Source organism: Peromyscus maniculatus, chromosome 13 (assembly GCF_049852395.1).
Source record: "Peromyscus maniculatus bairdii isolate BWxNUB_F1_BW_parent chromosome 13, HU_Pman_BW_mat_3.1, whole genome shotgun sequence".
NCBI lineage: Eukaryota > Metazoa > Chordata > Mammalia > Rodentia > Cricetidae > Peromyscus > Peromyscus maniculatus.
Window position 1 is genome coordinate 51269984 of NC_134864.1, and position 72089 is coordinate 51342072.

General features: G+C 46.7%; 2 long non-coding RNA genes across 3 annotated transcripts; one reads left to right on the forward strand and one right to left on the reverse strand.

Moving 5' to 3' along the window:
- Positions 1-50703: 50703 nt before the first annotated feature.
- On the reverse strand, positions 50704-51886 carry LOC143268367 (uncharacterized). The gene is made up of 2 exons (XR_013044222.1): positions 51661-51886; positions 50704-50992 (listed from the first exon to the last, which is right to left on the reverse strand). It is a non-coding gene; the product is annotated as an uncharacterized LOC143268367 (long non-coding RNA).
- Positions 51887-51978: 92 nt separating this feature from the next.
- LOC121822079 (uncharacterized) lies at positions 51979-55880 on the forward strand. 2 transcript variants are annotated; one of them, XR_013044121.1, is made up of 2 exons: positions 51979-52116; positions 53204-55880. It is a non-coding gene; the product is annotated as an uncharacterized LOC121822079 (long non-coding RNA). The 2 variants fall into 2 exon arrangements; XR_013044122.1 differs by having other exon boundaries at positions 55364-55880.
- The last annotated feature ends 16209 nt before the right edge of the window (positions 55881-72089 follow it).

Sequence of the window (72089 nt, forward strand, 5' to 3'; positions counted from 1 at the left end):
TGGATTATATATATTAAATTCTGACAAAATAATAAAATTAGGAGCTCTTGAGAGAGAGGCTCTCATGCGCATGCACTTGATGATGAAAACTATCATGAAAGAATGACAGGATATGCTTGCACAAATGCCTTTGTAGCATCACACAGACACTTCTGTAAGGGCAACTGCCCAAGTATTCTGGGCTATTGCCAACTTTGTGTTAACAAAAGGGTTAGCACTTGAAATCGACCTTGTAGTGATTTTGCTTTTTAAAATGTCCCTTGCCTCAACATACTTGGATATGCTCAGATGTTATGCTGGTGCATGTATCAAAGTCCATTCTTGAATAATTATCTTTGAAAAAACACCTTATTATTTAGCTTGACATCTGTACACACAGTATATTTTATTCTAAATACTTTAACAGATCTTTTCCACGAAGTTCCTGGTACTGGCCTTCCAAATGCTTGAACCCGTGCTGCGTGCGCTGCCTTCCACGAGAGCTCCTGTTGGTCCCCCTTGTCTTCTGCTTCTGCTGGTCCAGGTTTGCTGGCTTGGTGCACATCCATTTTCCTGTTGATCATCCATGTTCATTTTCTCCTTTTCTGCTCTTGTTTCTAGAATTTGCGTGAGATGGGTGATGCTGTGGGATGGTCTGTATGTCAAATTGCTCTGATTGGTCAATAAATAAAACACTGATTGGCCAGTGGCCAGGCAGGAAGTAGGTGGGACAAGGAGAGAGGAGAGTTCTGGGAAGCAGAAGGCTGAGGCAGAGAAACACTGCCAGCCGCCGCCATGACAAGCTGCATGTGAAGACGCTGGTAAGCCACAAGCCACGTGGCAAGGTATAGATTTATGGAAATGGATTAATTTAAGCTATAAGAACAGTTAGCAAGAAGCCTGCCACGGCCATACAGTTTGTAAGCAATATACGTCTCTGTGTTTACTTGGTTGGGTCTGAGTAGCTGTGGGACTGGCGGGTGACAGAGATTTGTCCTGACGGTGGGCAAGGCAGGAAAACTCTAGCTACAGGGTGATGTCCTAGGTTGATTCCTAATTTTATCTGTCTTCTCCCATGGTCCTCTTACTTCCCCGTGGGTTGGCTTCCGGTCAGCTTTGTCTAACAACACTCCTCTGGAATTTTTGTTTGTTTCCGCTACAACTTTGTGAGAAAGAGCCTCTTCTTACAGGGGCTTCCTTCAGCGCGTAGGATGGACCTGGCGCAGGCTGGGCAGGCTCTGTGCTACTGAACTCTGCCCTCAAGTAGTTGGGTTTTGTCTTCCTCGCCCAGTGCCTTCTAACTCATGTTGCATGGATGCCCTCTGTCTGTCTGTCTATCTGTCTGTGAGAATAGTAACTGATACTTTCTAGGGATTTTATTCTGCTCCCTACATTGATTGCCCTTCCCTCTATTTTTTTTCTGATCATTTTATTACTTTTTATTCATCAAATACGTACGCACCAGGGATTATCGACGGCGTTGGAGACAATTGTAATGGCAAACAAGATGGATGTCTCTGCCATTATGAATATCATAGTCTAGCAAGGGAGGATCATAAACAAATGAACTGGATTCTGACTGTGAATAAGGATAAAGCTGGCTGAAGCTCTTGTTTTTGAGAATGGTTGGAAGCGTAAAGAAGTCTCTGTTTCAGACTACTTCACTTGCTTCCTGTACTGTGATGACACAAAGCCTGTGCTCAGCTGGGCCTGTGCACTAGAGTTCCCACCCACTGCGGCTTTCAATGGCCTGGGCTTCATTAGGGTGGTTATCCAAGAGAGTAAAGTTTCCAAAGGCTGAACTGTAAGAGCCTGGGTTATCGGAGGGCCGTTAAGGCCAACCTTATTCAGTTTGGCCCCTAAGAGTTAGTACTCTTTCATTATTCCTTCACAGCCTCACTGGGGATGGGCAGGGTCAGGGGATAAATGCAGGTCATTCGACAGCTGTTTTTGAGGCATGGTCTGCATGTGTGACCTACAGTGAAAGCTGCTGAAATGAAGAGAGGGAACAGAGGCAGACCTTAGAAATTCCCGAAGTAAATTTCTTTTTCCTCTACCCTTTTTGTTCCTGGTGTATATCAGAAGAAGTCAAGGCACAAAAAGACTAGGTGATTGTCCTGAATGTCACCCGGGGAAGCTGTAGAAGGGAGCTGGCATTTGCACTAAAGCATGCTTTACGGTTTCTCTGGATTCTATCAAAACAAACCCACACACATCTCATTGTAGTTGGACATGGAGATGTGTAGATGAATTTCTAAATGCTCTTATTAAATAAAAAACATGGAGCTAAATTATAGGGGGGAAAGCCTTAGAGAGATCAGGGAAATAAGGAAAGCCACCAGCCAACCTCACCTGACCAACTCTGCAGCTTCCAAATGCGAGCTACTTCCTGTCTTACCCGGGCCTTTATAGCCTTCCTGTTCTGCCCTCTCATTGGCTATCTTAGCCCAGCTACCTCACTTTCTTGTCACTGTCTGTCTGTACAGAGAGCTGTATGGCTAGATGGTCTCTATGGTTGGTACTGAGATTAAAGGTGTGTGTCACCACGCTTGGCTCTGTTCCCTAGTGTGGCCTTGAACACACAGAGACCCTGCCTGCTAAATGATCAGATTAAGGGCATGTGCTCCCTGACTTTGTTTACTTAAAATGGCTGACCTTTTCCCCTGATCTTCAGGCAAGCTTTATTATCAAAGCACAAATGAAATATCACCACATTTCAGCACAAATAAAATATCACCACAGAGGTGCACATTCATAACCCCGCATTCAGGAAGCTGGGCAGAAGGGTTCCAAGTTTGAAGACAGCCTGGCTATACAGCAAAACCGCCCACCCACCCACACACCCATACACCCATACACCCACACACCCATTCAACCAGCCGAAACCAAAACCGCCAAACAACAGTTTCTAGAAAGTACTAAGAACAGCAATAATAACAAACTGCTTAAAAGGCCTAGTTAGAGGTAAAAATAAGAAATTAAGTAATAAAAGAAGGGAGGAGCTGCTGACTGAGCAAAGCTGGTCTGCCTTCTGATCTGTGGGTCTTCAGTATGCCTCAGTGCCCTCTGATTGCCCCAAGGAGGGCGAATTGAGAGCCACCTTCTCTGGGCAAGGGGAAATCTGATTTTTCCAAACCCCTGTGACACTTCTGCTGGATTCAGAGGTCTCGTATAGATGGACTATAATTGTTGACATCCATTCACAAATGGTTCTGGGAATGACCGAGTCATGCTCCTCTTTCATGTACTGTAATCATTTCATCAGCAGAGAGCTGTATGGCTAGATGGTCAGTGCTTCCATACGACCAAAGGTTTGCACACCCAATGCCTTATTTACACACCTGCCTTTGTCAACCAGACAGGTACGTCCCTTGTTTTTCCTTTTCAAGATCTGTATGTTATATGTGGGGATGTGCATGTGAGGGTGGGTGTCTGCAGAGGCTGGGGGGATTGGATCTCCTGGAGCTTGCGAACAAGGGTCCAGGGAATCGAACTGGAGTCCTCTGGAAGAGCACTAAGCACCCTTAACTACTGGGCCATCTTTCGAGTCCCCAGATAGGTTTGTTTAAGCAAGCAATTTAAGAACCTCCTGTGAAGCCCAACAAGGGAGACTCTTCAAAACCGAACTTGCTGTTTTAGGATTCCGGCTGGCTCGGCTCATTGGCTCCAGAGTCAACACAACTGTTTTGTTAATGAACGCGGTACTTTACATCTGATTCAGCTGTTTTCGGTCTTTTGCTTAGCAAGATGGGCTATTCCACTTTTGGCCACCAGATGGCAGAGCGCTGCTGTGCTATGGTTTTGGGATTTGTTTTATTTTTTTTTTTATTTTTTTTTATTTTTATTTATTTATTTTTTTTTTTGGTTTTTTCGAGACAGGGTTTCTCTGTGTAGCTTTGCGCCTTTCCTGGAGCTCACTTGGTAGCCCAGGCTGGCCTCGAACTCACAGAGATCCGCCTGGCTCTGCCTCCCGAGTGCTGGAATTAAAGGCGTGCGCCACCAACGCCCGGCTTTGTTTTATTTTTTTATTTTCTTTCCTGGTGGAGTTTTTATGACTGGAAGACCAGCAACTTGAATTCTTATGAACAGTTATAATTTTGGAAAACTTTGGACTTGAGATCCTATCTTGTTTTGTTTTCTATTTTTGAGGCAAGGTCTCTATTTATTTATTTATTTATTTATTTATTTATTTATTTATTTATTTATTTATTTATTTATTTATTTATTTATTTATTTATTTATTTATTTATTTATTTATTTATTTATTTATTTAGGTTTTTTGAGACAGGGTTTCTCTTTGTTGTACAGGCTTTCCTGGAACTCACTCTGTAGACCAGGCTGGCCTCGAACTCACAGAGATATGCTTGCTTCTGCCCTCAAGTGCTGGGATTAAAAGCATGTGCCACCACCACCCAGCAAGGTTTCACCTTAAATATGTGAACCTCCTGCCTCTGTTTCCCTGGAGTTGGGGTTACAGACGTGTATTCCCACACCTAACCCACACCTTGCTTTGATGTTGTCTATTTTTATTTCTAGGTTGATATTTAGGATGGTATGACCGAGTCACAAACAGACTTTGACAGAAAGGGATCAGTTGTTTGTTTTCTTAATCATTTTTTAGCTGCGACTGTTTATTTCCTTGATGGTATTTGTTGTTTGAGGCAGAGTCTCACTGTGCAGCCCTGGCTGTCGTGGAACTTGCTATGTAGACCAGGCTGGCCCTGAACTCATGGGATCCACCGGCCTCTGCTGGTATTTGTTGCTTGAAAATCAGTTTCTGATTAAGTAACACTTACTTTGTGTGTGTGTGTGTGTGTGTGTGTGTGTGTGTGTGTGTGTGCGTGCTCCTGTCATAACGGAGGCCAGAGGACAACAGGGTGGCAGACCTTGCCTTCTCCATCATCTGAGGCAGCGTCTCTTGCTCACTGCTGGGCTGGTGTGGCTAGCTGGCCTGTGAGCTCTTGGTGATAGTCACATCTCCACCTTCCAGGCCCCAGGGTCCTTCATGGCTTATGGACAGGTGTGCTAATAGATCTGCTTCTTACATGGGTTCTGGGGATCCGAACTCAGGTTGCCGGGTTTGTACAATAAGTGCTTTACCCATGGAGCCGTATCCTCAACCTACCTTTCTTCTTTATTTGTTGCATGAATCCTAATTGGTCTTATCATAAAAACCCGGAGCCAGATATCAGGGTAAACACCGAAAGATCAGAGGAAACAAGCCACAGCCACTTCTCACCTCGCCAACTCCTCAGCTGAAAGAGGAAGATCCTGTCTCCATAGATCCTCAGACTGAATGCCTCTCAGTCCTCAGCCAAAAGGGCGCTGAGCTCACGTCTCCTCCTGCCTTATATTCCTTTCTCTGCCCAGCCTCATAACTTCCTGTCTCAACCTTCCTAGCGCTGGGATTAATGGCATGTGACTCTCAAGTACTGGGATTAAAGGTGTGTGCCACCACTGCCTGGCCTCTATGTTTAATCCAGTGGCTGGCATTGTCCTCAGATCTTCAGGCAAATTTTATTTGTTAGAGCACAAACAAAATATCACCACATTTATTTTTATTTATTTATTTATTTTACTTGTGATAGGGTCTTACTATGTAGCTCTGGCTGTCCTGGAGCTCATTTTTGTAGACCAGGCTGGCCTTGAACTCACAGAAATACGCCTGCCTCTGCCTCCCAAGTGCTGGGATTAAACGCTCCCACCACCATACCCAGCTTACTTCTTAAAATTGTTTTTTTTTTTTTTTTTTCGTTTTGAAGTGAAGATAACTGTCAGGTTTAAAAACTCCATCACTTCAGCTCACTCGTGTAGGATGCTGTGCTGTGTCTGGAGGGACCTGGAAGCACCTTCCTCCTTTGAATTGGTACCTTACAGGCAAAGATACTAATATGGATCTACACGGACCGGATGGCCGGTGGATTCAGCTTTTCTAACCAAACACTCCATTTTTGGAGAGATAAGAATGAAGATTCATGTACACAGACAACCATCGTCCTCTCTGTATGTGGTTTGGCTGGAATAGGTTCAGATTACAGGGCTCTGGAGAAAGCCGGGGGCTGTACAGCGGCCCAGACCATTTTGAGAAAAGCGAAAGTCTCACTTGTAACTGCAACCCAAATGCAAGGCCTCCACCTCAAGCTGGTGCCTGAGGGTTAGAAATGGATCATGTGGGGTTCCGCTGCAAGGAAATCTTCGTCGCCTCTTTCGCTGCCGTTTACTCCCTTTGCCCAGGTCCTGAGCTCAACAGCTCAGGAGGGGAGTCTGTGTCAGAAGCCCTGGCTGATTTCTAAGACGTTTACAATGAAGAATGTAGGTTCCAGGAGAGGGCAAGGCAACCGGCTTGAACGGTCTGTGCCAGTCTCCTGCAACTGCGCCCTCTGGTGGTCAGAAACGGCATTTGCGGCTAACCTGGTGCTGGGACGGCCCAACCTGCCATCAACTTCTCTTTAGTTGACTTCACCCCGAGGGCTCTGGAGCTCAGAGGGTCCTCTGCCCTTGACTCTCAAAGTTTCCCCTCACCCCCCCCGCCCCGGGCAATGAAAAAGCTGCAACCTGTCACTCTTTGCCCCGAGTGTGTGTTCTCACCAGGAAACCAGCATTCTCCACGGCAGTCCAGGGCCAGGGGTTTAGGAGGGCATCTCGCTTCCTCCGCGCTCTCGTGCGAGACGTTGGAAGGATGAACGAGTCGCCCTTTCTCAATAATTCGAACTTTCAGCTATGTTTTGAGACCCTTGAATTGTCAAGGCCATGCAAGTGGAAAGCATTTACGATTATTTATTGCCGCAATCGCTGTCTGTCGGCTTCTCGGCTGACACCCAAGGCCCCTCATCCATCTCGACCAACATCAAACAGATTACCACCGCTGGAGAAGAGAAGTGCTGTCCCGCAAGATTCATAAAGAGATGCAACTTGCGGGGACCTCCTCCTCAGCACCTGACATCACCGAGGGGATTGACAAAAAGCAAGTTGTCCCCAAGCACAGGCTCTGGGGGGTGAACTCCGATGCGGTACCTCTGAAAGGTGGGCATTTTCTTTTCAGAAGGCATTGTCTGGGTGCAGACACGGCAGCTTTGTTTTTCTGACACCTTGTCTTGTCCTGAAAGACACATGGGTTCTACCTTTCCCGACTTCAGAGAATTTGTTAAAGCCTCCTTGAAGAGAATCATAATAAAAATCTATAAGCACAGGCTTTTATGTATTTCACTTTTATTGAATTCCTTTTAGTATGAAAGTCGCCTATTTTGTAGCATTTCAGCGCGGTGTCCATCTGCTGATGGAGGACTCCACGTGAGCGCCGAGGGGCAGCGGGCAGATAAGGGAGAGAATAGGCCAGCCTGGGCAGAATGGGGGATACTATTGCTTTCTGGGGTGGCCGACGCCTGCGACACTCACTCACTGCCTTCTCGGCTTTCTTTTTGTGTATGTGATTTTTTTTTTTCTCCCTATAAGGTGGAGTGATATTCTGATACAGCTGAAAGGCATCTTTAAAATCACACCATCTACTAATCAAATAAATGAAAAAAAAAAAAAAAAAGGCTGAATGAACACAGCACTGAAGTTGCTAGCTTAGCTGCTCGTGGGTAAAAGCTTCATAGTACTTTGTTTGTTTGACCCTTGGAGATGGGGGTCTACACTATGTAGCCCCGGCTAGCCTTGAACTTGAGGTCCTCCTTCTTCAGCCTCTTGAGTGCTAGGATTACAGGGCTGTGTCCCATGTTCGGGTCCTCATAGATGGTCAAAAAATTATTATTATTTTTTTGAGACAGGATCTCATGTAGCTGAGGCTGGCCTCAAATCTTCCCATGTAGCTGAGGATAACTTCTGAACCTCCTGCAACCACCTCTCCCACTGCTGGGGCTACAGATGTGAGTCACCAGGCCTGGGTCTAGCTGTTCCCAGGATCTAGCTCCCTCTACACGCTCCCCCCACCCCCCCCCAGGGCTGGCTCTTTAAAAGCCCCTTATGCTATCTCAACACTCAGTCCCCATTTCTCATTTTTCCCCCCTCCTTGAGCATGTTTTCCACTTTTGTGGATCCAGTGGTTGCTGCCACAGGTGCTGAGAGAGAGGCCTCCCTATACCACCTAGTTTGGGGGCCAGTGTGGCGGTCTCTCCCTACGGCGTCTCACGGTCACTGCAGTTACATAATCACCTGCCCTCTCGGGCAGTGTGCCCCATCCCACCGCAGAAGGGCAGGAACAAGCCACGAGGTGGCAGGGATGTGGGCAGGGATACCACATCCTCCTGTTAGCCCCCCAGTGCTGAGCCTGCTGATCATATTTGTGGGGGAGAGCTGCCCTTTGTTACAGCAGCCATCATCCGCTTCAGAGAAACTCTATTTGCAAGGGACCCCCGAGATTCCGTCTGTTGCCTGTCATTTCCCCTCACAGAAGGAGGGGAGGTGTGGGGTTCAGTGGACCCCCACCTAAGAATCTGGCCACTGCCTCCTGCACCTCCCAGCGGTATATGATGCCACCCTAACTGCATATGGTCTTGTGGCCTCAGAAGGGGCTAGAGCATATAGACCAGAGAAGATCGGCTGAAGTGGGACTCCATCTGTGTGGTCGTGGCGAAATCAGCAAACATGCTGGCGTGAGACTCTCCAGCTGCATGGCTGCTTTGGGGTCACCCACCCTGCTGAAAGGAACCCCTCACCTGTGCTCTGTGAGCAAGCCCATAAACCCATCAGTTCCCAAGGCTGGGCTTTGGTTTGTCATTGGTGCCTGATAACGAAGAGTTGTCTGTTTAAGTCTCCCCAGGGAAAGAGATCCATCCCTCCACCCCCGATAACGTTTTATTGTCTTTGCACGCTGGCTCCTGCTTGTGAGTTCCCCCGGATTGGTTGGTCAGATGGGGAACGGGCTCTCAGAATCTGACATGTTATCGGAGGGTCCGTGGGCAGGGAGGGCTAGCCCCTGTTCGGCAGGTGGGCGCCATGCCGGTGAGATGCCAATCGTGACTCCTTGGTCGAGGCAGCCTGTCCTCAGTCGGTGTGATGCCAATGGCCTGTCTTACAGATGGAGAGGCAGAGGTGGGCTCTGGGAGCGCATGGTTTCTCCATGCTTTAAACAGGGTGTGGGATTGTCTCAGCAGAGTAATGTGTTCTGGAAGGAGCGTCTCCCCAGTGACAAGTTCCACGGTCTTGGCTGCGTTTGGTCAAGGGCTTGTCTGCTTTGTTCCTGGGGCTCCTTCTGGGCTGACTGTGGACTGTCCCCGCAGAGAGCGTGGTGTTTATGGCAACTGTCATCTGCAGAGGAGAGGACCATGGCCGGAAAGGTGTTATTGCGCTGAGCTCTGCAGGGCCGGACACCATTCTTCACGCTCAGCGTGACATGTGTGACGCTGTCCCTCTGGGAACTCTCTAAATTTGATATTTCAGTACAACCTGTTCCTAGTGCTGAAAAAAGAATAGATTTCTTCGACATTAGTTCATTATCACTTAGGGAATTGCCTGTTCTCAATTATCCTGACAACTTAGAAGCCGGTAGCCCTAGCGAGATTTTCTGTCTGAATTCCAGTCTCTTCAGGATGTCAGTACAGTAGCTTTTTTTGTCTACATCCTCCTCACACCTTGCGACTTACCAGGGTATAGCATTATCCTCATTTTTTGTTTTTTGAAACGTTTATTTATTGTGTGTGTATGCATGGGTGTGTAGGTCAGAGAATAGTGCAGCAGCCACTGCTCTCCTCACGTGGCTTTCGGAGACTGAATTCAGGGTCTCAGGCTTGGCAGCAAGTACCTTACCTGCTGAGCCGTCTCCACAGCCAGAATGAGAATTACTGCAGCTGGGTCCCATGCATGCTCCTCCTCCACTTTGCCGGAGGCAGCTCCCAGCCCTCTTCAGAGAAAGACTGGCTACTGACGGGCAGGCAGAGGATAACCCGTTGGAGTATGGTTTCTGATGATTTTTTTTTTAAATGCTGGTGATTGAATCCAGGGCCTTGGGTGAGCTAGACAAGCACCCCACCACTGAACTGAACACCCAGCTCCTAAATCTTGGTTTAATTGAGTCCTATGGACTTAAAAAATTTTCCTTTTCCACATAAGATATAATACGGCTCTAACCGTGACCAGTATCTGAAGGCTGAGGAGGTCTCAGAGATAGAGACCGGAATGAGAGCTCTTCTCGCCCTTTTCAGGTTCTTGGCTCTGAATTGAGAAAAGAGACATGGCCGGGAATTTATGACAGAGCAAGAGGACACATGTAAGCATCAGTGTGGGCTTCTCAAGAGAGGGCCGCATCGTGGGGCTTTAGACAGCTCGTTTTACGGACACAATTTAGTGGAAGGACGGATTCTTCTTGAGTTAAAGTGGGGAGAAAACAAGGAACCCCACGAATCCATAGGGGTTTGTCCTGGAACAGAGCTTATTCCATTTTTTTCTGCCCTTACAAGGGATTTTTAAAGTGTGGCACAGCTTCAGGATACAGAGGTATGGTTATAATGAAATGAAGGATGTTAGTGGTCATTTTGGTCAGCCATGTTGGCCCCAGCCAATTTTGACTGGTCCTGCGGTCCTACAACTCTGTGATTTCATCAGTCTCTACCTATGCCTATCTAGGCTGCCTCCAAACTCGAGTTAAAGTATTCTCTCTCTGTTTCACTAGTAGGGCGAAGTTTACGCAGCAAATCTTGTATGGGGGCAGCCATCACAGAGGACGCACACAGCTCTCAAAGGAAAGGGGAGAAGCCTCCAGAGAGGGGAGGGGTCGTTTGTGTCCTGTGTAGTGACTATGGTGGGTGACTAGGATGGTCCTACATATGTGAGCAGATTTGACCGAGAAGAAATCAGCAAGTGTGAACACAACCAAATGATTGAAAAAGGGCTCACTTGTGTTCTTGTTTCCCATCTCCACCCGAGTTGGGCCCTGTAGTCGAAAGTTTTCTCCGGTCTGCCTGGCCCTGAAGCCCCATAACCACTTATAAAATGATCACTCAGAGGCTTAATATCATTTACAAACTGTATGGCTTATGGCAGGCCTCTTGCTAGCTAGCTCTTATATCTCAAATTAACCCATTTCTATTAATCTGTGTTTTGCCATGTGTTCCGTGGCTTTACTGGTCTGCTGGCATGTTGCTCCTTGGGCGGCAGGCTGGTGTCTCTCTAGATTCTGCCTTTCTCTTTCCTGTCTCTCTCCTTGGATTTCTTGCCTGCCTCTAAGCTGCCTTGCCATAGGCCAAAGCAGCTTATTTATTAACCAATGGGAACAGCATGTATTCACAACATACAGAAAGACATCCCTCAGCAGAACCCCAAATGAAGAAGAGTCCAAATAAGATGAGTGGATCTGGGGAGAGTTTAGTTGGTAGAGTTTTCACTGCTCAAGCATGAGGACCTGAGTTTGAATCCCTAGTACCGAGATAAAAAGTCACACTTTGGGGTGTGTGTTTGTAATCCCAGTAATGGGGAGGCCGAGACAGCCTGGGGCTCACTGGCCAGGCATCCTAATCTGATCACTGGGCCCTAGTTACTGGTGAGAGATCCCATCTCACAAACAAGACAGACAGCTCTTGAGAAATGATACCCAAGGTTGACCTCCTGTCTGTAGCTAGAGTTTTCCTGCCTTGCCCACAGTCAGGACAATTCTTTGTCACCCGCCAGTCCCACAGCTGCTCAGACCCAACCAAGTAAACACAGAAACTTATATTGCTTACAAACTGTATGGCTGTGGTAGGCTTCTTGCTAACTGTTCTTAAAGCTTAAATTAATCCATTTCCACAAATCTATACTCTGCCACATGGCTCGTGGCTTACCGGCATCTTTTCATGCTGCTTGTCAGGGTGGTGGCTGGCAGTGACTCCTTCTGCCTTCCTGTTCTTTCTTTTCTCCTCCCTGTTAGTCCCGCCTATACTTCCTGCCTAGCCACTGGCCAGTCAGTGTTTTATTTATTGACCAATCAAAGCAACACATTTGCCATACAGACCATCCTCCAGCACAGCCAAGTGCAGACCATCTCAGACACCTGCACTCAGGCCCTGGTCCTAATCATCCTCTATGCGGACCTGCTGGGTAAAGCCACGAGGAACCCAAGAACGGGCTCTCACAGGACATACAGAACATCCCACAGCACCTGTCTCCACATGCACTTGCAAATTTGTGCACAAGCACCCCCCTCCCAGTAGATTTGTGAACTACAGATTCATGAGAGATGAGTATCTGTTGTTCCATATTATACTATCACATTGTAAATTGCCCTCCAAATGAGTATTTGAAGCCTCAAGATGGTGGTGATTGGGAATGGAACTTTGGAGGGATCCTTAGGGTTAGGTGAGGTCAAGCGAGGTCCTTGGGATCAGTGCCCTCAGAAACTGAGATGTGGGGGTAGCTCACTTTCTCTCATCCCCATTCTCTCGCATTGATGGGGGTCATGTGAGGCCACAGGGATGAGGCAATTGTCCAGAAGCCAGGAAGATGACCCTCACCAGGGGCTGTCCATGCTGTTAATTTGATCTCAGGCTTCCGATTTCCGCAGCTATGACAGAGGAATTTTACAGTTTAAGTTACCACAGCCTATGATGTTTTGCTGGAGCTGCAGTATAGACTGCCACGGATACAGAACCTGTACAAGGAGAGTGAGGCCAGGGTGTAGGCAGCTTTGAGTCTGGTGTGCTTTCCACATTTTGTGTGTCCCCCATCCCCTAACCTCTGCTGTTACCGTCATAGTTACTATCCTTATTTTTTTTTCTTTGTAGTCCAAGTGGGCCTTGTACTCGAGATGTGAATGTGTCAGCTTCCTGGATGCTAGCGTTTCAAGTGAGGGCCCCAGACCCTATATGCCTTAACTCTTTCTATGAATGTAAACATGGAAGTTTGCAAGATCTCTTGTCCCTTCTTCCAAGTTCATTCAGTTTCCTTTCCCTGCCTAAGTTTATTCAATACTCTCTCTCTCTCTCTTTGTGGACTCTGGCCAAATCTGGGCTTGTTCACAGCAGCCTGCTTTTTATATTCTGAGAATTCCTGTCTTCTGATTATCTCACATTGCCAAGTGTAGCAAACCCTCTTGATTTGCCACACATCTCATTTTTCAGAGCAGAACTGTACCCTCCCCTGTGCTGGCTAATTTGATGTCAACTTGACACGGGCTAGAGTCACCTGAGAGGAGGGAACCTCAGTTGAGCAATTGACTCCATAAGATTGGGCTATAGGCAAGACTGTAGAGCATTTTCTTAATTAGCGACTGATGTGGGAAGGCTCAGCCCACTGTGGGTGGTGCCATCCCTAGGCTGGTAGTCCTGCATATACATATATTTACTATGCATTGGTGTTTTGACTGCATGAGTTCTGTGTGAGGGTGTCAGATCTTGGAGTTACAGACAGTTGTGAACTGCCCTGTGGGTGCTGAGAATTGAATCTGGATCCTCTGGAAGAGCAGTCAGTGCTCTTGATCGCTGAGCCATCTCTCCAACCCTCGTGGTTCTGGATTATATATAAGAAAACAGGCTGAACAAGCCACGGGGAACAAGCCAGTAAGCAGCATTCCTCCTTGTCCTCTGCGTCAGCTTCTGTCTCTAGATATTCACCCTGTTTGAGTTCCTGTCCTGATTTCCTTCAGTGATGGACTATGAATGTGGAAATATAAGCCAAATAAACTCTTTCCTCTCCAAATTGCTTTTGGTCATGGTGTTTCATCATAGCAATAGTGACACTGACTAAGGACCCCCCTGTGGTGGTTTGAATGTCATTGGCTCCCATAATCTCATAGGGAGGAACACTATTGGAAGGTGTGGCTTTGTTGTAGTGGGTGTGGCCTTGTTGGAGGAAGTGTGTCACGGTGGGGGCGGGCTTTTGAAGTTTTCTATGTTCAGGATACCTCCCAGTGTCTCAGCTGACTTCCTGTTGCCGGCAGGATGTGGGATGCTCAGCTACTACTCCAGTACTTCGTCTACCTGCACGCCGCCATGCTCCTTGTTAAGATGCTGTTAGACTGAACCTCTAAACTGTAAGCTGCCACCTCAATTAAGTGCCTTCCTTTATAAGAGCTGCCATGGTCACAGTGTCTCTTCATAGCAACAGGAACCCTAAGACACCCCCTTTCCTTGCCCATTCCAAATGATATTGAGGAGGGAAGGATCAAGACACAGTCACAAGACAGGTTGAACAGCCTTCAGATTTAGGATCCCTCCCCCGCCCCGCCCCAGATTTTGAAATGGTTATATAGATTGTCATTTGAACTTTTCTAAACAGTGGAAATGCTGCAAAATCTGAAATTGTCTGAATGTAAAAAGTTGTATTTTGGGCTAGAAATGCTCAATCTATAGTTTATGACTTCTTTCTCTAATATATATATATATATATATTATACATACACAATTTGTATGTGTGCATGTGTGTGTGTATGTGTGTGTGTGTGTGTGTGTGTGTGAGAGAGAGAGAGAGAGAGAGAGAGAGAGAGACACACACAGACACCTCATTGTACTATGTATCCCTGGCTAGCCGTGTATTTTCTCTGTAGTCCAAGCTGGCCTCAAACTCACAGCGAACCTCCTGAGTTCTGGGGTTACAGGTGTGTGTTACCATATTACCATATTACCTGGTGATCAATTCCTACTCAAACAGATTGAAAACTAATGCTGAAAACAACATTATAGCCACTGGCAATTATAGCCATCAGAACAGAGGATCCTTGGTTATGTAACTCAGACTCCGGCCATCAAGGGGTGTAGGCCAGTGGGCCAGCAGCTGCTCAGTATTACAAGGCTCCGGGCTCCATTGCCAGTGCCACAAAAACAAGTAACAAAAATGTCAGCTGTCCCGTTACACTGAGTGGTTACTAGGCTTCGGAGTCATTTAAAGAACAGCCCAAAACGGGACAGCCCCTGAATTCTGACAAAGAAATTTGCAGTGTTATAACAACAAACAAGTCCCAACATGATTTTTTTTTCTAAAATCTTATTTGTGATCCATTTGAAAAATTAAATTCCCCACTGTAGTATTAAGATTATGCACATAAACATGTACAGTTAAGGGGAACTGTATGTTTTTATTTCTTTCAATATATTTTAATAGATGGTTTCTAAAAACTACACACACACACACACACACACAAATATGAGAATGTAGCAGATAGAATTGTATTGTAGAGGTGCTAAATATCATGTACAGAATCTTAGAGGCTGCTGAGCTTGCAGCCAGAGTGTGAGGATGCTCCCCCCATGAGAGCATACCCAAAGCAAAGTGCCAAGTTGAAGGCTTGCTATTGTTATCTGTGGGATGTATTTATCCCACCTCCCCTCAACAGGTTTTAAGATAGTCCATTTCATTTTCTCTTTAAATTTTGCATAAAAAGTGGCGACCTCAAAAGAAGCGAATTGTTGAAAATAAAAGTGAGAGGTTGGAAGCCATGAGGGGGCAGGGTGTATTTGGTACATCTGGTCGACCTTGAGCAGTTCTCTGGTATTCAGACTCTCAGATGAAAGCTTTTATCTACCCTAGTCCTTTAATCGAATCCACCTCCCACCACGAAGGGGCAGAATCTTCCTGAGCCAGGGTAGGAACTGGTCCCCTGGAAGCATCAGAATAATGTCAACAGAAAACTCTTTCATGCATTCATCCCACTTGAGTGAGAGCTGCTGAGGTCCGCCATGGATGAACCTGACCTTGGACATGGAGCAGGGCAGCAGCTGTTCCAGCACGAGTGACTAAGCCTGTCCGTGAAATGCGTGTATCTCCTCAAACACGAGAAACAATACAACGAGTTAGTCACACCGGGAATCCATTTGACTTGGCAATTTAATTTCTACTTCCTTGAGATCTTTTCTTAAGGGGCTGGGGGAGGGGTGTCTTCCTACTTAGCATAATAGATCTGATTAGATCCCGCAGGGACTCTTGACTTATTCTTTGGGCTGTTTTTTAAGAACATGATATTTTTTTTTTTTCTTTTTTAAAGTCAGTCTTGTTTGAAAAGAAAACAGGATATAAGCTTTGATCACTTACGAGTTCGGATTAACACTGAAACCACTCAAGGTTGGAGATCTGTCAAATGGGGCAGCAGAAAATATGGTTATCTCCAAACAAGGAAAGTGCAGATTAACAGATCTCACATCCAAATAACACTCACGGGGCGCTCGCTTTACTAAACTGAAAATTCTCCATTCCGAGTCACTGAGTGTTCAAAGCTTCACAGAATAAATCTGTATTAAATGAAAAATAAATCAATTGTCATGGTCGTATAGCCCAGGAAATTTACAGCTGAACTAAGACAGAGAAAGTGACCCCACCTCCCTCGTTCCTCTTGCCTGTCACTCTTAGTCCTTCACACCTTCAGATCCAGATGACGCAGGCGCATTCAGCGGAGGGTCCGCTCCCCCCCCCCCCCCCCCCCCCCCCCCGCCCTGGTCATCAGTTGCTCCAGTGTTCTGTCTGGAAGACTTCTGTGGCTGAGCCGCAGCCTGGAAGCTCTGGAAGCTCTGTGGCCCCATCCAGATGTTGCCTGGCCTTCCTCTTCTGGCTGGGTAGCCTTTTGTTTGAAAATCTCAGCCTTATACACTCTAGAAACACAAGAGAGTAGTAGTTTTCAAAATATGTTTTAGGTCGTGCCATTTAAAGCTTTGAAGAAGAGATCTTAAGGTAACTTTGGGACGACACTGCCATCATCCAGATTTCAAAGAGAACAGAGGTTCCGATTCTGGAGTTTGGGGAGGTGGCGCTTTCTTGATAACCCCTAATGATCTTACCAAGGAATCGAAGGGGTTTTCTCTCAAGGGTTACAAGGCATGGACAGTAGGTCATTGGCTTAAGGGCTGGTGTGTGTTGTTGCCCTTGACTGGGAGCGACAGCAGAGGAAAAGCCACTGTTTTCTGGTCTTCTGGACTGGAGCTTTCGGGGTTTGGCTCAAGGAGGCTGTTCTAGCTCTCCACGTAAACAGCACATCTCTGGATTCAGCAGCTGAGCTAGTCACGAATTCTGCCTCCGTCTCTCCGTTTCCTATTGCTGTGACAAATACTGCAAGCCCAGGTCATTCAGATGGAGCAGGGCTTGGGAGAGTTTGGGGTTCTGGAGGGTGGGAAGTCCGAGAGCATGGCAGAAGTTTCTGGTGAGTCTTTCAGACAACTTGTTATGTGGTAGACTAGAGGGTCAGCCAATGGGTGCGGGAGGAGGAGACCAAACAACCCGCCCACTGGGTAAATAAACCAGTCCCATGGGAAGAGAACTCACTTCCACCAGGAAGCCATTGACCCTTCTTAGAGAGGTAATCATGCTTCCAGGCTCCAGCTCCCAACACTACTGCAGTGACAATAAAGTGTCTACAATAAGTTGGGGTGTGGCATGCCTGGAAACCACTCTGGAGGCCGAGGCAGGGAGATCACAGGTTCAAGGCTAACCTGGGCTACATGATGACATTATGTTATTCTTTTTCCTGTCACTGTGACAGACTCTGCCAGAAGAACTTAGAGGAGGAAACCATTATTCAGCTCAGGATTTCAGAGAATTTCAGTCTTTCTCACCTGGCCGACCAGGAAGTCGAGAAAGCAGGCCGAAGCAGAAGTGTGGCTAACTTCCAAAGGCACCCCACCCCCACCCCCACCCCAGGGACCTTCCTCTACCAACAAGGCCCCACAACCCAGCGATTCTACAACCCGTCAAATAACATAACTGGAGACCGAGTGTTCAAACACTGGAGACTGTGGGAGATGTTCCACATGCAAACTGCAGAGAGCCCTGTCTCCAGTAGCAGCGATGACACTGAGTTCGGGAGGGTGCAAACCACCCTCAAACGCAGGCTTCCGGTTGGGAGCTGAGTCCTGCAAACTCCTCGGTGCCTTCCACAGTGCATGCGTCTTTCTAGGCTGAGTTTAGAAGAAGCTCAGCACCTCACAGACTTTGAAGGCCTTTTCCTCTGAGACACGTGACTCTTTTGTTTTGGACCTGGTGGTTTACACGGGACTTGATTTATCTGAGGTCATAGTCTAATCTTTGGACAAAAAGGGTTTGATCTTTCCAAAGGGAACAAACAATATGTTGAGGAGAGTTTTTTTGTTTTTTGTTTTTGCACGAGTGGGTGGGAAATAAGTTTCTTTCCATTTTTAAACTTGCTGAATGGAGTGCTCATAAGACGGCCTAATGTACTGGTGATGTGACATGATGTGACATGCCGGTGACAGGCTCGTTTAAAGAGAGAGATGTTTCCTCTCGGAAAGCTGCCTCTGGTTGACACAGTTCTTGACAAATTTCTCTCTGGCACTAATGCGTCCAGCAGAAGCCTTCTGTCTCAGGGTTTCTAGTGCCTTGATGAAACCCCACAGCCATAAGCAATTGGGGCAGGAAGGGGTTTATTTCTCTTGCTTCCCAGATCCTAGTCCGTCATTGAAGGAAGTCAGAGCAAGAACTCAAGGCAGGGCAGGAACCTGAAGGAAGGAGCTGACGCAGAGGCCAGGGAGGGGGGGGTGCTTAATTTGCTCCTCACAGTTTGCTCAGCCTTATTTCTCTCTCTCTCTTCCTTCCTTCCTTCCTTCCTTCCTTCCTTCCTTCCTTCCTTCCTTCCTTCCTTCCTTCCTTCCTTCCTTCCTTCCTTCCTTCCTTCCTTCCTCCCTTCCTCCCCTCCCTCCCTCCCTCCCTCCCTCCCTCCCTCCCTCCCTCCCTCCCTCCCTCCCTTCCTTCTCTTTTAAAGTTTGTTTTTGAGGATGTAATATAATTGTATCATTTCCAGTTTCCCCCCTTAAAACCTCCCAGATAACCCTACTTGAGGTTTCTGAAATTCATGTCCTCTCTGTTCATTATTTGTTGTTACATGCACACACACACACACACACACACACACACACACACACTCTTCCATGTACACAAGTACAATCTTCTCAGTCCCTATAGTGTTATTTGTGTGTATGTTTTCAGGGCTGACCATTGGATATTGGATAACCAATTGGTGTGCCCTTCCCTGGGGGTGACTATTTCTCCCACTCCCAGCATTCCTTGGTTGCCTGTAGTTTTTTGTATAGGGTTGAGGTCTCCTGGTCATCCCTCTATGCGCCCTCACCTCCCCATCCACCTTAGTGTGTCTATTGCTGTCTTTATTCAGTTTCTGTTTAGGCAGTCATGTTGGTGAACCTTTACAGGTGTAGCTTCTGACATGCCTAGAAGACACAAACTCCCTGTTCTTCTGGCTCTTACCGTCTTCCAGCATGCTCTTCTGCAATGATCCCTGAGCTGTATTGTAGACGTAGCCACTGGGATTGGGCTCCGCAACTCTGCATTTTGATGGATTGCTGTTTCTGTTGCAAAGAGAGGTTTCCTTGACGTGAGAGTAAGGACCGCACTTATCCTGGGAGTATAAAGACAGATATTTAGAGTGCAGCTAGTTAGGAATTTTGCAGGTTTAGTCAAGTGGCAATTGTAGGTTTTCCTTCAAGATCCCTGACTTCACTAGCCCTGAGTAGCTGGCTAGGTTTCTAGTACCAGGCATGCTCTTCCCTCTTGTTGAGTGTGTCTTGGGTCCAAATAGAGAGCTGTTGGTTATCACCAAGGTATGCGAGCCACTACTGCCCTCTTGGGATTATGACACCGCGCTGGCTGTTGTGGTTCGTAGGTGTCATAGCGGGTTAGCTGGGTTATTCTCTCCTGTGGAGGTCTCTGTGGTGTCTTCTGGTTGGCACCCTGAAAACTGATCCTCAAGGAAGAGGCTTTTGGGGCCCCCAGGTCCTATGTCTGAAGTGTGTGTCTTCAGCAATAAAGACTTACCTCTCAACTCTTGGGGCCGACCAAGGGCAACAGCAATATCCTGTAATGTTTTGGGAGTCTCTTGGACAACTCTGATCAACAACTCCAAAGAGGCTTCTCAGGCCTGGCGTTGGGGTTTTTGTTAGATGGTCTTTGATGCTTGGAAGAAGAATTGCCAGTCCAGATGGGGATATTTCATTTAAACTATATATGTACATTTATACACAGATGTACATGTATTATAACTTTAGGTAGATAGTTAATAGTATGATTCCTTATGGCTTTTTCAGACATCTTATGTTATTTTACCCCTCCCTTCTTCTTTTCTATTAATCTCCCTCCCTCCTCCCTGTTTTTTTTCCATTTCCCCATTTCCTGAACCATATCACTTGTACCCTGCTCTTTTGCTCCCTCATACCCCAACCGTAGCAATAGTCCCTTTTTACTTGCGTGTTTTCTGCAGTTAATCCGGGATATGTACTCAAATCTGAAGATATGGAGCCAGGAGCTTCAGATGAGTGAGAACACGCAACGTTTGTCTCTCTGGGTCTGGGTTACCACACTCAATAACCCCCCCCTCCCCAGTTTCATGCATTTATCTGCAAATGTCATGATTTCATTTTTCTTTCCAGCTGAATAGTATTCCACAGTGTACCTGTACCACATTTTCATCATTTGTCTGTTGGTTGTAGGACATTTAGGTTGTTTCCATTTCCTAGCTATTATGAATAGAGCAGCAATGATCATGGCTGAACAGGTGTCTATGGAGTAGGATGTTGAGTCCTTTAGGCATATGTGTTAGTTAGGGGTTTTATTGCTGTGAAGAGACACCATGACCACAGCAACTCTTATAAAGGAAAAACATTTCATTGGGGGATGGCTTATATTTTCAGAGGTTTAGTCCAATATCGTCATGATGGAGAGCATGGCAGCATGCAGGCAGACATGGTGCTGGAGAAGTAGCCGAGTGTCCTACATCTTGACTTGCAGGCAACAGGAAGTGGTCTGGGATACCGAGTGTGGCTTGAGCAAATGTGAGACCTCAAAGCCTGCCTCCACAGAGACACACTTCCTCCAACAAGGCCACGCCTCCTAATGGTGCCACTCCCTTTGGGGGCCATTTCCTTTCAAAGCACCACAGCATAGGTCAAGGTGTAGTAAAGTTGGGTCATATGGTAGATTTATTTTTAGATTTTTAAGAATTATCCGCAGTGGGTGGATAGCAAGGGTGACTGGACCAGTTTGGAATCCAACCAGTAGGCAATGAGGGGGTCCCTTCCCCCTCATCCCTTCCAGCACTTGTTGCCAGTTGTTTTATTGATCTTGGCCATTTGACATGAATGAATATAAATGGGATAAAATGAAATGTCAGAGTTGTTTTCATTTGCATTTCCTTATTACTGGAGACAATGAACATTTTTTTTATTGAGATATTTCTTAGCTATTTTTTTTCTTCTCTTGAGAACTCTTCTCTTAGGTCCCAGGACCAGTTTCTGACTTTTTGCTTTTTGAGGTCTTTATATATTCTGGATAGTAATCTTCTGTCAAATGTATAGCTGGTAAAGATTTCCTTCCATTCTGTGGGCTTTCTCTTTGCTTGAATAATTCTTTCTTTTTTTCTCTTTTGGTTTTTTGAGACAGGGTTTCTCTGTGTAGTTTTGGTGCCTGTCCTGGATCTTGCTCTGTAGACCAGGCTGGTCTTGAACTCACAGAGATCAACCTGCCTCTGCCTCCCGAGTGCTGGGATTAGAGGCGTGTGCCACCACTTCTTGGCGTGACTGTTTCTTTAGATTTGCAGAAGCTTTTTAGTTTTAGGGAGCCCCACTTGCCAATTGCTGGCCTTAATTTTTGGGCAAATTTAGAATTTTGGGCAAATCCAGAAAGTCCTTGCCTATTCTAGATGACGTAGGGCACTGCCTGGGTTTTCTTCTGGAAGTTTTATGTTTCACATTTAGGATTTTGAACACTTTGGAGTTAGTTTTGCACAAGGTGATAGTTTTGGTCCAATTTCATTCTTCTGCTTGTGAAATCCAGTTTCCTCAGCACTGTTTGTTGATGATGTTTTCTTTTCTCCAGCATTTTTTGGGGCACTTTTGTTAAATATCAAATGGTTGAAATTATGTGTGCTCATGTTTGCGTCTTCAATGTTGTTCCATTGGTCTACATGTCTGTTTTTGTTGCAAGTACCATGTTGCTTTTATTACTCTGCAGCCTACTTTTTAAAATACTATCCAGGACCACCTGCCCAGGGGTGGCACCACCCACAATGGACTGGACCTTCCCACATCAATCAGTAAGTAAGAAAATGTACCACAGACTTGTCCACGGGGCAATCTGGTGGAGGGCATTTTTTTCAACTGATGTTTCCTCTTCTAGCCTGTGTCTAATAAACATAAAAACTAGCCAGCACACACTCTTGTCATTTTATTATTATTATTATTATTATTATTATTATTATTATTATTATTATTTTATAGGTAATAATGACTAGTAGTGAGGTAAACAAAAAAAGCTAGTCAAAGAAACAAGAAAGTTACATACATGCCATACACATTTGCTGTAATTCAAAACATAGACAGCATTTCATGGATGCCAACATACATCTTTTTTACATTTACATTAACTTCTCTAGAACTGACGTTGTGTTGTCATCACTGTCTCTAGGCAAAATTCAAGCTGTGGGCGTCCTTATCAGCATGGGAACGCCGTTTGCTGTTCTGGTGGTAGGACCGGTCCACAGCAAAGCCCCAGTGTTCTTCTTTTCTGGTAGTATTCTGGATTGAACCCAGGACCGTGCACATACATTCCAGCAAGAACTCTGCTTCTCAGCTACACTCCCCGGCTCCTGGCTCCTTATTGTTTTAAGCCATAGCCATAAGGACTCTGTAGAAAGAACATGAGTCCTTGGAAAATATTCCAGCGGCACTTCTGGTAAGGTAAAGAAAGGGACAGCATTGAAACCTGTGGGATGATGGGCAGGGGCCAGGGAGAGTCTGGAAAATAATCACGGAGTGGTCTTAAGAAATGTTGCACTGTGCACTCAAGAGGTTGAACAGGACCCAGGTTCAAGGCCAGCTTCGGCTACATAGTGAGCCTTTGCCTCAAAACCACCCACCTACCTGACCCACCCACCAACCAAAGAAATTCTGCTTTGCCATTACTTGTTAGCATAGAAGAAGATGTAGCATTGAAAATTCAGATTTCCTTGATTCTAGAAGGAAAACGATGAATTGGGCTTTTTATGTTAAGAAGTTTTAGGACATCAAAGCCGGTGATGGTCTATGGCCGCTGTTTCAGCACCCAGGATACTGAGGCCGAAGGATTGCAGGGGTGTGAGGCCATTTTGGGCTACATAGTGAATTCTAGGTTGGGCAGAATAAAGCTTTGTCTAGAAAACAACAAGCAAACAAAACAACCAACCACAAAAACCCCAAGCCAAAAAAGAATGGGGGAAAAAAAAGTGTTTTAGAAATACCATAGCCAATCGTTGAGTACTAGACAGGGTTTTCTGGAAGAACCGAGGGGGTGGGGCGGAGATATCAAAGGCATTTATTATACTGGCCTGGTTGATAGGGGCTGGGTAGTTCAACAGTGGCTGTCTACACTCTAGAAGGGCAGAGAACCTGCTCCATCAATGGGTCTTGATGCCTCAGCAGTCCCATCCATTCTGGTACTAAATGCCCGGAGTTCCCTGGTGAGTCTCTGGTACTGAGAACACACCGGAAGGTTGCAGAGAAGCAGGAATTGAGTGGCAACAGCCATAGGAGCACTTGCTCACGAGGAAGTGAGAACAGCCAGGCACACACTGCTTTTCTGTGGACCTCCCTCTATCTGGCCAACTCAGTAGAGAGTGGCACTTACTTTGGGATCATCCCCTCTCCCCGCCTCCCCCCAGTTAAGTCTCTGTGAGTGCACTCATAGACACTCTCAGATGTGTATTTCCTAGGTAATTCCAAATCCTGTCACGTTTCAAGAATTATAAAAATTCTAAGTGATAAGAAAGCGTTGTTTATAGCTTTGACTGCAGTTTTCTTTCATAGTGGTAAGCATAAAATAGCACCCAGTACATCCATCAATGGTTATCTTAGATTTGATATAATTCAGTAAACATAATATTTTCTTCAGTCCTTTGAGATATATGTAGCTGGAGAGTTTTCTCTCTGGTTCCCGCCAAACCCCAGCCGTCCGACAGCCCACTTGTAAAATAAACACACAGATGCTTATATTATTCAAACTCAGGCTTCTAGCTGTCTAGTTCTTATATCTTAAATTAATCCATTTCTATAAATCTATACCTTGCCATGTGGCTCATGGCTTACTGGTGTCTTTACATGCTGCTTGTCATGGTGGATGGCAGTGTCTCCCTCCCCCTTCCTGTTCTCTCAATTCTCTTCTCTATTAGTCCCGCCTATACTTCCTGTCTGGCTACTGGCCAATCAGTGTTTTACTTATTGACCAATCAGCAACACATTTGACATACAGACCATCCCACAGCAGATACACACACACACACACACACACACACACACACACACACACACACACACACACACATTGTGTGCCATTCCCTCACCATCTTTCTTTCATCCTCTATAATTTGCAGTCACATTTTTCTTTTCTAAAAAAGTGGAGTAAGACTTAAAAATGGCAAAGGAGGGCAATTTGGGGGAATATCTAGGAGGTAGAGTTGGCTGATGCATTGATTGATTGGATCGATGCAGTGACAAAGAGAAGAACCTAGGTGGTTTCTGGATGCAGAGGTTGACTGGTGGTCATGCTGGGGCCAGTCTGGCTAACCATCTTGCCTTAGTCCATTTGGCCGTGACAAGATAATGTGGACCAAGTGGCTTCTAAGGACCAACTCATTTCTCATAGCTTTGGAAACTGGGAAGCCTGGGAACACAGTGCTGGCTGTTTTGGTGTCTAGTGAGGGTCCATTTCTTGGTTCCTAAAACATTCTCACTGTGTTCTCTTATCATGGAAGGGATATCTTTGATGGGGTCATTTTTGCATCCCTTACGAGTCGATCACCCCTAAAGCCCCCCACATCTTAAAACTTTCACCAAGGAGGTTAAGGATTGCAACATATGAATTTAAAGGGTACAGAAACATCCAGTCCACGACATATCTGTTTTTATAAAGTTTTACCAGGATGATGCTATCCACACTTATCAATCGCTGCTCCTGCTTTATACTCAACAGTGGCACTGGATATTGGTGACTAGGGCATTATATTTGGTCCTTCACAAAAAAAAAATGCTAACCCTTAAACTAGGAGACTGGTGCCATTCCTGGATTCATGTAAGAGATATGAAAAGAAGAGCAGGTTTGTAGGAAAAGGTGGTGGATCTGTTATAGTGGCTTCTCTTAATGACCTATGTGTAGATATTGGATTGGGATTGATGGGGATGGCGCTGAAATAAGAGAAAACAGACTGGCATCCCTAGAAAGTAGACAGGCATCTCTAGAAGCAGAATTGCCCTTTCATCAGAACAACTGAAGGACCGCAGCCTCTCCACAGAAGTTCAGATGTGTGCACAGGGGGTTGGGGTCTTAAAAGATGGAAAAGGGGGAGCTTTGGGGATGGAAGAGTCTGTCTGCAGGTCAGTTGTTCTGCAATCTCAAATCGGTAGCTATTGTCAGGGTTTGGTATGATATGGGGCTCTCAACCAGGAGATCCCACAGGTTTTATCTGTCAACTTAAGTCTTCTGTCTGGAGTTTCTCAGCCCACCTGAGGCCTTCAGGTCATTAACCCTGCAATTGATAGGCAATGAATTTCTCTAACGAGAGATCTCTAGTTCAATAACACAAAGACTGGTACTAGAGGCAGAGACATGTTGAATGGTTCTCCAAAGGAGTGTTAACACAGACCATTGATGGTGACAGGATAGCTTAGGAAAAGCTCACAGCAAAGGACGTCACTGTCGAGAGACGTTCATTACACTGGAAACTACCATGGGCAACACCTCTGCCTGGAGCACCCAAGAAGAAGTGAGGCGGGTCCACGCAGCGTGGAGCGTGGGAACGTGGAGCATGGGAGCGTGGAGCGTGGGAGCGTGGAGCGTGGGAACGTGGAACGTGGAGCGTGGGAACGTGGAGCGTGGGAACGTGGGAGCGTGGAGCGTGGGAACGTGGAGCGTGGGAACGTGGAGCGTGGAGCGTGGAGTGTGGAGCGTGGGAACGTAGTCTTGCTATCAGCAGCTACTCAAGAGTGGCTCTCTGCAGCTGTTACACTTAGTGGAGCTCTCCAGTGGGCTTTGTGATCTAATCAACACGAGAAAAGGCGATTCTGGAAGTTAGTCTCATAACCATTCACTTGTCCCTTCACAGGTGAAGGCAGCAGCTATAGTTTAAGTGACTCTTACTTGGAACCCGAAAGAGGGGAACTGAAAAGTTGGTAGAGCAAGATGCTCACTGCAAAGAGCTCTCTTGCCTTCTCCTCCCTTGGAATGAGAATGTAAGAATGGATTTTATGCCTAACACGAGGTCAGCTGTCTCTGTGCTCCAGAAGAATTGCGATAGTTGTCTAATGACTTCAACCCCCTTCCTTTGTGCCCATCTCAGCCTTAGTACGATAGAAAATGGGGGTGTCTGGAGGAAGAGACAGATGGGGGTGCAGGGCGGTCAGGAATGCTGAATGTCAGTCTCTATGCGGAAACCGCCTGGGATGCCTAGAAAAGAGAGGCCAATTGAAAAAAAAAACAGATAAAATGGCAATTGAAATTCATTAGGCAACTCAAGTGAGTTCTGAACAAACAGAGTAGCATCACCTGCATTGTGAAAAAGCAGGGCCAGCCAGGGAAAAGAAAACAGAAAGAGATAGAGAGATCAACGTTCGCCCTCTTCAGGGAGGACCTGCCAGGACATTAATAACTCTCCTGAGCCTTTGATTTCTGTGACTGTCTGTGAAATGAACAATCTGCTCAGCGTGGGATGAAGATCTGCCAACCTGAGTTCACCAGTTCACCCCGGATAACAGGCTGGGCACACACAGCAAAGGCCTCATCCCGTGGCGGTGTCAGGATACTCGAAGGGGTTGCTGGAGCTCTTTGCAGGTTTGGGATAGAGCAAGGGGTGCTTGGGATTAGCTAGGAAGTCCCAGTGCCTCAGTCCCAGTGCAGGGTGACCCCAGCAGCTCTCAAGTGTGGCAATAGGCCATTTATTTCTCCAATGAGGTATCAGAGACGGCTGTACACATTCGAAATATGAAGGAGATGAGAAGAAAATGAAGCAGTTAAAGCGGTGACCTTCCTTAGACTGACTGGCAGCTGTGACCAGCTCTTCAAGGTGACCTTTCACACAGCTTTAGGAAAATGTGGAGAAATTCTGGGGCGTCTGGTCACGCTAGTTCCCATGTATACGTGGCATGTTGGCAGGCAATTACTGAGCAAAAGGGGAAAGGGATGGGATTATTAATATATGAATTATTAATTATTATAATTGCATTTGTCATTTATTGAGCACACCAGCCATGCACTAGAAGCTGAGCAGACCTTAAGAGTCCCTGCCCGGTGGGGGTTGACCACGGTAATTACATTCCGAATAGCGGCCGTCCCAAGCTCACCGTATGGCTTGTGGCGTGGACTCGGTGCACAGGGAAACGCCTGCTTCTCTTACTCCCTCTAGAATCATATATCCTCGTACGATTTTTCTAATTTGTTTATGTAAAGATGAAGGATGCGCTGTTTGTCAAGATAAAAGACGCATCAGGTTATTTTCATTAATATTTACCCTATCATTCTAGTAACAGCAAGAAACCAGATGAGGAGATGTCTCCAAGCCAAGACAGTTCTTCCCGTCTCTCCTGGCCAGGGATCTGTTGAATGAGCACGGAGGAAAGGAAGGGGTACATGCAAGGGCAGAGGGGTTCTGTTGTTGGAAAGCCTACTCTGGGCTTGCCTGTGGTGGACACTTGAGTACATATTACTAGCTAACTTTTAATCCCTTGTATGTGGAGGTCTAGAGATGTTAAGGCTGGAAGTGATTTTTCTGGTATCATCTTGTCTGGTCCTGGGGGTGGGGGTGGGGTGGGAGGTGGCCCATGCCTGCGGTCCCAGTGTTCAGAAAACATAGCCAAGATTGCAGGTTGCAGTCCAGCCTGCTCTGTCTGCAGAGTGAAGGCAACTCCATCCGAGCTACATATCAATACCTGTCTTAAAACACCGCCACCACCACCACCACCACCACCACCACCACCACCACCACCACCACCAAACAAGCATTTCCATCACCCCAAGTCAGGGATATAGCAGGCTTTCTTGGACCTCCAGCCCCCAAATCATGACACAGAGACTCATTATTAATTATGAAGGCTTGGCCTTAGCTTAGACTTGTTTCTAGCTAGCTTTTTTTTAAAACTTAAACGAATGCATTTCTATTAATCTATGTGCTGCCCAGAGGCTCGTTTTCCTCATCTACATACTGTCCATCCTGCATTCCTGCTTCCTCCGTGTCTGTCTGTCTGACCTCCAGTGGCCTGGTCCCCAGCTGGCTGGCTGGCTTGCCTTTTCTCACTGGCTGGCTCCCCTTTTCTCTCTGCCCGCCAGCCTTGCCTATCTTTCCTCTGCCCAGCTATTGGCTGTTCAGCTTTTTACTAGATCCATCAGATGCCTTAGGCAGGCAAGGTGAAACAGCAACACATCTTTACATTGTTAAACAAATACACCATAAATAAATGCAGCACCTCTTTACATCCTTAAACAAATTTCTATTCAACACAGGGGCACCCTTTTAAACCTATCTACTCCCTTTAGAGAAGAAGCTAGCACAGAATTGGGCTCACGAATTCAAGAGGAGAAAAGCCAAGTTCAGTCCTGGGTTCAAACCTTCTTGGTGGTTTTCCCCTCATTCTTCACCTGAAGACACCATTCCCACAGAGAATGAGTCCCACTATATTTGCTGATTTTCCACTAGGGGGCGCACACCCACACGGCCTTCTTCAAGATCCTTGTTTTCAGATGCTGGGGTCAGTTTGGGGACAGGGTTTGCAGACTTCTGACTAACAGCGTTTCACCCATCCAGAACAGTGACACACCACCATTGTTTTGGGGAGGCTGCTTAGGGGCTGGCCCTGCTCATCAGGGTTCCATCCTGTGACTTACTCTAGACGAAGACTTGGGCAATTTTCCCAAGGGCTCGGGGAAGCACATGGAACCCAGCTGCATCTAGGGTTGGACTCTGCACATCATTTTGGGCTCCCATTTGCACAGCAGGTGTGGGAGGGACCAGCATCCATGCATCCATGTTCTTCACTCTCTCACCTTCCCAATAGAAAGGCTGGACTGTCCCTTGGGTGACATGGGAGAAGGGCAGCAAAATGATCATCTTTGGCTAAAGGATGTTCTTTTTTGAGTTGTGGTTTGTTTGTTTGTTTGTCTTTTTCCCCAACATAGACATTATGTGTTCCCATTAATTGTAATAAGCACTCTGCTGGGGATGGTGGGCAGCCTCCTGCATAAACATTTACTTATTTCCTCTTCCTAGAGGGCTGGAGAGAGGCATTTTAATTAAACACACACCTTTAGTAAATGAGGTATTTACTTATAATGGGAGGCATATTGCAGGGATATTACTTATAGGACGTCTTTAATATTAGAGTCTTTGCATTTCTGAGAGTACATTGCTGCAATATTTCTAAAGTCTGCACCTTCCAGGGAAAGATCATTCCTAGAATTTCTGTATCGAACTGCTATGTAAGCTGGAAACATTTATATTGGGGGGTTCAGAGCCAAATCAGTACCTCCAATTCCTTTGCCCTTCAGTACTACATTTTCCTTTTCTCCCAACGAGGCTAATGCTTAGTTTTCTGTATGCTGGACCCAGGTCTGCCATATTGAATGTCAGCTTCTAAACCCACATTGTGAGCAGTTACCAGCAAAAGCTCTCCTCACATGGTTGTAGGAATGACCACATTGCCATCCGCTTTGTGAATGCCTTGGCATTCAGAACACATACACATTTTATTGAATTTCCCTGTATTATGGCTTTTCCATGGGGGGATTAAGAGGCTAATTTAGAGCCATATGATTACAGGAAGATGTGTGAGGAGAGCAATAGGGGATACTATTCTATAAGGTCCGCTGGGCCCAAACAAGGAATCCATATGTTTCCATTTCCCTAATAGGCAGAGAAAATAAAAAAAACAAAGCGGCCTGGAGACACACACCTGCATGAGCAGTGGAGCAGAAGTAACTATAAATACATGGAAGGCAGCTCTCAAACAATTCCATCTGCATTTTATTGAAAGGGACCTTTGAAAAGGAGAGAGAGAAGGTACAGTTTACAAGAATCATGGTATAAATCCTGCCACAGTGCCAATTGCTAAAAGCATTGGAGCCTGGGCAGGAGGGAGAAATCCATTCATTCATTGCCCCTAGAAAATAGGCATGCAGGCCAGCCACATACCTCATGCGCCCCATGGGATTTATACCTCTGACTGACGGATGGCACGAATCACCTTGGAGTGATTGCCTCTATATCGAATGTTCCTTTATAGCGTGCATGCTTTCTCATTGCGACTCAGCTCAATTCCATTCTGCCAGCCTCTTTGGGACACTTTGCATGAGAGATGCGGGTGAAGGTAATGTTGTGTTTGTTGGCTTCTCCGGCACATTTCAGGACTGATTCACGCTTAAGCTGGAAGCATAGGGAAATCCCATCATTCCCCTCCTCCAGGCAGATCCCACGTCAAGTGCCCCCCACCCCCTGTAAAGGACCCTACAGTTTTCTGCCTTCCCAACATTATGACTGTCTCAAAACTCCTCAGGAGCACACATTTGTGCTCCTCCCCTCTTCCTCCTCCCCTTCCTCCTCCCTTCCGAGTTCCACTCTCCCCCTTCCGTCTTCCCCCTCCTATTCCTCCACCCCCCCATTTCTTTTTCATGGGAAAATAATTCCTTATAGGATGTTCTTTCTCAGTAAGGCTAGCATTAGTGTGTGCTCTGGACAGCTGAGTTTCAAGGTTTTTTTTTTTTTCTTCTGATCTCCTTTGCTTAGCTCTTCCTGAAACACCAGCTTTTCTTCTAGGGCTGTCTAGCTTTTTTTTTTTTAGGGTATCTTTCTTTCTTCCTTTCTAACAAAAAGCCCCCACCAAACTACATTTCCTCACCTTGTGGTATGTGTACGCACATGTGCCTCAGCATTCATGTGGAGGGCAGGAGACGACTTCCACCATGTGAGTCCAGGGGATCGAACTTGAGTCCTCAGGCTTAGTGATAGGTATCTTTACCTTCTGAGCTGTCTGCCAGCCCCCTCACAGGGCTTTTTAATTTATACTTGTAGTTGTGTGTTGGAGAGGGTATTCCTGGGACCATGCTTATGTTACCCAAGACTTCTTAGGTAAACGCTTCGATCATCTGAACTGACTACAGTGGGTGGGGGATCTGAGCAAACAGGCTCTGACATTGCTTCAGGGTTTCACCTACCCAAACACCATCCACCAAACAAAGCACAGGCCAGTGTGTGTGTGTGTGTGTGTGTGTGTGTGTGTGTGTGTGTGTGTGTGTGTGTGTGTGGTGGGGGGGCGGACCCTGTGTTCCCGGGAAGGTGCCAATACTGGTGACACACACTAGGTGGCGTTCCAGGCTCACATACCGAAGGGAGGAGCCGCGGTGGTTTTCCTTGCCATCAGCCAGCCAGAGATCCTCGCATCTGGCAAGTGGTCAGTGTGTCTCCGAGGCCGCCTAGTTTCCACACCCCGTCTCCCCCTTTATTTCAGATCCTTTCCTTGTGGACCTGTCAGGGGTTTCTTCAAGATGATGGAGGGCATGGACTGGGCTGGCAAGAGAGATTTCAACACATGTTAGCCGTGCCTCCAGACCAGAACTCGTCAGTGCAAACAGCAGGGTACTGGGAAACACTGCCCCACACGGGTTTTTGACGTGTTTGGATGAATGAATAGATGAATGGACTACTAAGTTCAAGAACTTGCTTTGGGGGAGGCGTGTAAGGAGGATGGGCACGGACTGGGCTCACACTCGAAGGCTGGGATTTGAGTTTGTCTTCTTCTTAGAGAGACTGGACAGGGGGCTTCACCTCCAAACCCCAGATTCTTTCTCCGCAAGGTGGGAGGGTAGTGCTGCCAGGTGAACACACCCCACCCAGTGTGTGTGACGCCTCCCCATCTCCTGCCCTCATCTGCAGGTCATAACCCTATCTATCCCAGCTTCCCCAACCCTGACCCCTTTCTCTGGCTTTTTTCAACTTTGTGAATTTTGTTAAATATTGGTGTTTCCTAGGTCCAAGACATACCCACCAATTCTCCTGTGGTGGTTCTAAATATTCCCACGAGCTTTTTTCCCTCAGCTGGACCAACTCCTTGGAGGCTCTGTTGGCGGCCCGAGTCCAGGACTCTGGTGACACACTTCCACACAGACCTCCCAAGGGTGTTGTGGACGCAGCATGCTCCAGCCAGACTTGACAGCCTCTGCCTTCTCTACCCTTTGCTCCCAATATTCCTACCTTTCAAGACATATCTGTTGCTACTGGGCTTCAAAGGGAGGCCCTAGGATCCATACTGACTTGTTTTCCTTCAGTCTCCACAGTCAAGAGGTCCTCCAGAACTGTTGGTTTTCATACACCATCTCCAACTTTCCTGTAGCCACCCAGGTGTCCTTGCCACGCCTCCAGCCTTTTAACCTCTGCCATACTTCTGGAGTCAGAAAGAATGTTCTAGAATGTGAATGTGGTGGTGTCACTCTGCTTCAAAACCTGTTGTATTTTTTTGTGATTAAAAGCCAAACTCCTCCTTGCCTAGGGCACAGTATCCTATTCCCTTGAGCCTTTGTGACATAGTTCTCCCAGGCCACCCCTTCTTGATGGGTAGAGGGGCACAGCTCGGTCACTAGGACGTGAGGGGCTTGTCACCATGCTGCCCATCCCAGCACATTTTTCTAGTTGTTTCCTGCCGTGTTATCATGGTTCTTCCGGCAGAGGTGAGAGTTCTCAGGTCCTCCCTCTCTGGAGCTAGTAGAGTGACCGACACACATTATGTGCTTCTGAGGATGTCCATCAAAAGCACCACGAATGGCCTTGCCACTCGTGAGACAGTGTGTGAATGGGAAGGTGGTGATGTTAGGTAGACTATGCAACGTGGGGGTGGGAAGCTGAGCTAGGCCTGGAGCCTGCCCTCACGGTAAACATGTCTGACAACCATGCCCACATGTAATGAACCATGGACACGGGTATCCTTTAGGCTGAAGCCAGGTCATGTTACAGCTTCTCTTATTTAGCTCTCTGCTCAGCCCATTTCGTGCCTGGAAACCACCGAGAAGGCCTTTTGTTTCTCTTGGATCAGTCTCAGGTCTCAAAGGACACTGATGCCTTCACACAAGTAGCTGACAGCGGAGAGCGTACCGAGCAGGAAGGAAAGAGTTTAGACTCCTTAAATATTTTGCATTGGAGGTCAGTTGGGAGACCTGGAGAGAACCAGACCTGCGGGTGACTTTTCTGTGCAGCCATGGAGGAAGGAGGAAAGAGGTGCGGGGAAGTGTATGTCATATGGGTCACGTGATGACCGTATCCCGGAGCTGGCTTCTTTCAAAAGAGATGTGATGCAAAGCCATGCAAGAGGGTTAGAAGGCTGTCCTATTCTATGTGTACAGACAGAGACCTCAGGTTTACAGCACAAGTGAATGGGACTTCCTGGTGTCAAGAAGCATTTTCAGCTCTGTAGAAACCTCCTGTTACCCGCTGGATGCCCAAGGTCTCCATCACATTCCATTAGAACTGTTTGGAGTTGATTTTCTGGTACATCTCCCAAGTGACACAGTGTCATCTATAGCTTAAGACTTTTTTTTTTTTTTTTTTTTTTTAATGCCCAGCTTCGTTTAATCATAGCCAAGGGTCCCCTAGTTCATCAGGATCAATACCTTGACAGGATGTAATCCATCAGCTCAGGCAGCCAGCCAAGGGGTGGGCTTTGAGCATCGGGATGCCTAGGGTGACCCTGTGCGCCTTACGGTGATGGTGAGGAGGTACACATGCCTGTAAATGACGCCTGTCTCAAGTTATGGGAGCTCAGGCTCCTTCCCTGGCTCCGCTATGTCCTTCACGCTTCTGTATGCTGAATCAGAGTCACAAAAGGCTCAGTGCTCTTGGGGCATCTTGTACTGCTGCTCCCAGGCACAGAACTTCCTGGGGTGTCTTTCTATGTCCAGACAGTTACACAGGTCTCACACAATGGGGTTTTGGCCCCTTTCCTTTAGTTTTACACACACATACACACACACACACACACACACACACACACACACACACACACACACACACACAGCAGCTGACAGTTTCAGCAGCATCCTGATGGGTGAGGCACAGGGCAGGGAGCTCTCTGGGCATGAGAAACACCAGACAGAACTTTCTTTAAGACATGAGTGCTCTGACTTGCCTGAAGAAGGGCTAGATGACTTCTAAGTATCATAGTGCTTCAGAATCTCCTCAGGTTTAGGGTCTTTTCAGACCTTGCCTCGAAGTGTGTCTCTCCCTCGCCCCCCTTAAATTGTTTGTGGGAAGACAGGGGTCTCACTATTTAGTTCTGACTGGCCTGGAGCTTGCTAAATAGACCACACTGGCCTTAAAGCCAAGGATCTCTACCTGCCTCTGCCTTCCACATCTTGTGGTTACAGGCACCAGCTTTCATAATCTGCTGTCAGCTTTGTTGTTGAATTCAGGAGACACAGAGCTTTAGGGATGTTGCTTTTATTTGTGGCCTACTTGATCTAAAGGTACAATGGCTTGGAAGTAGACTGCCTTGGACTCTCCACCTGTCCCCCACCTTTTTATGGTGCCAGGCATTGAATCCAGGGTCTTGCACATGCTAGGCAAGTGTAACCACCCAGTTGCACCCCTAGTCCAGGATTCTTCCTTGGATTGGCTGTGTGGTCTTGAACCACTGATTAATGTCCCTGAGAGTCCAAGTTCTTTATCTGTAATGTGTGATATTGTTTCACCAGGTGGTTGTGTGTATTCAGCAGTGCAGGCAGGGTGCTAGGCAGAGTGCTGGGTCCTTGCAGGGACATGTGCCATTTTATTTACTTGACATAAACTAGTCAAAATAGGGAGAACAGAAAGACTGTGTTCTGTTTTTTTTTTTTTTCTTCTTCTTCTGGTTTTTCAAGACAGAGTTTCTCTGTGTAGTTTTGGAGCCTGTCCTGGATCTCGCTCTGTAGACCAATCTGGCCTCGAACTCACAGAGATCCACCTGCTTCTGCCTCCCGAGTGCTGGGATCAAAGGCGTGCACTGCCACCACCACCGCCCGGCTCTGCCTGTGCTCTGGAGTGGACTGAGATTACTGAAGGGGCAAGGGGGACCCCACCTTCCAAAAATCTCAGCAAGCTCCATTGCCGCCCTCCCCCGCCCCCAACCTCATTCCCTTGCATAGAAAGATGGCGGTGAGGATTCGGCAAGGCTGTGCCATGGGTGGTGAGGATGGTGGTGAGGAGGTGACCCTGGGTCTGGTATTTGGTGACACTCCACTTGGAGGACTAAGGAATGGCTGTATGATTAACTGTTCCCATTTTCTCTTCATCCACACCACCTCTTCTTCCCTGGTAGAGGCTGGACGGCAGGGGAGGAGCTGCCATGTGTATAGACTGTGTGCTGGGGACTTCATAACTTGCAACTGAGGTGCCTTTGTTGAGGGGGAGAGCTGGCAGAAAAGAGACTAAAATAGTGGTGGCCCTCATGAGTCCCCTGGCAAGGTCTTCCGGGCTCTCCTTTGTAGGCTCTGTGAGGTACTGCTTGCTGTCATGTGGATAGGTGAGTCTGTAGCTTGGGGCCGCGGCTACGGCGTTCCTGATTTCTCTTCTGCTCCTTGGCTTCCTTTTGTTTTTAAGAAGGTTCCGTTTGTCCTTCCTGTTTGCCTTTTTTCATTTCTCTACCCATATTTTCCAGCTGAACTGCTGCTGCATAGAACCTTTATGGTCCTGATGCCACGACTTCTTACGTGGAATCCACGGAGTGCTAAAATCAAGTTACCTTTCAAACAAGGATCACGCTATCCTGGATAAAGGTTAACAAAAACAGCTGGGGTTTCTACGTCTGTCACATCTACGTGGTGAATCCTGGCCCTCCCAAACCTGATTTGCTTCCTTTCTGACTCAGATCTCGTGTCTGTCAATTTTCTCCAAAGAGCCTGTCTTCGACTCGGGGGACAATGGCGTTTTTCATCGTTGTTAAGCATTTTTTGTGAAGTCTTTAAGAAGTCTCACGCATGCCTGGAAGGCTGGAGGGAATTGCCAGTGTGCCAGTGTGATTTTAGGGTTCTTTAATGGGCTGCCACAGCATCTCCTTTACTGGAATAACACTAACGTTTACTTATTCCGGAGTTGTCTCTTTCGCTTCAGACTTCCTCAGATATTGAACAGTTCAAGAGAAAGCTCTTCATGCACTGAACTCTTGTTACTGTCTCTCTTGGTCCTGCCTCAGCCAAACTTTGTGAGGTCACTGACTGCGGGAAAGAACGTGGATTTGGAGTGGAGGCTCACCTGCCTTCTCCCTAATGAGACCCCTTTTCTGTCTCCCATAGCCAGGGGCCACCTGGCCCTTCTCTGGGTCCTTCCTTCCTCAATTCCAACTGTGTTGTGTCCTCACCAAGAGCCCCTTCTGTCTGCTCCAAATTCTTCTGCTGCTTTGGCATGTTATTGCAAGGATACTGTCTAAATAAACATCACACATACAGGCACGCAAAGAGGTGAATGATTTTATTATTGAAAAAAATTAAGTTCAGTGTTTTGGAAAAATTTCTATTGACTCAAGTGTGAGTGATATTCTTGTGAGAGATTGCTTTAAAAAAATGAACCATAGGAAGGCTCTGTGCTCAGAATGTTTCATAGGTATCTTTAAATTTCTGTTCTGCTTTTGAAAAACACAGCAAGAAATCATGGAAGGGCATGGCTTGTAAATGAGAAATTCACAGACCCTGTCCCAATGGATCCATAGAAAACTCTACAAGAAAGTGATCAATGACAGTTCATTGAGTTTTAAGTCTGTAGCATGCTGAAGTCTTTGCTCTCTAAGATGTGGTACCTGGCCCGGTGGCATTTGCCTCATTTAGGTACTAGACAGCAGAGTAAATTAGAATCTCTATTCCATGGACTGAGGATGTAGCTAATGGCAGAGTAGTTGCCTTGCATGAACAAGACCTTGTGCTGTGGAATAATCCTTTTGTATACTGTGTGAATATATGTTGCTATGATTGGTTTAATGAACAAGCTGACTGGCTAACAGCTGAACAGGATAAAGCCAAACTGAGAAAGATGGGATGAGGAAGGGCAGAGTCAGGGGAGATGCCAGCCAGCCACTGAGGAAGCAGGACATGTAGAAAATGAGGTAACAAGCCATGAGCCACATGGCAAAGCATAGATAAGAAATGTGGGTTAATTTAAATGTAAAAGTTAGGTAGTAACAGGCCTGAGCTATTGGCCGAGTATTTATAAGTAATATTAAGTCTCCATGTTGGTTATTCGGGAGCTGGCTAATGGGACAGAAACTTCTGCCTACAATCTTGATCCCTAGTACTGCTGCAAGCAAGTGAATGAACAGTCTAACAGATTCTCTGCACCATTTGCATGCACAGTGAAGTTTGTAGCAATCTGGCCTAAGCTACCGATTATTATTATGCTTTGAATAGAATTTTACCCACAGGCTCATGGTTACCTGTCTCCACCTGGCAGCACTATTCTGGTAGGTGATGGAAACACTAAAAATTGGAAAAAGTGGGTTCTTAGAGTTATGACTTTAAAGGATATATATATATATGTATATATATATATGTATATGTATATATATGTATATAAAATCATCCATAATTTCTTCTCTCCAATTTTTGTCCACTATGAGATAAGAAGCATCTGTCACATGCTCCCACTACTATGATGGTTCTTTCTTACCACAAGGCTCACAATGAAGAGAACCACAGCCTATTTCTATGATAGGCCTGACTATTTTTTTGTTGGGAATAATATGGACTTTGGGAGTTTGGGTTAGGAAAGCAGTGGAATGTTTTAAGTGTTGCTTAATGGGCCATACTAGTAGGAACATGGAAGATAGTGATGCTGAGTGTGATTTGATGAACTGTAGGGATCAAGAGGTTATAGAGGAGAAAACTTTTAGTATGTGGCCTAGAGATCATTCTTGTGATATTTTGGTGAAGGAAGTAGCTGGTTTTTTTTTTTTTTTTTTTTTTTTTGCCTTTTCCTGAACTCTAAGTAAAGAGTTTTGGATTAATTCCCTTGGCAGAGGAAATCTCAAAACAGCCTAGTATAGATTCTGTTGTGTGGTGATTAGTGGTAATTCTAATGAAGATTTATAATGAAAAGGAGCAAGGTAAAGTACAAAATTTAAGGAGAAAAGGAACACTAAAAAGTGGAATGGAACTAAGTCTGTTTAAGATAAACAGATTAAGAAATAGGATAAGGGAGTGGTGACCTTAGAAAAGCTTAGAGCCAAGTGTGGTTGTGCATGTCTTTAATCCCAGCACTGGGAAGGCAGAGGCTGGCACATCTCTGAGTTTGAGGCCAGCCTGGTCTAAAGAGCAAGTTATAGGACAGCCAATCTTAGGCAGTGAAAGACAGAAAGCTGGTGAAGATGTAATTGAACAAGGGGACCATGTTCCACCTCCAGCAGGACTTGGTGGCCTCGCCACATGGTTCTGGTTTTATTGTTAAGGATAGAAGAAATGGGTTATAGAATTTGCCCCTGCAACTAAGGAAGGCCACCGAGGCAAGACATGTGTCAGGGGATGTCCCTGAATGGAGGCCTAGTACAGAGGCCATTTTGTGAAGCTGTGAAGGTGAAGCCTGGATTGCCTTGGAGACTCTGAGATATTAGAGATGCCAGAGTTGTGGAATACCTGCCACGGAGAACTGTTAGCAAAGAGTGAAATCAGCCCAAGAGAGAGAAGTGTGTTGCAGTCAACAAAGCTGAATGGAGACCTGAAGAGCATTTTGACATCAGATATGGAGATGCAGGCTTTGGAGTTTGCCCAGCTGGTTTTCAGTCTTGCTTTGGTCCAGTATCTCCTTGCTATGCTCCCTTCCCTGTGTTTTGGAATAGTAATATATATCCTGTGACATTATATGTTGGAAGTATGTGATCTGTTTTTTTATTTTGATTTTATAGGGGATTACACGAATCTCAGAAGAGACTTTGAACTTTGGACTTTAAAACATTGTTGAGACTGTGATAGACTGCGGGGGAATTTTGAAGTTGGACTGAATGCATTTTGCATCATGATATTGTTAGAGGCTTATGGGGACCAGGGACTGGAATGTGGTAGTTTGAAAATAATTGGCCACCATAATCTCATAGGAAGTGACACTATTAGGAGGTGTGGCTTTGTTGGAGTGGGTATGGCCTTGTTGGAGGAAGTGTGTCACTGTGGGGGGGGCGGGCTTTGCGGTTTCCTATGCTTAGGATACTGCCCAGTGTCTCAGTTGACTTCCTGTTGCCTGTAAGATGCAGGACTCTCGGTTACCTCTATAGTACCACATCTGTCTGCCTGCTGCCATGCTTCCCACCATGATGATCATGGACTGAACCTCTGAAACTGTAAGGGAGCCTCCCCAATTCAATACTTTCATTTATGAGAGTTGCCGTGGTCATGGTGTCTCTTCACAGCCATAAAAACCCTAATTAAGACAGCTTGCTTTTCTTAGCAGTCCACCATCTCCTATGATATCAGTTAAATAGCTTCTGTCACCTGTGTGCCCTTGAGTTCATGAAGAGTTAAAGGGGGTCACTGAAGACACACTAGTTGATAGAAGAAAGGCCCCTTTAAGGATGCCATGTACTAGTCCCTGGAATCTATGATCAGTTGTATTATAGAACAAGGCGGAAGTAAGGTTACAGAGTTAAGGTTCTAATTAGACCGCCTTCCTGGAAATAGGTAGCATTTCCTAGGTTATCTAGTTGGGCCCAGCTAATCAACAGAGTGCTGGGTATAGGGTTAGAGGGAAGCTGGATTAAGAGATTTCAAGGTACCTGACTGTGGAGATGGTGGATGAACCAGGGACTGTGGGCCGTGTCTGGAAGCTGGGAAAGAAAACTGATCCTCTTATAGAAAGAATGAGGCCCCACAGACACCTTACCACAGCCCAGTGAGACCCATTTCAGACTTTCGGCCTCCAGAGCTGTAAGATCCCAGGTCGTTTTGTTTTTGAACACCATGTCTGTGGTAACTTGTTCCAGTGGTAAAAGGAAATGAATCTGTATGCTTTTGTGAACTTGTCCCTTTGCTCAGAGCCATCCCCAAGTGTGCTGACAACCGTTATTTACACACTCACTCAAGTTCTTAAACGCATTCACTGAGGAGGGGGCAGCTTCTTGATATTTTAGGCTTTAATGAAATACACAACACTGAAGCAACCCCATAGGTGATATTTCTTTGCTGATTTAGAAGACATTAGCAGACCCTACATGTCCCTGGGTCCCCATTAAGCATGTTGATAGCCATTGGGCAAGCCTGCCAGAAGTTTCTGCTTGAAAGGATGCCAAGTATATAGAAAAGCATGCTTCGGACTCAACCCTCCACATGATAGCCACAAACACAGAGAGAAGGTGGACCCAGGCTCCCACATTTGGAATATGAGGCTGTCACCTTCTGCATCTCTTGGGCTATGCACCTAGTTGGCATCTATGTTTATTAAACTCTTCATCAAGCCATCAAATGGGTCATCGCTTCCAAAGGCAGACCTCCGAAGGCCTTCCCTTCCATACAGAGCCCATGATTCATGGAAGGGAGAGGGGATATTAATTGAGGCTGGAACTAAGGTCACCCCCGCCCTTTCCCACCTCATGCTAATGTTCTTTCACAGGGCCAAACGTGTAGCTAAAAGGCCAGCAACCGCCTGTGGTCCACATTCAGCCCTGCTCCTTAAACACACATTTCCTCCTGTGTTACTGCATTATCTGGCTGACCTGTTAATTAGTCCTCTGGTCCTGGTAAGGCTGTTTTACTCACAGGCTGGAATCTCTATTAGTACTCCCAGAATGGCAGTCACTTGTTTTTGCCCATCACATTTTTACTGTGGAAGAAAAAGCAGAGATTTTTTTTTTCCCTACTCCATTTCTCTCTTAAAGGAAAAAACCACAAATACAAAGAATGTTGCTCTGGGTGTCAGCTGTGGGCCACATCTTGGAAATCTTGATTAGGTCCAGTGGATGAGTGACTTTCTCTCATGAAGTGAGTGCAAAAACTTTCTTCTGTTAGGCTACCCCCTGGGGACTTGTTGGCACGGAGAGCAGAGTCGCTCAGCAATAATTCGTTTCCAAGTTATTATGCCAGTGGAGTTCTGAGAAATACTGGGATGTAAGAGAATGTTTTTATGACAGGCCAGTGTGCTAAAAAATAACTAAACCAGTGCAATCTCCAGGCACAGTCAACACCCCAGTCTGCTGGAATTTGGTTGCCTACAAAACGACTTGCTTACTTGGATGGCAACCCAAGATCGGGGCAGTAAATGATGCACACACCCTCATCCGCAGACTGGTGAGCAGACGGACCCTTCTCTCCCCAGGAACGGTGGGTTCTTGTGATTTAAGGAATGCTGTACCATTGCTTCTTTCTCACTGGCATCCGGTTAGTGCTTTTTCTCCCCTTCTTCAGGAATATGATTAATTCCAAACCAGTGAGTCATGATCTGTTGGAAGGCCAGATCGTGGGGTTGCTAATCTTTCTGTGTGAAGAGAGAAAGAAGCTGAGGGGTGGCTTGGCTGATGGGGCTCTCCAGAGAGCATGTGCAACCTTTGGGTTGGAAAACGGATGTGTCCACCTCTCTGTGCCGCCGAGAAGTGATGGCTGAGTCTGGAGTCTAGATGGTGCTGTGTGATGGCTCCCTCACCGAAGGCTACCGAAGAAAGCCTTTATGGGCCTTTGCTACCTGGCTGTAGAGTTGGGTCACTTCCTCATTTGACCTTTTCTGAGGTCAGGATGTAAGGGTGGTTAGTTTTATTGAATAGTTCATTAGCTATTGTTGAAGTCTTAATTAGTGCCAATTGAGTCCTGGTTGTGCTTAACAGAAAGATTGCAACAGTTGCATACGCCTAATTCTGACTTTTGATTGTGGTAAGGGGCAGAGAATCAAACCTTTTGGATTTACGTTCACGGTTCATTTCTTCGCTTATCCATTTGTTCATGTGTGCCTGTGCATTCATCCCATACACATTTATAATCTTGCACCGGGAAGCTTGGGTTCTCTGGCATTCAGTGGTGGGGCTGTTCAAATCCTTCAGAAAACTAACTATCTGGTGGATTAGGCCCAGGGGTTTGGGACAGGAAGAAGCCATTGTGAAAGGGCTGGGACGATTTGGCTGGTTTCCATTCTGGAGGTGCAAAGCTTCAGATGGGATTTCAATTAGCAGGGCCGTCAATGACATTCCGCGCTGAACCTTGTCCCAGGCTCTTTGGGTGAACAAAAAAGTTATTGTGACCTAATGAATGGGAACAAGATGTTTTCCCCACCACCAGGGAATGTGATTAACGAGTCCTTGTCATTAATAAGGCACACAAGGAGTGGGGAATGAGCATCTTTCCTGGGGTGTGTGGGGGGGCTAACACACTCTTTCCCCTAGTATTTCGCAGGTTTTGCTTGCACCTGTTACCTCCTCATGCTCCAGACTTCTTCTCACTTATTGTGTTTTGGGACAGGGAGTGGAATGTGGGGATAGAGTATCAACAGTAATGCACTTTCAGGACTGGATATAACACTGAAGTCCAGTATGTTCGGAACTCGTATTAGGTGCTTGAACCATGCAAGGCAACAAGTTGTCTTCTACCTGGGATGTGTTTCTCGAAGTGAATGGAAGTGTCTCGGGGTAGGTAGGAGAAGCTCCATAGGCACATTTGCTAACTCTCGGCTTCCATAGACACTCTGTGCTCAACTACCTAGCTACGGTTAGTCTACGGTCTGCCAGATTTCCTTTGACTTTCCTATTTGCCTTTACACACACACACACACACACACACACACACACACACACACACACACACACAGTTCCTCTCACCAGCCATGGGTTTACTATGGTACATCTCCTTGGGGGAGAGAATGGTATTAAGATATCCTTGAAAAGAAGCAGATAATAACATGGTACTGCTTGGGGTAGGAGTCCATGAGATGGATGAAATGAGAACTCCGTTAAGACGTAGTGAAGGAATCGACATCTTCCTTAATTCAAGTCACATGCTCACAACAAAGACCTGATCCATCAGTGCATCTACCCATCTATCTGTCTGTCTGTCCACCCATCCCAGAATCAGAATCCAGAATGAAGAAATTATCATGGGCATTTATGGTAACATCTGTCTGAACCAGCAAGGTAAAACTGAAGTTTTCCTGACGTGGTTAGGTTGGATTTAGTAACTGGGATGGAAACTGTCTTCCATTCCTGACTCGCTAAATGGGCTGCTACGTGGGAGACAGTTTCCACAAACGGAAGCTAAATCTCCAGGTTCAAGACTATGAGGAAATGCATTTAAGTCACTAATAATAAAGAGCGAATATATTAGAAAATATGATATAACTATTAATCGATGACAAAAGTGTACAAAAGAGAAATCAAACGCGAGACCATGGCTTCTCCTTGGAGATGGTTTTGGGCTGCAGAGCACATGACATTATCTTCTCAGAGAGACGAGAACTCAGAGCTTCCACCGTAAGACAGACTCCACACCCGGAAGAGGAGCTCTTGGCTCCACCCCCTCTGAACTTCCATTAGGAGGCAGCTGACCTTGTGGGTCATGGAGGACTCTTGAGCCAGCACCTCAGCTCAGTGCTTCTTGTTGTATACCTCTCTGGGTAATATTTTGTTTTTCCTCAGCACACGGATGCAGTTGTAAAGATTTGCAGGTGAGACTAGGCTTCGGGACTGCCGGAGTTCTGGGCTTGTCTGTGGACAATGGTCAGGGCGTGTGAGCTTGTGTCTCCAAGCCTGCCAGCACTGTAAAACCACCTTATTGTTTCTCATGTGTGTCAGAAGAACAGGGAAACTGAGTCAGCGACATGGGAAACTCCAGGCATTGGTAAAGAAAGCGCATAGATATTCTGAGATAGTTGTGGTAAGAGCAGGCAGTAGCCTCTTGCCGTGGATATCGCTCTGTATAAATAAAATGCCGATTGGCCAGTAGCCAGGCAGGAAGTGTAGGTGGGAGAATATAGGGGAAGTGGAGAGGAGAATGCTGGGATGTGGAAGGCCAAGTTAGAGAGACGTTGCCAGCCGCCGCCACGAGAAGATGTTAAGATACCGGTAAGCCACGTACCACGTGGCAACTTATAGATGAATAGAAATGGGTTAATTTAAGATATAGGAACTAGATAACAAGAAGCCTGCTGCGGCCATACAGTTTGTAAGCAATATAAGTCTCTGTGTGTTTACTCAGTTGGGTCTGAGCGTCTGGGGGACTGGCAGGTGAGAGAGATTTGTCCTGACTGTGGGTCAGGCAGGACCAGGAAAACTCTAGCTGTAGCCTCTTGTCTATGGCTGGATGGGAAAGGGCACCTGAGGGTACTTGGAACCCAGCACGAAGGACACTTCATAGGGACGTAATTCAGCTCATAATAAAAAGAAGAGTGTCAGTAGGTACAAAAGTTTGTTTCTCTTTGGTCTGTCAATGGAAATTTCATCTTGCAGATCCAGTCCTTATGGACGTTGTGGGGGTTGATCTTTGCTGCTTCTGTGTTATATGGTTGAGTGCTTATGTACTCCACAGAGGGGCCCCGCTGAGGAGAAATGTGAGGCGTGATCACCATGCTGGTGTTGCTGTGGAGCTGTGTGTGCCAGGAGAAAGGGCTACATCTCTTCCACTCCCAGAAGCACCCCCTGCATTCCCAGCCTTGCTGGGCTGTCCTGAGTGCTCAGGGTCAAGGCTCTACTGGACGGGAGGGGTCTTGATCCCGACTTGGAAAGGCTACTATTCTCTCGCCCTTGGTCCACTTTTGGTTTCAACTCTGTTTTGATTTGAAAGACCACGGAAGTGAATAAGCTAAGGATTTGATGTGGGGTCTCTCCTGGGGGGGGCTATAGGGGAGTGTTGTTGAGAGACGCCTTATACTGCTAGAACAGGGGTTATCAGTCTTGCTAATGCTGCGACCCTTTAATTCAGTTGCTCATGCTGTGGTGACCCCCAACCATAGAGTTGTTTTATTCATTGCTGTGATTTCGCTGCTCCTGTTAGGAATCATCATGTAAATATCTAATACACAGATGGTCTTAGGTGACCCCTGTGAAAGGGTCTTTTGACCTCCAAAGGGGTCATGACCCACAGGTTGAGAACCACTGTTTTAGGTGGTTCGCAGAATACTAGCTTTGCCTGTCTACTGTAAAGCAATGTGTTTTCTCTGTAAACAGACAAAGATTTAGGACAAGAACTGTCTAAAAACAGTCAACAGATTCCATCAGTAGCTTCCAGGGGGCCCAGGATCTTTCCTTCCGTAAAGCTTTCTTTTGTTTCTGTCGCTCCCTGCATGAATTTTGTGAGAGGCATAAGCCCGGCCTAATATTTTCTTCTGACACAACCGAAGGCTGCTGTTTTTCTTTTTGCCATTATGAATAGGCATGACCAAGAAGAAACCAAATAGTTTCTCATTCTCCAAGAAATGGGTGAAACTTCTCTAGTTTCAGTTAGTAAAAAAATTGTTGTTCGCACATAATACCTGGAATTCCAATTTTAAAAAATAATTTTTTTTTGAGCCAGGATCTATCTACATAACCCAGGCTGGCTTTGAACTCATAACCCTTCTGCCTCAGTCTCTCAAGTGCTGGGATTACAGGTGTGCACCACCCTATCTAGCTTCCTATTACATTTCTAAACTGCTGGAAACATCACCTTTGTGAGTATAATGTAGTTAGCTCATAGAGATTTCTTCAATGAACCAAAAAGAAAGAATTCAGCGTTCTTGAACTTGGGAATTCTCACCTCCTGGTTTCTGCTTTCTCTCTCTGTTCACGCAAAGACTGAATTGAATTACGACATTAGCACCAGGCCCTGAGATATTGCTCTTCCAAGGAGAGACCTGCCAACAGGTCTCCTGGTATGAAATATAGCTCTATCTTCACCCAAACCTTCTTGAGATGCATAGATAAAGGATTTGGGAGAAAGGCACTGTGCTGTTTCCGGCTGCCAGGCAAATCCATGTTCTGTGAAACGGTTGGATGACAGTGTCCCAGGAGAGGTTTCACGGCTGCTAAGCTTCCCTCAAGAGTGACATTGGAAGAGAACCAGGGTCTGGCTCCTGACCAAAATGGTCATCCCGCCAGCAACCACTGAGATGTGTTTCTGAGGAGACTTCCTGCCTGACCCAGCTGGTCCTGAGAGAACTGAGTGCTGGCTCGGGGCGCCTTCTCTCTCCAGGCTGCGTTGATGTATACTTCCTGGATCGCAATAAACCAGGTATTATTTATTTAACCACCTGCATGGCAAATGATCACCAACCCAGCAAAAATAAAATAGCAGGTTAAACCGATTCACTAGGAAAAGAAAGCTTTCTGATTCTACCAGTTTTTATTGAACTGTTTGCAACGGAGAATGGATCAGACAGAGAAGGGGTCCCCTCCCCCACCCCTGGCAGTCAGTGCAGAGCTGAGCTCATGTGGCTCATCTAAATGGAGGGGCCTGCCACTGGAGGCCACTGGGCTCACATCCGTGGTCAGGATTGAATTCTTAATGCTCAACAGAGGTGGAAAAATCACAATGTTTCTGCCCCATAATGGAGCAATCAAACGGCAAGAGTGTGTGTTTATATGTCTGAGGGGTTTAAAGGGGGGGGGGGGGAGGCACGCATGACTTCTATGAAGGCAGGGACGCAGGCCAGAGAGAGGGGCCTAATAGCTATTTAACCATTTTTAAACAAACCATAAAATCATATTGACCGAAAGGCCTGCAGGGATTCTCTGTCTGAACATCTTCTAGGAAGTTGTTTCCCAAATGGAGGATTTATTAGCAAAGACTCACTTATTTGAGTCGTCAAAGGGGCTGGTGGGCTCGGTGCAAGCATGCGATTCCAGGTTGGCCCTCGTTAACATGCTGATGTAACCCGCGCTGACAACAACCTTGAAATGTTTCGTGCTCCGTGCTCAGAGTCCCTGGGCTCTGACCAGAGGGGTAGCTGGCTGGGTCCCCTGAGGATGATCTATGATCCGGTTGTTAGCGCAGGCAGCCTTGAGATATGTGGGAAAGAATTTCCACAGACACCCAGGGTAAGAGGCCCGGCTGCGTCTCCTCCTCGTCCTGGCAGCAGGAGAGTTTCTGGAACAGTCTGTGCTGCACAGAATCCTGGTTCATGGAGAGCATTTTGTTGATCCGACCATAAAAATGTAACCTACAGTGTGTTTGCCAAGGAGTGTGTGCCGTTTCCTTTTTTACATTGAAGGACATGCACCCTTCCTGTCTGCACCCAGCCTTTTCTTTGAGGCCTCTGTGCAGTTTCTGTTGTTCCAAACCTTTCTTTGCCCTTTAGGGACTAAGGAAGGGTTCCTACAATGCCAGATTTTTAATTTTTTTCTTAGTGTATGTTCATTTGGAAGACTGGCTGTTCCTGACCCCGCTGACTTGGGACTAAGATCCCACTCTGAGTGCTGTGCTTGGTGGCACTGTGGCCCCTAAAGATGAGCAGCTTCCACTCCCTGGTCGGATTGTCTTGGAGAAAGGGTCTTTCCAGCGTTGATTTAAGGGAAGGGTCATAAGCTGGGGACATGATGTTGGATTGCGCATGCCCTTATACGACAGGCCGGCAGGAAAGCCAGGTCACACATCAGAACCGGTGAATGCAGACTCTGCTGCAGAGCCTCTGGAGAAAGCATGCACTGTCCACACCTTGATTTGGGTTCAGTAATAGAGATTTCAGGCCTCTGGAACCAAGAGGGTAAGTTCCTGCTGTTTCAACTCACCAAAGATGGTTATTTGTCATAGCATCCAGAGGAACTTTCTTCTTTCTTTCCTTCTTTTTCCTTCCTTCCTTCCTTCCTTCCTTCCTTCCTTCCTTCCTTCCTTCCTTCCTTCCTTCCTTCCTTCCTTCCTTCTTTCCTTCCTTCCTTCCTTCCTTCTTTCTTTCTTTTTTTTTTTTGGTTTTTCGAGACAGGGTTTCTCTGTGTAGTTTTAGTGCCTGTCCTGGATCTTGCTCTATAGACCAGGCTGGCCTTGGACTCACATAGATCTGCTTGGCTCTGCCTCCCGAGTGCTGGGATTAAAGCCTTGTGCCACCGCCACCGGGCATGTTCTACTTATTGTATGCGATATGTACATATATATGTGTATGTATGTGTGTATGTACATATTTACTTTTATCCAAAATGCTTAGGTTCAGAATTCAATTCTTCCTATTGTTTTCTTTTTAAGATGTAGAGTATTTGCATCAATACTATCTTAGGGCTAGAACCTGTATGTTATACATTAGCCTAAAGAAAAATTTGCATAGTATTTCAAACAATTTTGTGCAAGAAACAAAATCCAGTGGTATGGAATTTTCTGCTTGAGGTGGGTGTCATGTTGGTGCTTAAAAGTTTTTAGGGGCTGGTAAGATGGCTCAGTGGTAAGAGCACTTGCTGCCAAGCCCAAAGACCTGACTTCATTCCTTGGGGGGCCCACGTGATGGAGGGGGAGAACCGAGTCTGGGGAGTTGTCTTCTAACAGTCACAGGAATACTGTGATACACTGCACGCACGTCAAAGCAAACAAACTAATAAATACATACATGCATACGTAAATGCAAAAAAAGAACGTGAGAAAGAGAACCGAGCGTCAGCGAGGAGATCCAGGAAGTACAAGCACTTGCTGCCAAGGCTGACAGCCTGAGTTCCTTTCAGAGAACCCACGGGGTAGCAGTAAAGATCCTACTCCCCAACTCCTCTGACCTCCACATAGATACTGTGACGTGCATGTATGCACACACACATACAAAATAAATAAAAATTCAAAAAGGTTTTTAGATCTAGGGGCATTTAGAATTTTAAATTTTAGATTAGGAATGTTCTCTCTCCTCTCTCTGTCTCACACATACACACACACATTCATGTGTGTATCATGTGTGTACTGATGCATGTCCCTGTGAGCATACCATGCTTACAGAGCACTTTCCCTGTAAGTAGCACATACACTTTCTGAAAGCAGTGCAGAGCTTCTCTTTGCAAGAGGCCCGTTGGTTAAATGCAAAGGTCATGTGACAGTCTAGGAGTCTTGATCAGGTTCATTTTCTCCAACAATTGAAGGGTTAAAAGGCAGGGAGAATCTCAGACACAGCACAACTTATTAAAGTTAAGGGGTGGGGGAGAGGCCCACAGCAAAAAAGACTTCCCACAAAGTGGGAAGGGGGGGGGATCCAGAAACCAGAATCTGTTTTCTCCGTGGAAGGGTGGGGGTTTTAAGTGTTTTTGGTGGTCTGGGATGGGCCCACCTCATCTCATTTCAGCTTGATCAACTTAAACAAGAAAGGGGGCTGTTAGGCCATTGCTTTATGTTCAGGACCAGTCTTAGAACATATCTCAGTCTGGACCGATCAGCTAGAAGGAGACCCTGTTGGCAGGAGAACAGGCCTGCCAAGCCTTTGTCTCAGGTCGGAAGAAGCCAGAAGCTTGCCATCTTTATTATTCATCTGTGGCCCCTTTCCCTCTGTCTGCCTGCCAGGGATCTGTCTAGATCCTGGTCCCTCAGTCAGACTATGTCAGGTTCACGCCTGTGATTTATTAGCTCTGTGATTTTTGGTGAGTTAAATAACATCTTTGGGACTTGGCTCTTTGAGGATTAAGTACATTAATCTGAGTGAGAGCCGAGTGCCATGCAGGAGAAATCCTCTACGGGCCCTACTTCGGTGGCTTTCTAGGCTGCTGTGGCTACCAGTGAGGCAGAATCCACGGCATGATCTAAGTGCTTTCAGAGGAGAAAGGGAGAGAGATCGCTTTGCTGGGAGGGTTTCTGGATGCAGACGGGATAAAGTAGCACATGGGTTAGACTTGGAAGCTGCATAAGTTACTAGAAGGTGAGGAGAGGAAGAGGCTGGGCCATTTCCACGGTCTGGGACGAAGTCTTGAGGGACACAGGAGACGAGGCAGGAAAGACAGGCCAGGACCTGACAGAGAAGGGTCCTGGAGGACTCCTCCGAAGAGTTGTAGCTCTACACAACTGTAGCATGGCCAATTAAGTCACAGGTAATTACCCGCTCAGCTAAAAACATGAGCAAATTCTTGGCACAGGTCACTCAGCAGAGTGGGAGGGAGGTGGAATCCTCCACCTGTGAAGTATCGGGTAAAGGAGTGGCCAGACACTAAACACCAGTCTGGATGAAGTACTTCTTTGGGCCTGGCAATTCATGCCCAGGTTTTCCCAGTAATTGAAGTGGCGCCTCCTTTATCTTGCAAGAGAATTGTTTCGCCCTGCCTTCAACTAGAGCTTTGGAGTCTGTGCTATTTAGTGCATTAAAGTGCGCCCATTAAATAGGTAAGTTATGCCACTGCCAGCAGCCTGGAACACACACGGAGACCAAATGGGCTTTTTGTAAAGGAAACAGCAGACTCCGTGTCTTGCACACAGTGTGTTGAAGTTGGAATGCACGCTACAGTCAGCCTTCTGGGATTTAGGTGCTGCCCATGTAGAAATTGGCAGGGGGTGGGGGGGTGGGTAAGAGGTTTCAAAAGGGCAGCTGGGGCAGGAGAGCAAGCTATTCTAGGATGAAAGGAATGGGGACGGATGCACAGCACCTCACAAGCTGACACCGTCCCTACCCCTAGAACTAAGTTGGGATGAAGCAATGCACACCTGCATAGGCCTCTGACTGTCTAGGGTGAGATGCAGAGGATGCCGCCCACCTGGGAAGACATCGATCCTTTGTTTCCCTGGCAACACTGGAAGTAGCTTGTTTTGCAACCGATGTGCATAATGCTTCCTAGGTGGGCTGAGGTCTCTCAGATGTGGCAGGGAAGGCAGAGGAGGCCAGCCCTTGGCACCCTGACATAGACACTGAAAAAGGGAAGATTTGTCTCAAGTCACAGTGGCTTTAAAATTCTAAACACAAGAGTCGGTGGGGTTTCCAACGAGGTGTTTTGAGTGGGAGGAAGCGTCACTCTTCCTAGTTCAGCTGCAGGTAGGTGGAGGGGAAATAAGAGGCTTTATTTATGGTAGAGGTGGGAGCTTTGGAAGTGGAGGGGGAACTGAAGACGCTTTCAGTAAAACATTAGGCTGAACTGGTGACAGCGGATCCCGGGGAAGCGCGGTGGGGAGCAGCCTTGCAGCGGAAGGCAAATTGGAAGCTATTTGTAGCTCCATCTCTCCATTTGTTCATTCGCTTAGCTGTTTACTCACATCTGTACTTTGCTCCTTCTTGACTTCGAGGCTTTCCCGATTGGCAAGTTTTCCGCTAATGCCAGGACAGATAATTCTAGAACAGATATAGACAAGTCCAGTCTAACATACATCCCAAGATCCAACCATTTCCAGTTTTTAGTGTGCTCTCAAGACTTCCAAGTTAGCTCTGTAGAGACCCTAACTTTAAGTAAACTCTGAATTCATGAGACAGCATGGAAGAACACAATAATGATGCTGGGTGAAAGACCTCAGTCAAAGTGAGTGTGTGCTTTATCGCCACGTGCGTGGAAAGCCCCGTAGAATGGAAACTTATCCCTAGTAACCGGAGGTGGACTAATGGTTTCTCAGAGAAGTGTAGAGGCTAGGAGGACAGGGGACTTAAGAACGGGGCACGGAGGAGGGTTAAAAAGAAAAGGAAGGAAGGATTGGCTGGCACCAAAGTGGCGAATATCTTTGCTGTCTTGACGGGAGAAGGTGTTAGAGAGAGCTATTCCTGTCTATAGAAAGCCTTGTATGTCACAAGGCGACACACACACACACACACACACACACACACACACACACATACACACACACACATCGAAATTTATCAAATTATATACTTCAAATACGTGTAAGCAGGCCATCAACTTTATGTCCAAAAGGCCATTAAAAACCAATCTTAGCCTCTTTAAAAAACGGAGACAAGACCTCGCTGTGTTTCCCCAGCAACTCTAGGACTCTTAAGCTTAACAGTCTCACCCTCCTTCAGACTTCCGAGTGCTGGGGTTACAGATGTGTGCCACCCTACCCAGCTCAACATTAACTTTTGGATGTCAACCGGTCACGCCTGAGTCAAGAGATGGGAACGTGCTGGTTGGTGATGATGCAGCGTGACAGGAGGGAGTTGTTCATGGACGTGACATCCAGCGTGACTTCAGGAGACAGAGGATCAAGCTATGTGCACCATTGTGTCTGCCCTGTGGAATGCCCCCTCACCCCCCCCACCCCCACGCCTTTTGCTGACTTTATTGTTTTCCTCCTGCCAGCTCCATAGTTTCCATGGAGACAAGGGGAAACAGTTCATAAGTCAGAAAGCAGACTCCACTGGCCTGGAACTCATAGACTTTATGGCCTGTTTCCATCTCTGTTGCTACCCACACTCCTACCCCGTCTACTGCTGAGAGAGGAAACGGGCCAAGACCCTAGACCCCTAAGGTGGGCTTTACTTTTTCTCTCTGCTATTCATACTGGGAGAAATGGAGAAAACAGCTAATCTCAAAGGCAATTAATCTAAATGTAATAGAGCAGGGTAGAAATATACAGGCACAGGCATGTTATATTCCGTGACCGTTCACTTACTCCCTCAAATAATTAGTGAGCAGAAAAAGCAAAGTAAGTCGTGCTGATAATCAGCTATGGAGACTGTCTCGTTTAGCACTTATTGTTAGAGGGTAGAAACATTAAAACTCAGATGACGACATTGTAAGCTCTCTGTTTACAGAGAAGGTACCCCAGACACTGGTGGAGGGAAAGTTCCTGGTACAAGATTCTGAGAAAATACTTGAGTCTCACTTTATTGATATAAGAAAGACAACCTCTTCCGGGGAAGGCTTCGGAGCACTCAGTATTACAGAATCAAGTCACGTAGTCGGGCGGACCCCAGAGGACTGTGAGATAGCAACAGAGTCCACCTGGGAGGACAGTGCCCCAGTGGGTGGGATGACACTGCTGTGGCACTCTTGGGCAGGGCTGTGGAGCACCCTCTGGGTATGGTGACAGGGAGTACAAACAGCCCAGAGCAAGGGCTGAGGACCCAGCGACCAGGAAATGGACCCAGGGAGCCCCAGGCACGTTCTCTACTCACAAGTGAAATTGTGAAAAGGGGAACAGGAGGTTTGGTCACGAGATGAACTGATGAGACCACAGTCTCAGAAGGGCCAAATCGTAACTTCTGGTTGTTAGATTTGTGATGGATCGGAACGTGAGCCGAGCAGGCCGGAGAGACGACTCAGCGGTTAAGAACAGTAGCTGCTCTCTCGCCCAGGCCCAGATTCAGTTCCCAGCACTAACACGGTGGCTTAGAACCCTCTAGCTCCAGCTCCAGGGGATCTAATACCCTTGTCAGGCCTCAGGGGGAAGTGCACACATGTGGCACTCTCATATCCATACACACAAAATAAATATTTTTTTAGAAGAGTGATTTACAGAAAGCCACGACTAATCAAAAGACAGTTTGGAGCTGAGTCCTAAAGGATACCTTGATAATATAACTCCCACACCTGTAGCTCGGGGATCATTGCAGAAGTCACCATCATGACCGTCTGAACATGAGCTGATGAACAAGGACAACGACACTAGAGATACTAATGTGGAAGGTGGAAAGTCCAGGAGACCTCAACTCTACACAGAGAACTACAGGCAACTAAGGAATGCTAAGATGGGAAGAAGTAGTTTTCCCCAGGTAAAAGCGCACCATTTGGTGATTTAATACCAAATAGTCAGCCCTGAAAACATACATACATACATAGAAACATTTTACAGACTGAGCAGGTTATACTTATGTTTGTAGGAGTACACACACACACACACACACACACACACACACACACACACACACACAGAACAACAATGAATGAAAAAAGAGGCAATGAATTTGAAAGAGCAAGGAAGCATATACAGGAGGGTTTGGAAGGAGGAAAGGAAAGGGGAAATGATGTGATTATAGTATAATCTTTAAAAAAGGAATGATAAAAAGGAGAATGACTTGTCTCCTAAAAGCCCACCTCCCCCCACCCCTGAAGATGGGGTAGGGAGCTGGAGAGATGGCTCAGTGGTTAAGAGCACTTGTTACGCCTGCAGGGGGCTGAGGGTTGATTCCCAGCACCCACATAGCATTTCCCAACCATCTGTAACTCCAGTTCCAGGGGATCTGCCCTTTTCTGACCTCCTGGAGCACCAGGCACAGACATGGGACCTATATAAACATGCACCCCAGACACTCATACACATACTAAATTAATCTAAAAAATTAAAACAATCCCCACCAAACAAACAAGCATACAAGCAAAAACCTAGAGCGGAGGAAATGTATTCACCAGGGGCCATCTTGGAAGTGTAAGTACAATTTATGGGAATGGTTGCCCCGTGGACTGAGCAAGACCACGTTGGCCTGGGCATACTGTGGAAGTGACAGCATTCTGCCTCCTCCTGGTGGCCCAGGAAGTTGTTCTGGCTGCCCCAAGTGGGGCAACACTTGCCCATCTTGCACCCACTGCTCTTTATGTTATCAGAACGGTCACTTTCTGGCTAATGAAAAACATCTATCCAGTCCAAACACGACCTTGAAGTTTATCTGAATCGTCTGTTGCTCATCAGAGCAACATATATCAGAAGTGAACTATATGCCAAAAGACACTTTGAATGTACCATTTATCTTTCCTGTAATTGATTCTCATGTAGTACAAATACCCTGCGGGGATTCACAGAGGGCTTAACACACTCTGCCATTATGATGACATCATCTCGCATAAAGCAGCCCCTCTGGATGCTCGGCAGATGACAGGGTGTCTCTTTTGGCTTTAAGTGCTGCACACAGCGCCCCATTAACTATGGATTACAAGGAGGGACTCTTCCCATCACGCCTTCCCCCCTTCATTTTCTCCCAGCACTATCAAGCGAGTCCCACGCTCCAATCAAAATGAAATTATTTCAAAATCCATACCCAATTGATTCCTCTTGCCAGAAGAAAGTATGTAACAATACATATCCATCGACTTTCAGTTTGGGTTTGTGCTGAGATTTATTGTCCCTGGGCAAATATTGAGCTGGGTGAAGTTTCGGTCAGTTGTGACCCTCTCAGTCGATAAATCTAAGTGTTGACTTTGGGAGGAGTCAGTGGCCATGGCTTCGTGGCTCTGGATCAAGTATTTGTGTAAAGTGATGTTTTTAAAGGATGGAAAGGGGAGCAGAGCCCCAAAGCCTAGTTCAAGAATTGTCTAGGGCTCGTAGGTTTCAAAGAAAGTCCTTACATATGTAGAATAAAAGCTACTGTATAGCAAAGGATGCTTCTGAAAGGCATGCAGGTAGACACCACCTTTCTCTGAGGAATAGCCGGGAAGAAAAGGTCTCTATCGATTAAAAACCATTACATGCAGTTATACATCATGATTGTATTAATTACATAATCATTGCAAATGGTCCTCCAGGATGTCATCCTTTGACCCAAGGGCTACTCGATGCAAGGCATTTTAACAATAATTGGTAGCTCCTCTGGATCTATCAAACAAAGGGGGATGGTAACCCAACCTGCTGCCAAGATAATGTCTTAACGTGGTCAGGGGGGGTCACAAAGACACTATCAAGATGATACCTGACACTATCAAGATGATACCTGATGGGTATCATGGATTCACTGCAAACAAAATGATCACTCAGCTATGTGTTTGCGTTCTTTGAAACTTAGGCATCCTGTTTGGCCTTTACGTTTTAAAACTACAAGGAGAAGAGCTGCTATGTACCAGTTTCCTCCAGACTGAAACATTCCAATTCTGGGAGACCTCCTTAAAACAGAACTCACATTAAACAACTCACATTGTTTCAGGAAGTCCTTGACTGACGGGATTCACTAGCACGCCACCCCCAGCACCCCCAAGAATAAACCACAAGGACTGCAGAGAGTCACTCCCGCACAAGATGCACAGAAGCAGAGACCCTTTCAACCAAGCAGCTGGAAAAGAAGCAGACTGCAGCTAAGCAGTCGGGAAGAGGGGTAGATCAACTGAGCCACCCTGAAGGATGCTCTCCAGCCTGGTGATCTGTCCACAGGCTGTGCCGTGAGCTCCAGATGTTCAGATTCTGTGAGCTGTCACCCATGCTGGGGTAGGCTTTGGTGATGCAGCTGTCCCTGAGTCATTTCTGCTCCTATAAGTAACCCTTCACCCATACTCTTGTACCCAACCCCAATAAAACCCATTGCTTCACCGAGGTAGACTTTGGTGGTATCTGTGCTATGCCAAGTCGTGTGTGTTAATTCTCTTCAGGAAAAAAAAAATCTGTCACACAACAGAGCAGAAGAGAACCATCAAAATGTGCAGAGATGCTTAGCAAGGCCAATATGTGGTCTATGTTAGTTATGATAGGACAGGCCCCAGAGCAGCACCAAATAAATCTCCATATTTTCACAGTATGGTTTCATTCCTCTTTTCATGACTTAGCCTAGTGACTCCAGTGGTGTGCCGGCTAGTTTTATGTCGACTTGGCACAAGCTAGAGTTAATTTAGAGGGATGGAACCTCCTTTGAGAAAATGCCTCCATCAGATCTGGCTGGATGGTATTTTTCTTCATTGATAGGGGAGGACCCAACCCATTGTAGGTACCTGGACTGGTGGTCCTGGGTTCCATAAGAAAACAGGCTGAGCAAGCCATGGGGAGCAAGCCAGTAAGCAACACCCCTCCATGGCCTTTGTATCAGCTACTGCTTCCAGGATCCTTTCTTGTTTCTTGATGATGAACAGTAATATAGACGTGTAAGCCAAATAAACTCCTTCCTCCTCAAGTTGTTTTGGTCATGGTATTTCATCACAACTCTCCTAAGACAAGCTTTCCTTGTTGGAGTCCTCTATCCAACAACTCGGGTAAAATAAATCCTCCTGCCTTTTATTTCTAGATCCAATATAAAGCTGGCCACTAAAGGAGAAGAACTAGAGGACCCCATGAGAGGTTTCTAAGGGTCGGGTCTGAAAGTAATTGTGATCATGGTTGTCCATGTTCCACTGGGCAGAGCTTAGGGTGGTGGTATCCCTTTCCCATCTAAACTGGGAACAAGATGGGTTAAGCTGCCTGTGATCTGCAGTCTTCTCGTATACCCAAGAAGATGTGAAAACATGTGTTGCACCAGCCACGATATATTGGGTTATTTATTTTGCAAGTTGGGACTTGAACCCAGGACTTCATGCATACCAGGCAAACATTTGACCTCCCAAGTCCTGCCACAGTCTTTTCAAAGGGAAACCTCGGATGGGCAGGTCTGGTAGATGATGCTGGGATATTCTATCCTCACACCCTTGACCCACCCCTGGGTTCACCTGCAGCTCCAAAGGTCATTTTTGTGAAGGTGACAGCTTCCTATCACAGCTCTCTGCCTCTTTGTCTGAGACCCTGTCAGTTAGACTTCAGGGCAGACCACAGAAAATTCTTGACCCATGAGTTTAGCAATTAGTGGCTATAGACCCCAGCTTCCCTAGCTCTTCTGGGGACAGTTCTGAGGTATATTCTGTATTGTTCTTTAGTAGAACCAACCTCAACACCCTAAGAGGTAGCTCACTCACCAACCTACCCTTGGTTGTCTTTCTCTCCTCTATCTTTCTCTCCCATTCTGTCACTTCTCCTTCCTGGGGACACCCCTCTCCAACACTTGTTTACTTCCGAGTTCTCATCTGGGAGCTGCTCACGCGAGAATTCAAACTAGGACCTAATGGAAAGCGCTGAAGAACCAGCTCAAGAGTCATCCTGTAAGGGGGGTGGGTAAGTGGATTCACTTCTCTGCGTTTGTTTCCAATTGTCGTGAGGGGAAACATTATTCAGGGAGGGGGCACCAGTAAGGCAGCTGGGCTGGGAATGGTCAGCAGTGTCAATAGGGATGACCTGGACCAAAACAGACATAATGTGATATGACATGATGGACGTCGTTTTAGGCCAATGGGGTATGAGAGGCCGGGACTTGCGAGCTCTGTAAGTGCTGCTGACGTCCGAACAGTTCAATAGATTTGCCCAAATGCCAGCCGTTTGATTTAGATGGCTGCAACAAACGACTTGAGTGGGTAATTTATGAACAACGGAATCCACAGCTCACGGTTTTGGAATCTGGGAAGTCTGAGATTAAAGCGCCCGCAGATGTAGTGTCTGGTGAGGACACTGTAGAGGAGCCGTGTACTCACGCGGCATTAAGTGGGAGGAGTCTCTCTGCGGAAGGAGTTAAGGGAAGGAGTTCCATTCATGCAAGTTTGAACTCTCGTGACCTCCGTGCCTCTCAAAGGCCCTACCTTCCAATACCATCACCTTTGAAGTCAGGTTTCAACATACGGACATTGAGGGGACCGCAGCATTTAGACCAGGGCACAAACATTCTGTTTAAAACTCAGCAGCAGGCCGGGTAGCGGGGGCACATGCCTTTAATCCCAGCACTTGGGAGGCAGAGACAGGTAGATTTCTGTGAGTTCAAGGCCAGCCTGGTCTACAGAGCAAGATCCAGGACAGGCACCAAAACTACACAGAGAAACCCTGTCTCAAAAAACCAAAACAAAAACCTCAGCATTTGTGGATGCCATAAGCCCAGTCAAAACCCCATGGCTGAAGAGGTCTCGGGTCCTACCAGGGAACTTTCTACTCTTGTTCATCATCTAAATTGACAAGGTACCCAACTGCCTTATAAGAGTTTACATTTATACTCATGGACAAGTGTTAGTCTGAGTCTTAATCGGAGAAACTTACGTAATGAATAGTGATGAACACGGACTCATCGCTGGCAGAGGGTTGAGAATAAACCTTGACTGAGTGATCAGCCCTAGTCAGTACCTGTCTTCCCTCCCCCACCATCTCCCCTACCCCACCCCCCCACAAACCCCCACCCTCGCCCAGGCTCATTGGACATAGAAGAGAGGACAGAAAGAATGTAAGATTTGGAAGACAGAGAAGGGCTGAGAAATGCCATCTTCTGGGCGTGATATAGCCACCACAATCACAGTCATACAGTAGCTGTGGCTGCCTGAGCCGGGCCTAGAAAGGCTGGGCCTGGTAACACTCAGCCATGGATCAAGGCTCTCTCAGGGCCCCACTCTTCCTTACCCAACCATTGGTTACTGATGGATTGGGGGAGGGCAGTCACTGTTTTTAACTCTTGTACCCATGGATAATCCCATCAGGCTCCAATGCATCGTTTCAAACCCGGGGTCTTACAGACGGCTGGAGTTAAGCTTGAGTGGGCCACAAGACAAAATGAGTGTGAGAAGGGATTGTGTGGAGGAGCGGAGTGGACCGGGGTGGGAGAGAGATAAGAGAGTAGAAGGGTAAGGGTAATAAGAATGCATTATATGTATGTATGGCTTTGTCAAAGAACACACACTTCATGTAAATTGTTCAAAAGTTTTCTCTGTATAAGATAGAGATAACACCTAGACTCCTTAACGTGGCATGCAAAGTCCTTCATGATCCCATTTCTGCTGTGCCTTTCTCTCCAGGCATCTAATTTTTCTCTCCAGGCATCCAGGTTTGCCACCTCCTTGGTACCCACACATCCCCAGAAGACCCTCCTCTTTCATAAGGATGCTTGGGCTACTTTTGGTTTTGTTTGTGTTGAGAGGTTCTTTCCATGTTTCTCAGATTGGCCTCAAACTCCTGATCCTCAAGTCTTCACTTCCCATATGCTGGGACTCTAGTCTGCTACTACCATGCCCAGATTTAAAAAAAACAACAACAATGTCTTCAAGAATCAACTTGCTGGGTGTAAGGGGAACATGCTTGCAATCCCAGCACTTGGGAGGCCAAGTCAGGAGAGTGAGTCTGCAGCTATCTGGGGCTACACAGGGGGACTCTGGTCTCCTGGTCACCCCTCCAAAACGATAGACTCAATCTGTTGTCTTCTTAGAAGTTTCTCCTTCTACCGCCAGATTTTCATTATTGACTCACTCATTGTGTAGTTTTAGCTGGTTAATTAATTTTTTGCAGGGCTGGGATGTGAGCTGAAGGTCCTGCATATACTACGTGAGTATTCTATCAATCCTCCTAGCTACCTGTCAGATGTTTCAACTATCCCTATGTGTGGTTGCACTGTTCCACAGACTGGGGAAGGAGTGGGGGAAAAAAACCAAACAAATGGGCGTGGTGGGGGGAGAGGGAGAGAGAGATCCCTGCTGCTGTGAGTTTTGCATTAGGCGTGAGAAGCAGGACTGAGCATCTGTGTCTGCTCTGGCGTCACGAACCCCACAGACAACGGCTGCGTGTTTTCGTCTATTTCTTTCCAGCATCTAACAGGGCCCAGCTGTTTAACAAATATGTTCTTAGGACGGGAGACGATCACAGAAGATCCAGGAAGAGGGTGACAGTGCACTTACAGGAAGGTGTGCGCCTCCTGTCGTGACTTCCTTCAAGTTGGCCTCCATAATTTCTATTTTTTTGTTTACTGACTTCTCGCGAAAAGCTGTGGAGCTACTTTATGAATAAGTGTTTCTTTTTAAAAGGAAAAAGTATGACTTTACACAATGCTGTGGACGTACTTAACGATGCTGAACTGTCCATTTTGAACTGACCGGGATGATCAATTTTTATATTTTGGGTGCTTTGTTGCAATAACAGAAAAAGGAAGCCAGCCTCTTCATTTCATTTGAGAGAGAAGCAGGCACTAGCCGACACCGCTCTGGGTGTGGCAATTCAAAGACAGATCACATGTGGTCCTATCCTCTAGGGGCCTAGTGTTTCCAGCAGGGGACAGGGCGAGGAAGAACTGTCACTTGTGCCCGGGGAGAGCTTGGCCCACACTACCTTGGTCCCTAGGAACAGTCACCGTGTTTAAATACACGGAGCACTTGGAGCATTGTAGAGGCTAGCCTCTTTACAGGGCCGTCTTCGTGTTTAAAAACAAATGATGGGAATACGAAGGAGCATTTGTGAGAGCAGGATTCCAAGGTGTCAGCTCAATGGCAGGCTGAGGAGCCCAGCCAAGCCAGTGCTCTCATGGGACAGCCACTTGATTTTATGCATGTCTTGAAGCAATCAATCAAATGCCGCCCTTGCCGGCATGGGTGCGTCACACCGGCCTGACCCTTTAGAGACGGAGCAGATAACGTTTAGGAGAATTGTCGCGCTGAGGGCAGGCTCAGAGACAAGAGGTGCGGAGATGCACAGACTCTTGACACAAGGCGAAGGGAAGGTGGGATGGCATCTCAGGAGCTGCATGGCACTGCTCTCAGCTCAGATGGCAACTGGGACCCTTGCTGTGGATCTGGAGTCGCTCTTTTCCAGTAAACCAGGTGGAAACGGTGGCACAAAAGCAATGATGTGCGGTCCCCCGAGTGTCTGCTCCACCAGGGCACGAGGAGGAAACTTACGACAGATGGAGGGAACTGACCGGCTGTTGGGGGAGGTAGCCAAGGCAGATGGGACAGAGGCGAGTACCGTGTTTTGCTCTTCACCTCCCAGGCATGGTGATCTCATGCATTTGGCTGTCTTTCGTCTTTTCACTAAAGTCAAGGAGGATATTGGTGGAGGGTGGTTGAGAGACAGTTCTTCCTGTGTGAAACCGTAGGAAGGATCCCCAGAGGATACCCGGGTTGGTGAACACTTCAGTACCTGTGTTCTTTTGGACAACACTGTATGACGTGTCCCTTGAGGGACACTTCTCCTTGGAAAATGATGCTTACGGTTTAAAGGGGGAGTAAATCTCTCTGACTACGTGTTTTGAGATTAGCTTAATTTATACACTTTGAAACTGACTCCCATTAATAGGAACCTATTTATTTGCTTATGTATTTGTACGTGTGTGTATATGAGTGTATACATGTAAACCACATGCATGCAGGTGTGCATAGAGGCCAGAAGAGGGCATTGGATTCCCTGGAACTGGAGTATAGGTATTCGTGAGCAGGCCATTGTTGGAGTGGGAACCAAAGCCAGGTCCTCTGGAAGAATAGTAAATGCTCTTAAGGGAAGTGCCCTCTCTCCAGCTCCTCCCTCCACTTATTTCCATTAAAATATAGAGCTACTTTACAGAATTCCTCTGCTCTCTCTTAGGACTAGCCATGAAAGTATCTTGCAGCAGGTCCTGTAAGCTGCCAAAGTCTCAGTTTGCAAAGCTGTTAAATGGGCCAAGAAGACCAGTTGGTTCATTGGGTGATTTTGGCTCCAGCATGCCTTTCTATTTCTTCTATCTAGATAATCCTACCCACCCAATTATAACCCACTGGTAACTTGTGTCTATAATTACATTAATAAAGCCCCCAGAGGCTGAGACAAACACTGGGAACACCAGCCGTGGGATCACTGGGAGCCAGGAAGATAATGATACGTTGTATAGATGTGTTTTGTGTACACACACACACACACACACACACACACACACACACACACACACACACTGACTCTGAAAATTTGTTCGGCTCTAAAGAGGGTTTAGGAGGCTCTAATTCAGTGTTAACGCTGGTAAGTCTACAGGATAAGACCTCGTTGAACATTTCTCCTTTTGAAATAAATACTTTCGGTTTTACAACTTCTAGCACTTTCTCTTTCACTTTCTCTTTCCACGTTTGTCTCTTCAATAAACATTTATTGAGCATTTCCTATGTACCAGGCACCCGTGCAGGTGCCCGAAAAACAGTAAAATGAAACAAATTCCGGCCTTCCCATAGTGGAGGGGGGCAGTCGTATGGCAGACAGAGACTAGTTTGACTATCTGTAACTGCTACAATGAAAACAAAGTAAGAATGAAGGGAAGCCGGGCTGTTGAGTGGCGTGGTGGGTAGATAAAGGCACTCACCACCAGGCCTGACCACCGAACTTTGATTCCTGGGGTCCACATGGTGGAAAGTGAGAACGAACTCCTGTAAGCTGTCCTCTGGCCTCCACGTGTACCCGCAACCCCAATCAATCAATAAATGTAAAAATGTGGTCAAAAGCAGTTAACAGGGGCGGCGGTGGTGTGTGTGTGTGTGTGTGTGTGTGTGTGTGTGTGTGTGTGTGTGTGTGAGAGAGAGAGAGAGAGAGAGAGAGAGAGAGAGAGAGAGAGAGAGAGAGAGAGAGAGAGAGCCTTGTGAGCTGAGTCCCAAATAGGGAAATCTCTCTAGAGTCTAGATTGAGGGCAGAGCAAGATCAAGGGTCTAGTGTGGAGATGGGGACTCAGATGGTTCTTCGGGTCCATTGCCTGTTCTTGCTTGAACTCTGCTGGGCAGGACTGATGAAGATATTCAGTCATCAACAAAACTTTTTGAATGGTTATTACATGCCACCACTCCCCTCCCCCCACCCCCAACTAGAAACAAAATAGACACAATCCTAGATCACATGGGGTTTGCACTGCTGATCTCCAGGGTGATGCAGGGAGGAGCCGTGTGTAAATGGTCCTGGGATTCCCTTTACCTCTGGCTAGCTGTCCAGTTTGGAGTTAACGGGGTTTCTCAAGGGCGCACTTTCCAAGCCGAGAACAGCATGCATTTCTGGATACAAGGCACCACCTGCTTTTAGCACCACCGTTTGGGGTGTGAGGACAGTTTCAGATGGCTTGTGTTTACCAAAGAGATGGGCACTTCTTGGTTCCCTTAGGCCCTCCGCCATCTGCTCAGGCAGGTTACCTGCCCCGTAAGATAGGAACCAGAGGGCTATGCTCTTGGCTTTTCTTTGCTCTTGGTTCCTGCAGACCCGGGCCAGCTACAGGCATTCAGACAGTTGAGATGTGTGGAGACAAGTCTCCCTTGACAGAAACCGTCAGTTTAATGAGTAGAATTAAAAATGCAAATGATGGGCTCAACTGTGGTGTAATTAAACGATTGGAACAGCCCCCTCAGACAGGAGTTCCCATGCCCTGTTTGTGGTGCCGGGTCCTGTTTATGTCTAGGCAGCTAGCTGGAGGCTCCTTCTTGCCTTGGGCTTGCCGTGTGGGGGACCTACTTCACCGTCTACCTCCTTCTCAGAGGGCTGTGGGGCCTAATGAGGGAGGCTTTGAGGTTCCCTGATGAAAGATGCTGTAAAGTACAAAGTCCTATTATGCTATTAGAAAACCGCATCTCGGCATCTGTGACCTACCAGTCCCAAAGAGAACCAACCCAGCATCCTCTCTCTCAGTCTATTTGTCAAGTGCCCGCAGCTCCTCTCTTGGCACAGGTGAAGCAACAATAGATAGAGACTGGACGTGTATTGCAAGTATTTTAATCAAGTCAATAGAACCCAGTCACACTGCCCCTTTGGCTCCCCTGGCCGCTGCTCTCACTCCTAAACAGATTCCCCGCTCTCCGGGGGGTAGGGTGGCTGGGGGTGGGGCATATGCACTGACTGAGTTGGGCGTGTGCAAGGTACAAGCTCAGAGCACAAGCAAGCTCCTGGTTTGGAGGAGAAGTGCTTGGTGGATGCGCTTGAGTTACCATGGCGACCCAGGGATAATGCTCTTGGGCACGCAGACCCTGTGTTTGCAGCATTATGCTTCAGAAGGGGGATTTGGAGATGCAGAACAAAACATAATAAAGAAGCATCAAGCCTAATAAGACTGGGGACTGAAAGAAAGCCAGGGACTTCTGTTTAGACACCACAGCGTTCTTGCGTTGTGGGTCTGGGAAGTGATCCAAGACCGAGGCTTGTTCATTATACCTCCCAGGCCGCAGGCATTCAGAAGGGCTTTTCTGCATTGAAATTGCAACTTTTTCTCACCTGGCTGCAAAGAGGACCCACTGAGTTTAGAACAGTAAGCAAAGGAAGAGATTTTCTCATTTAAACAACATCCCTTTGTACCTGGTCGATAAGATACAAGGAGAAAAAAAATAAATAAATTAAAAAAAAAAAAAGAGCCTAGCTTGAATATTGAGCAAGTTGCCAAAATTGAGCCCGGAACAACCCTGTGGTGTCTTTATTGGGTAACACGAATACCATTTTTGGATATGGCCTCATTCATCAAAGCCTCGGATGTTCCAAGAGCTCTGATGGAAAGGAAAGAGCAAGAAGCAGCTTTCATCATTTACATAATTAAAAAAAATTGCTGGAGTCTTTTGTTTGGTGCCTCTGGCCACAGACAGCTGACACCTGCTTTCTGGATACCAAGTACTTCCTACTACTTTTCTCTTGCTAGGAAGGAGCGGGGCCCTTTATCCTGAACCTTGGAGAGGAACTTGAAGGGTTACCACTCATTGGGAAAACATATAGTGGAGAGGCAAGAGATTGGGCCCCAACGCAGCCAACTGGTACCTCTGTAGGTACCAGACTTGTGCTCTGTAGCCACTGACTTGCTGTATGAAAATTTGGTTGAGTTGAGAAAGCGTGGAGCACAGCTCATCAGTTGAGGTCGGGATGCTCTTTAGCTGGGAGTTCTTTGAGAAGGAGGCCTATTTCTGTCTCACCAGCTACTATTGTATTGCTCACAGAGGAGTCATGATATAGGTATTTTGTGGATATGTGAATTCCTGTTTCCTTGCAGTTCAATTAGACGCTGTCCCTGTTGATCAAAGGAAGTCATTGCACACCCTCTCTTTGTGGAGGCTGGCAAGTGGCATGGAGTTGACATCACCGGAGGCTTCACTGGGAGCCCCTCGGTGCCGACACAAATGGGGGCAATTGCAGGCTGACCTCGGGATCAATATTTAGATATTGAATTCCTTTTTCGAGATCCCATCTTTGGCCTTGGTTCATATGACAAACTCTGGATGGAGCTCCGTTGGGGGTAATCAGTGTGAGATTACCAGACTTCCAATGTATTCCCAGGTAGCAGCCTCCTAATTCTTGAACTCTAAGGGTACCGCCCCAGATTCCACCTTTAATATTTACTCATAGAAAAAAAAAATCTGAGACTGGTGGTTTGCATTATGGTTGGTGATTTCCTTCCACAGGAATAGGCTGACATGTGCCCACTCCTCCTGTGGCTCCAGTGGATGGAGTGGACATCCACCCTCTAGTGTGTGGCTATGGCAGGACACTGGCTTTAGCGGCAGTTTCCTGGTTTAGCTAGATTTCCTGCAGCATGTCCAGTCATGAGCCTCTCCTTCAGTCTGTCCCAGACCAAGGAGACACAGACGCCAGCTTCAGTCAGCTTAGCATCAACGTGTGATCCAAGTGAGATGCAAGTGACAGCTGCTGAGAGCCACTGAAACTTTGGGATTGCTTGTCGTCACGGCAACCAGGCAATGATGTGATGAATGGTATCTTAATCATGATAACCGTGGTGTCGGCGTTGGAAAAGTAGTGGCTCAGAGGAGTTGGATTGATGAATGAGTAGATGAGTGGGCAAGACCACTGTGGTTATCTCATTCTCCATTCTTTTTCCTCCTCCTCCTCATCTTCTTCTTCTTCTTTTTCCTCTTCTTCCTCTTCATCCTCCTTCCCTCCAGTCCTCTCCTTTTTTAAAGTTTGTGGTGCTGGGCATGGTGATGAGCATACCTTTAGTCCCAAGTACTCAGGAGGCAGAGGCAGGAGGATCTCTGTGAGTTTGAGGCCAGGTTGGTTTCCATAGCAAGTTACAGGACAGTCAGGACTACATAGAGTCTCTACATAGAGAGACCCTGTACACACACACACACACACACACACACACACACACACACACACACACACACGGTTTTGAACCACACTGGGCTTCCCATCTGAATGAACAACTTCTTTTCCATAACTTGGCAGTGTTCCAGAGTCTTTCACCCATTAGGTTAGGAATCTCTATTCTAGAATAATGTTTCTCCTTCAGATTTCTTGCAATTTGTGAAGTATGGGATATATGGGTTTGCCTCTCTTACATTCTCTCCATGTGAACTTGGGCATGGCCTTTAGGTGTTCTGAGCCTCCTGCTCAGAAACATGGCCATTAAACATTCACATAGAGGGCTACTTGGAACCTTAAGGGAATGACCTATTGCAAAATCACTTCCTAATACAATTTGTCACTGTTCTTGGTGCAATCTCACTCTTCCTGCTCACAGTCTCCCTCTCTGATGAGTCCTAACAAGCCAGCTGAGTGATCCCACACAGACCTCAGTTTGAACAGTGCATTCAACAAGCCCAAAGTTTTCCTCTGGCCAGGGCACAGCTTCAGTCTCCAAAGAAAGCTGACTCAGAATCAGATGTCTCAAGGAAATGGACCGTTTGGCTTTGCTTACCAACGGAGTTCCCGGCAGGCTGGCGAGTGGTGGCTCTCTCCTTTCCTGCCCCTGACAGTAGGTCCCCATTCCTCAGCCTTGGCCTTGTCAGTGTCTGGTGCAATGGAACTTACGATAACAGTTAATGAGGACCAGGGTGAGGACCACAACCAGGGGTCTTACATCCAGCACTTTCTCTGGTGTAGGCATGAAACACCACCCTGGAATCTATCTATGCCCCAGGGAGATGCTGGATGGAGGGTTCAGGGTCCCTGTCGTGATGCCAGCTTTATGGCATCAAGAGGTGGGGTCCACAGGGCTCGGACCGGGGGAGAAGTGTGTAAGTAACTTTAACGAGGTCAGGAGGCTGAGGGACAAGTGCTCGTGGAGTAAGAGGAAACTTTAAAAGGAGCTGAGGGCAGCTTTGGCCAGCCTTTGGCAACTGTCTGAGGACCGGCTCTTCTTTCCTCCTCCAGCCTGGACAGGCCTCTGTCTTTGCAGCCCGGCTCTTGTTCACTTTCTACCCATACAACCTGTGGCCCGTGAAGAGGGATGCCATTTCTTTGGGGACACGTGACTGAGCCGACTGACGCTTTGTACGCATTGATTGGATGACCATATGTTGCCGGTGTTCACCCATTCTGATCCATAAAGACAGCAGTTTCATGTGGCACAAGCTGTTTTCAATTTCTCAGCCACCTTGAGAGATCTCATGGTCATTTCCAGAGTCATCTGCTCCAAACTGCTCATGAGGTCGTAACAATGAGATTTTAAGTCCATGATCTCGACACCAGGCCAGCTCAGAATCAATGCAGGGCACCGTCACACCCCTCTATCCTAATGTACAGACATCAGGAACGGCTTCACGGCTGGGCAACTGTGGCTCATTGGTTGAGTTCTCACCCAGTATGCTTAATGTCCTGGGTTCAGCCTCAGCACTGGGAAAATAAAACACTCCATCAACAATACCCAAACCCCAGCCAGATGTGGTGGCGCACACCTTTAATCCCAGCACTCGGGAGGCAGAAGCAGATGGATCTCTGTGAGTTCCAGGACAGCCTGGTCTACAAAGCAAGTTCCAGGACAGCCAGGGCTATTACCCAGAGAAACCCATCTTGAAAAACTAAAACAAACAAATAAACAACCCCAAACCCAAACCAAAACAGCAACAACAACAACAACGAAACCTAAATAAACGGACAAAGCCATCTTCCCATGCCCCCTCCTCTGTAGCTGGCATGGAGCTACTACTACATGGGAGGGGTCCCTTTCTGTCACCTCACACCTAAACCAGACCCTTAGGTTGTCTCTGGTCCATGTTAAAAGGATCTCCCTCTCCTGGCCTGTGAGACACAGGTAAGAATGGAAGGGAGGGCTGGCTGGTATTGAAACTTACAAAATTCCCCCACCTCCATTTAAGAAGTAATACATATTTAGTGTAGAAAATTATGACAGATGCACACATAAAGCAGAAAAAAAAATGACCAGCAATATTTAGCTAGAAATATAGTGATTTTTAAAAAATATAGTATTTTATTGATTTTTTTTTGGAATTGCATACAAGGTATTTTGCTGATACTTATCAATAACTCTTCTAAGAAGTAGATTCAAAGCACATTTCTGTAAACAGTGTCATTTTTTTTTTTTTTTTTTTTTTTTTTTTTTTTTTTTTTGGTGGCTGCACGGCACTTTACTGGTTGTTGGCATTGTTCTGGACTTGATCAGTCCTCTCATTGGCCCTGTAGGCTGTTGGCAGGATTTCGGAGTTATAACTCAAGTCATAAAGCACACTTTTATGCAGAGGTCTTTGTGCATAATGCTGGTTACCAAAAAGAGACTTCGAGGACCCACACTATCAGTCGAAGGGGACCACCCCCATCCTTCCTACCGTCGGAAACACCACCATCATCCCCAGTGTGAATCCTGCCCACTGGGCTTTTCCATGCAAGTCAGCGCACAGAAACCCAAGCTGAATCAGTTGGTGTATTTGACTCCCCAGGTTTCCCCTGGCTCCCCTGCTCTCCTGTGAAGGGTGTGAGGTAGGGTCGCCGAGGTGGGAAGATTCAGATACTTGCAGGGGGATGATGCTGGTGAGCAAGGGCTGCAGGCCTTAATCTTGTTTGATCTTTACCCAAAAATTTAAAGCAAAGATGCGTCAGATGCCTCTTAGTTTATTAAAAAGAAAGGTGTGTTCCAAGTTGTGAAAAGGCAACGGGGCCGCCTAAGGGCTCCTGAGCCGGGAACAAATGGCCCACAAGGTGGCGCTGTTCCTCCTCGGAGTGCCTGTGGCCTGGCTGAGTTCCCGAGAGAAAAGGCTGGAACCTGAGGAAGAATGGACACTGGTCAGAGGTCCTGGGTGGGAGGTGTTTATTTTCTCTTCCCTTTCACAGCCCCTTCGTTCAGTCAGCGACGCTCTTGTCTCTACATCCCTCCCCATCACACACACTGATTTTCCTTGGGTGTCTTGGATGCTCCACACCCCGCCCTCCCCGGACTCTTTCTACCAGCCTCTGTCCCAGGGCAAGTCCCTCCTGATAGATTCTTTCCCCCTTTTTTATTTTTGTTTTTCTTTCCTTTTCTTCACTTTCCTCGATTCTGCACCTCCCCCCCCCCCCCCCCCCCCCCCGACCCAGGGTCTTCCATCACCAAGGTTTGCTTTGAACCTCGGTGTAGCCAAAGATGGCCTTGCATGTCCGGTCCTCTGTCCTCCAGCGGGGGGCTGGGGATTCCAAGCACACACACTTTTCGTGGTGTGTACAGCCCGGAGATTCATGCCTGTTAGACAAGGACTGTGCCCACTGAGCTAAAACCGCGCCCCCCTACATCTCCACCCTCTCTTCTCTTTTTCCCCACACTTCACTGGCCATTCTTTTAAAAGGTGTTATGTCCTGATTTATGTATTTAGTAAGATCCTGGGTGCACTTTGAAAGTATAGAGGTAGAATACTGGAGATGTAACTTCAGTGTTTGTTGCCGTGTTCGGGGAACATTCACGCGGTTCTGCCTCAGCACCCAAAACCCAAGCAACCAAAAGTTGACTCTTTAAATTACCTTACTCGTTTTCCTTGGGTTAGGGGGCAGGGGAGAAACTTAAAGACCAAAGATTAAATTTTTTTCCCCTCTTAAATGAGGCCCCTGTCCATCCATCATCCATCTATCTATCCATTCATCATCCATCTATCTATCCGTTCATCATTCATCCATTCATCATCCATCCATCTATCATCTATCTATCTATCTATCTATCTATCTATCTATCTATCTATCTATCTATCTATCTATCTAATGGGTCACTGGACTTGAGGAGGAAAATTATGAGAATAGTAATTGATGATCAGTAGGTGTTTTGATGCATTGATATTCAGGATTATAAATAAATCTGCATCTGGGGGATGGAAATACAGCACTGAACTAATACCCATGCACCAACTACATGGAGTGAGCTTGGGTGTAACCTGGGCCTTCTCCTGTGGTCCTTACAGTTGTAGTGAGGAGCCTGAGGCTGGTGAGAGTGAAGAGCTTGGCCGAGGCCGCTGGGAGGAAAGGGGGTGTGACTGGGTTTTCACGCCTAAACTTGGTGGTTCCAAATCCTGTTCTCTGGGCTGGTTCAGTTATAACTCCGAAGGCCACTCAGCTGGGCCTGGGCCGTATGTCTGACTTTGAAGTCCTTCCTTTAGGATATTAAGATCCAAGGTGTTCCTAGGACTTTTAATTCCTTTCAGGCTCTGAAACAGGAAGAAACCAGACTCAGGGAATCAGAGGAGCCAACCTAAGACGCCATAGCAGGAACCATGGAAGAACAGTTCTCTAGAATGACACCCTATGTTGCGCTGAAGGAGTGGTCCTTGCCCACTGTGTGGCCCAGATCTGGTGCTTGCCTGTCACCGAGGGCCTGAGAAGGAGATGAAAACATTTGATTTGTGAGGAGGCATTTGTGGGTCAGGAGTTAGAGGAGGAGGGCGCCTGAATAAAGGCCACCCTCATGAACCTGCCCAGTAAGTTATTGTCAGGCAGGCACGCCACAGTGAGAAGACAGAGCCGGCCTCCCTCCACCCACTGGCCAAGATCTGGCATTTTAAGCTTTATTCCATTGAAACAAACACCCCTGTTCTCCACTGAAAGTCTTTCAGGCAACCTCAGGAGGCAATCAAGATCCCTCCAGGGCTCTTGAAGGATGCCAGGGAGCTAGTTGGACCTGTCACTTCACGCCTCTCTAAAAAAATAGCTTGGTTATAGATGTGATCCATATTCATTGTGGAAAATTTGGAAAACATAGAGGACGACCAGAGAAGGAAATAAATTATAACTCTTCTTCCCTTGACACCTTTCATTTATTCCCCCCGAATGGAAATCACAGCAAAATGTTCTTCAGCTAAAGACTCTTCACATAACAAAAGGCTTCAGGTGGAAGGCCTCTCTGGTTGGAGGCAGCAGGGCCTCCTCTCAGCGTGGAGGCCCTGTCTCTTCCCATTTGACCTGCCCTTTGAAACAAATCACTTTTGTCCCACTGGTAATATTATCTGAGATTTAAAAAAAATGAGTACCTTGTTGGTAAATCTGTAGGTGGTACCAGAGAAACACCGGGGCACAAAAATAGAGACATCTTTGTTTCCACCTCTACCCTCACCTCAACATCCTTTTTTTTTTTTTTGTATTCTGTTTCTAAAAATAATGTTTCCCTGCTTGCTGTTCCTGGTAAAGTACGAATCACATTTGAAAAAAAAAAATCTTCTTTTTATAGGCATTTTCATAAGCGGTTATATAAACATTTCCCAGAGTGTCTCTTCCTGCACTCGGTGGATGGCTTGGGATACAAGCAGAGAAGGTAGGGTAGGGTGGGCTGTGATGCTGAGGCCAGCGCTGGACCAGCCTCAAAGGAGCAGGTGACCGCACTCTGCTGGGCGAGGGCTTCCTGCTCTCTTCTCTGAAAGCTGTGAAAAGTGGCATCCGTCCTTTTAATGCTCCATTTCAAAATATGTTAAGTCTAACGCTCACCCAGGAACAATTTTCGTTACCATTCCCTTGGGTCACGGATGGTGAATCTACCATATCTTTTTCACGTAGGAGAGTTCAGCCTTTTTATATTGTGGCACAACGTTCTCATTTGCAGAAGGGTTGGGCTCCCTTGCTCCCCTGGGACACAGACGTCTTGTGGACACAGGTCGGCTAGGCTTTGTAAGTATTAAAAGGCTCCCTCTGTTCTAAAACCAGTTCCACTAACTTTACAATATTTTGTGGGGCTGGGAGATAGCTCAGCGGTTAAAGCGCTTATCAAGTGAGCAGGAAGACCAGAGTTCAGATCCCTGGAACTCAGGTAAACGCCAGATGCCCAGCTGTGACTCCCCTGTCATTCCAGCACTCGGGAGGCAGAGCAGGCATTG